General features: G+C 40.1%; 1 protein-coding gene across 3 annotated transcripts; it reads right to left on the bottom strand.

Annotated features, from left to right (window-relative positions):
* Positions 1–20702: 20702 nt before the first annotated feature.
* Positions 20703–71214, bottom strand: CENPF (centromere protein F). 3 transcript variants are annotated; one of them, XM_031438581.2, is made up of 20 exons: positions 71109–71214; positions 68294–68492; positions 67441–67637; positions 62550–62671; positions 62020–62111; positions 60027–60318; positions 58700–58902; positions 53736–53861; positions 52698–52826; positions 49520–49642; positions 44163–44298; positions 38827–42233; positions 34828–37569; positions 33443–33595; positions 31073–31249; positions 30549–30710; positions 28348–28510; positions 26645–27121; positions 26072–26250; positions 20703–21670 (listed from the first exon to the last, which is right to left on the bottom strand). In XM_031438581.2, the coding sequence occupies exons 2-20, from the start codon at positions 68453–68455 to the stop codon at positions 21467–21469; spliced, it is 9246 nt and encodes a 3081-aa protein (XP_031294441.2). In that variant the 5' UTR covers positions 68456–68492; positions 71109–71214; the 3' UTR covers positions 20703–21466. The 3 variants fall into 3 exon arrangements, with proteins under 3 accessions (XP_031294441.2, XP_010990406.3, XP_064333257.1); XM_010992104.3 differs by having other exon boundaries at positions 26072–26229; XM_064477187.1 differs by lacking the exon at positions 30549–30710.
* Between the last annotated feature and the right edge of the window lie 875 nt (positions 71215–72089).

The following is a 72089-nucleotide window of genomic DNA, read 5'->3' as shown; positions in this document are numbered from 1 at the left end:
GCCTCTGCAGGAAGCTCCATCCAAGCTGAGACCTGAAACGGAGGAGGAGCCTGGCACACAAAGGCTCCAAGCCCAGGAGGCAGCGTGTGGGGGCAAAACTGAACTGAGGACATCCTGACAACACCAACACATTTCTTTATTATTTTAAAACTGAAAACATGCCAAACTATGGCTTGTCCTATCTGTTCATTCTCCCCATAGGCTGACAGCAGAATAACAGATCCCACATGCCCCCATCGGACTGGCAAAGAGGGTACCCAGACACTCGTTTGTCAATCCCTAATCCGTCACCCGTCTTGAGGCTACAACAGTGTTGGAACTGAAAAAGTTGAGAGCAAGAATTTCTCTGGAGAAGCTGTCCTTTTGCTCTGCATCCATTCCCTTGCCCTGTTTCTTCCACAAGGGGGAAGAAGAGGGGTGTTTACCTCATCACTTTGAGACCTAGTGAGGAGATTGCTCAGCGCACTGGTGTCTGACTCAGCTGAAATACCCAAAGTCATGCTAAAGAGCAGCATGCAGAGGAACTGGCAGTGTTGGAAAGTGAACTGTGCGTCACACAGATGAGGGTGCAGGAGAGACTCTCATCAACCGTATATGGGTCTTGTAGAAGCCAGACTAGAGCCGTCTTCAAAGAGATGCTGCTCTCAAAAGGTTTACCCCAGACAGTCTTGTTGAGCGGAAGACCTGATGCCCTGGGGCTGAGAGCTTGTGCTGTTGAGTGTTCAGCCGCATCCCACATCACTGGACTGGTCGTTATTGGAGATTCCCACTGGGGGAGTTTTCTAGAAACTCACAAGATGTTTCCCAAGGGAAAGATCTAGGTTTACATTTACCAAGCCTCATGAACACCCAGGACAGACTGTAAGGATACCAATGTCTGAATGCTGTGTATTTCCTTAATGCCTTCTTCCCCATTCAGAAGGAGTCAGGAGCCTGGACTAGTGAGCATGGTTTGGAAAAGGTGAGGATCTGGAACAGAAACATCCAGGCTTCCCTCCCCAGTGCAACATTCAGAAACTGGGGATGGGGAAACACATTCAATATGACTAAAAGTCTGAATTTTAGTACCACATGACACTGGGTCATTTAAAGCACTGAAATAAAGCTGTCCCTGGGACAGGAAGTGTCCCATAGCCTTTTCATTATCCAACTCTAATTAGAAAAGCTAGAGGACCTGGGCAAGACTTTATCTAGGAAGAGGGGGGAAATGTAGACTTACTGGCCAGGATTGAACACCCCTGGGTGGGTTACAAATTGTTTTGAATCACCGAGCAAGTATGTATAGTGTTTTCAATGTGCCATGTATGCTTCCTTACTTGGAAATTTCAGTGAACAGACCAAGCAGTACTTGAGAAAGGAGATTTTTTTTAAAACAAAAGATAGATCTTGTCTATACTTTGGCAATTTGGAAAATTTTTTTTCAATAATTGCTATTTTTTCTAAAGATGTTCTAGGTTCTTTGTCTAGATTTTTGTTTGTTGAATTTCTTAAAATGAGAAGTGCCATGTGTCTTCCAGACTTGGGAGAAAGGCTAACTGCCTAGAGTCAAGGGTGGCTTGAAAATGTGGTGGACCCTCTCTACTCTCAACATAGAAAATGCTCTCCTATTAAACTCCTCTCTCTTGTTACAACTATTCACCTTTCCTCCTAGTGGACATAGTTCTCTGTCAATCACACAATCAGACGGCTGGCCCTGGAATGGTAAGCAGCCCGCTGGCCGTGCTCTCTCCCCAGGGAGTGCCGCCCAGTCAGACCATCCTGATCAGCCTTCCTCGGAGCCCAGTCAGCTCTGGAGCTCTTGGCAGCATAACAGGCATGACATTTGTCTGGTGGAAGAAAAGGAATAAATGCCCAAATCACTGTTATCAGTAAAGCCAAGCATAAGGACTTCCCTTCCTGAAGAGTTGGGGTCAAGTCTTTCGTCGGCAATTTGTCTCAAATTCAGAGCACTGCATCTCTCTTAAATACAGACAAAAATATTTTTTATAGAAGAGGGTTAATTTATTTAAGCCATCCAGTCAGTTAAGAATATTTTTGGAGTCCCCTCTGCCTGGAAAGTATTATTTAGTTATCTATGATTTCAGAATTCAAGAGCTGCATTCCTGCCATTGTTCCTTAACCCTCTAACCACAATAAAAAGGGAAGTTTCATCTCCCTCCCTGTAGCCCAGACAAAGAAAATTGCAGCTAGAGGTCAGAGGGGCAAACTAAATGTCACTCTGACCCAAAGGTTTGGAAAGAATGTAAAAATGCCATTATAAAAAATGAGGGGGTGAGAGAAATCATGGTGGTAATGTCAGACTGCTAGGTATGGTCCTGGGTTAATTATATTCCTGTGAAGGATGGGGCTAGAACACAGAAGTATAGACCATCTGTTCACTTGGATTCCAGACTAGAGTCGGAGACAAACTAGACTGTTTGGTCCTATGGCTCTAACACGATGAGTAATTAGGGTCCAGAAAACAATGGAACAAACACTGAAAAAAACAGAGAAGTAAGAATAAACATCGCCCAACAAAGAAAAACATTTATAATATGCTTAAACTCAGAGGACTTAGCTTTGACTTAGAAGGTGGTTGAAGAACTGGTTCCAAATCAGGCTGGGAGAGTTGTTTATTTTGCTTCACTTGAGTCAGATCTAATGATCCTAATGACTTTAAATGTTCCTAAATTATTCCCCAGACTTGGACTTTGTATTTTAGTTTAGACAGCAAACGCTGATTTATTTAAGCACTCAATCAACCCAACTCTCAACTTGACAGCATTCAGACCCACTGTCAGTACAGTGAGTGTTGAAATTCATACTCCCACCTCTAAATCATTTCAAGGCGATAGCGTCCCCTCAGATTTATTGAAGTACATTTTCAGGGTTAACTGTATTGGCTTCTTTTTCCTTTTTTATTTCTTTCTTTTTTTTTTTTTTTTTAGCCATATGTAGTATCTTTCAGTTATTCAGGACACTCAACTGACTAGAACACCTCTTTCTCTAAAAATTGTGCTGTGCAATAGAAGGTTCTGCAGTGAGGAACATGCTCTGTTATCTGTATTGTCCAATACGGTAACTACTAGCCACATAGGACTAGTGAGCACTTGACGTATGGCTAGTGTGTCTAAGGCACTGAATTCTTAATTTAATGATTTTAATTTATTTAAATTGAATTTGATTTTTAAAGAACCACATATAAAGAGTGGCTACTCTATTATTGGACAGTGTGGTAGTAGAATGACAGAGAAGATACTGTATATTCTTAGCTTATAGACAAATACCGCCTTTGTGTGCAGATGTGTCTGCAAAACACAGTGGTTCTTTCCATACTCTGAGCAGAAGAAACGAATCTTTTTATTATCTGGCCTGTGGTAGGCCACAGGCAGACCTGATGTGGGACTGCTGACAAAGTAAGAAGGAGCATTCGTTTCCTAGGGCTGCTGTATCAAAACCTAGGTGGCTTGAAACAACAGAAATGTATTGCCTCACAATTTCAGAGGCAAGAAGTCCAAAATCAAGATGTCAGCAGGGCCATGCTCTCCCTTAAAGCTCTAGAGGAGAGTCCTTTCCAGCCTCTTCTGACTTCTGCTGTTTGCCAGCAATCCTTGGTGTTCCTTGCCTTACAGATACATCATTTGAGTCACATGGGTGACTTCTCCCTGTATGTCGTCACATCATTTTCCCTCTGTGTCTATCTCTATGTCCAAATTCTCCCTTTTATAAGGATACTAGTTACATTGGACCAGGGTCCACCCTAATACCTCATTTTAACTTGATAACCTCTATAAACACCCTGTTTCTAAGTACGCTCATATTCTGAGGTACCATGAGTTAGGACTTCCACATATCTTGTCCAGGGGGACACAATTGAACGCCTAACATTCAGTACAGCAATAATTTCCTTGTACGGAAGTAAGCAGACCCCTGAAAGCTGGCAAGGTCCCTCTTTCATGCTAATCCTTAGAAGGCAACAGGCACAGGTCAGGGGTCCTGGCAGCCTCCCACCTCACACCTCCATGTAGGCAGTATTGCCCATGTAGCTGTGAGTGGAGGACAAGTCTCATCTGCTCACTCTTAAGCCTCCTTGGTGTCTTTTCTGCTTGGCTGTGTGCAGATTTGGCAGTAAACTGAGGAGAAAGTGACTTTGAATGGAACTCAAGGCATCATTTCCCCAGCCTTTGAGCCACACCAGCTCTGTGGTCTGGCCTGCACAGTGCTGCTGTCAGAACTCACCACTATTTACAGCTCCCAGGAAGTTTAGATAAGGAAAACCTTTTCTTTAAAAAAAAAAAAAAAAAAAAAAAGTACACTTGCCCTTCTCTCCTTTTGTCTTTCCCTCCAGTTCCCTCTGCTAAGTCAATCTGATGTGTCTACTGCTCCTTTTTGTCCAGCAGCATCCTTTCACCACTGGATGTGGTATTGTATCTTGTATCTGATCCTTTAGGAAACTTGTTAGGTACCAGCCAGGAGCAAAGGGCACAAATCTCCCCCAGATGAGGTGTGATCCAGGCAGCAGCTCAGGTAAAGCCATAGGCCTTGATGAACTGGGCTGCAGAAAATATTCCTGGAGAAGGTGGAGACCTGTGAGTGCTAGGAGGGCTGAGGAGGAGGAAGAGGATTGGCATTGAGCAAGCAAGTCCAAAGCCACAAGTGGAAGGGAGATGGCTATGAAGGGACTGGAGAGATGAGATTTGTCAAGGTAGCTCAATAAGGACTTTGAAACTCCGAACAAGAAGGACCTGAAGTGAGATGCTGAGGAAATTACTATGGTAGCATGGGAAGAGGAGGGGTGAAAAAACAAAAAAGAGGCAAGGCCGTTCAATCAGCATCTCCAAGGACTGAGTAAGATGAAGTCAACCAGCATCTCAATAATACTTTGTCAGTGGATAATTGAGTTAGACAGTCAGCTACTTAAGGGCAATAAGAAGAGACTATCTTATGAGTCTTTCTATACAGCACCTAGTATAGTGCCTGGTGCATGGAAGTTGTCTGATAAATATTAAATAGATAAACCAAAAAGCAAATGAATTTGGAAATTACTGTGTGATATCGAAGTGCAGGAAAGACAGGCTCAGATACTATCCTGAGAAGTTAACTGGGAGATGGGTCGTTTAGGAAAAAGAGTAGGAAATGAGTGCTAATACCTGAAGAACAGAAATAATCCTCAGTAGTATTGAATACATAAATAAGGAAATGGAGAAATGAGTGAATGAAGAGGTTAGAAACAACTGAGATTTCTTTCCTGAGACACTGGTGTTACAATGCATCAGCTATTAAGATAGAAAGCTGAGCATAAACTTTCATACGATGACAAATGCCCCCAATCACCCTGCAGATGTGTTTTATTTCACCCACACAGGGTTAAAGAATAGTTTTTAAAAAGATTTCCAATGGTCATAAAATCCACTGGACTACCACCAGTAGTAGCATTCCTGCTCAGGCTTACCACAGTCTGCACCACTCTCTAATGTCTCTCCTTAGAGTCCACTTTACCCATATCGGAAGGGCTGATAATCAACCAGTACAGTTTAGCCAAATGAGTTGTTAGACGATTGAAATACTTTATATTGGTAAATCAACACTATCCTGTGCCATCTAAATGTATCCCTGCCTCTGCAACTGTCCCATACCCACTCCCTGAGTATCTGTCAACTCTCCCCAAGATCCAGGAAGTAAAAGAGAAATGCCAGCTCTCACAGGGAACCTGTTGTACCCTGTTCCACCTCTGTGGCTAATGTCTGTTCTGATTGGTAAATATTGGTACTGTATCAGTTAAATGTTATTAATAGCATCTCTGCATATAGGTCATCTGCCTACTGCCTGTAGGGTATTGAGTTTGCCACCTCTGCTGAAACATTCACCACCTCTCCATCTCATCCATAGGGGCTCATTTGAAGTTCCTGTCTTTCTTCTGCTGCCCCATATATCTCAAAATATTTGGCTTGTTAACATCCTTATGTAACCTATAAACATGGCTTTTTTTTTTTTTATTAGTTTCATTCCCATGGAGGGCCCTGAACAACTCGTACACTCAACCTCTGAGCTTAATTACTCTTCTAACCCTCTGTGTTGCGAGTTGTCAATTTCCATGATCTCTTCCTGGAAAAAAAATCCCCTTTTGCTCCCTTTTCTAGGGCTCCACCCACTCCGTGGTTGCTGTTTATTACTGAATTTGAATACTAAATGTTTGGGTACTCTTTGCTGACCTAAAATTTAGGCAAAATAAAACAGGAAGAGGAAGGTTTTATTACAGAAAAAAAAATCCATAGATTAAAAAGTTACCATCACTTTCCTAATGAATCTCAAATAATCAGCAGATAGGAAAGAAAATCAGAAACACAATTTTTCAGTCCAATTTTCTAAGTGTTTCTGCATAAGCCAAGAAAATATCCGAAGTACTAGAAGCTCCATCTTGACACTGGACTCCTGTGGTGGCCAGAATTTGGCTGCATTTCAAAATAATAAGCATTCGGTTCAGAAGGCTGTTTAAAGGAAATAAAAAGGCATAAAATCTCAATCATCCAATATGTTTTGTATTAGAATAAATTGATTACCCAAAACCTAACATGATTAGAGCTCTGCCAAGAGACTGGCGAGCAAACCGCTGTTGACATAGTCCAAATTCTAATCAGTTACTTGTAACAAGTGATTATTTAATAACCATTCACATTCATCTTTGCTCCTTCAGCCAAATGGAGGAGAGGAAATTCTCAGAGGAAATAAAAAGAGTTCCAAGCTTTTTTTTTTCTCTCTTTGTGAGTACAAGAAAATGTATCCATATGCAAAGAAAAATTCAGTGTTGTCAGTCAGACCCTGCACAGTGAAAACCAAATCACTCGTTCCACCCTGAAACTCTTAAAGAACAATTGACTTACCCAGTGGTCCTCAGAGTGGAAATTTTGGATGAGGAGATTTGGTGTCATGATGCTTCTCCTTAAAAGAAAACTCTTTCTTCTCTTGTAACATGTATAAAAATCTAAAATTACAAAGCAAAAATTCAGTTTAAAAAAGGCTCAGTATGTCTTAGTTGTACTTATTGAGTGATAGATCCATTTCATCAAACTTCTGAAATTCCAAAATGAACTTTCAACCAAGTACACCAAATAATGATAAGAATGGCAAATTTAAAGAGAGAATCTGGAACATGTTTAAGACATAGTAATGGTTTACTAATAGACAGTAAACTAAAAAAAGGGGGGAGGGTTTAACCACAGTCTCAAACAAAAAAAGCAGCATTTTTTACTCCATTGTATCACAATAAAGAACATTCTCCTCCTTTCTTCCTTGACCAGTTTTGGTAAAAACATTTGAAGTTTGGTTTTTGGCTGTCTAATTTTTTGCATACTTCCCAAGACATCCATCAACCGTCCAAATTACTACATTGACGTCCCATAAGAAAACAGTATCTTTGGTAACTGTCTAAAAATACGATAGAATTGTCAAAGGCATATGGAATTAGTTACATAAATCTTGGAAGTCAGTATTATTTATTCTCTGTTGGCATATGGTTTCAGCAAAACAGTTAATACAAACAAAGAACAGCTATAAATGTCATCTGATGGGGAGACCAGGCACAGCCATGCCCGTTTACCTGCTCAAGTACCAGTGAGAGAGCATCCATGATACTGTTACAGCAGTTCAGCTGCCACTTGCTCTTGAACTGAACTGAGCGAGGTATTGGTGCAGACAGTTCCCACCCTCCTCACACACAGCTCTACACTGGAGAGTGCTGAGTGCAGAGGGAGCTACCTCTCACCTTTCTCCCACATTTTCCAGAAGATCTGTGCTAGGATAGTGATCTCCACCTGGGGTCCAAGAGAGACCCTCTGAGAAGGACTCTAGAAGGGTAGTTTTCTTCGGGTAGTCTCTGGGGCTCCCTGGGTAGAGCCCAGGGCTGAGAAAATTGCTTCCTCATCTTAGGTACCTCAGGGGTTCCTAATCTTTCAGTATTTGATGCAGGTGGGAAAAGGCCTTGCTGGGATGTTAAATCCATTGAGCCTCTACCTTCTTGGCCTCTGTCAACTGGCAAGCAAAGGTCATCGGGGCCGCTTGTCAAGGCTACTGTCAGGACCCCCTGGTACATGCTCCTGCAATGGCAGACTTCTCTGCCAAGATGCGGAATTTGCAAGGGAGAACTCTTTTTTCTTACCTTTTAATTGAGGCTGCCTTCCTTCAAAATCCTACTGAGAAACACCCTAACCCATGAAGCCTTCTCCTGGCTTCTAATTTTTCCTTTGACCCAATTAGTTCATCTTGCTTTAGAGATTATTGTTTTTAAATGTTGCAATGAAAAGAAAAAAATTTTCCTGCAGTCTCAAATGCCATGTCTGCCATACATGACCTTAAGAAATTATCTAACGTTTTGTACCTCAGTGTTCTCAACGGTAAGTGGTTATTTGAGTATATTATTTCATTCATTCACGTATTCAGCATTTATTTCATGCTTAGGCACTGGGAATCATAATGGCTTTTATAAGCTCCTCTTTCCTTGAGAAGCTAGTAGTTTACTGGGATTACTCCAAAATGTCCCTATTTCTATGCTTTTACTACTTCATTCTATAAATATTTTATGAGTTTACACTACATTCTAAACATTATTCTAGGCACCACAGGGGGAAAAGAGGAAGGGGAGAAGGAAGGGGGAGAAGAAGAGATCAAATTCCATAACCTCATGGAATTTACTGGAAAGAGACATAATTTTTTTTGGAAAAGAAGAACTAAAATATTGAGCAGGTACTGGATACTGACAGTGTAGATTGTATCAAAATATCTGTATAGATACTGATAACATAGATTGTATCAAGATCTAAAGGAATTGGAGGGGGTTGGAGCGTGAATATCTAGCAAGACTGTCCCTGGCAGAGAGCACAACAAATGCAAGTCCTGAAACAAGAGCACCTGGCATCTTAATGGAATCACAAGGAGGCCAGAAAAGCCAGAACAGAGTAAGAGGGTGAGGATGGGAGATGAGATCAGGCTCATGAAGGCCAGGGAGAGGACTCTGACTTTGACTTTAAGGTAGAAGAGGGTCCCCTAGAGAAATCTAGCAGAGTAATGACGTAATTCCACTTTTCTTTTAAAGGAAAGGCAAGGACATAATCAGACAACCTAGTTAGGAGGCAACTTAAAAAAATCCAAATGAAAGATAATAGGATCTTGGACCCATATGGCAACAGTCATGATAGAGGTGGGAAGACGTGGCCGGATGCTTTACATGTTTGTGTTCTGGGAACTCTGAGTACGCTGTGCATACTTCCATTGTATCATTTACCAAGCTCTACTGTGGGTAATTACTTTGATTATCAGGACTGAGAGCTGCTGAAAGCAACAGCTTTGTCTTTCCTCTTTGTGCTGAAGCAGAATACCCTCCTCTAGTAGGTGCTTAATAAACAATATTGGAAAATTGAATGAACCCAGATTAGAATAGAAAGCTCAAAATTAGATCCACAAGAATATAGTCAACTGATCTTTGAAAAAGAAGCAAAGGTAATTCAAAGAAGAGATAGTCTTTTCAACAAATGGTGCTGGAACAATTGGATATTTATATGCAAAAAAACTGAAGTAGACACCTTACACCTTTCACAAAATTAACTCAAAATGGATCATAGACCTAAAGGTAAAACACAAAACTATAAAACTTCTAGAAGAAAGCATAGGAGACAATCTATGCACCTTTGGATTTGGTGGTGATACACACAACAAAAGCACGATCTGTGAAAGGAAAAAATTGTTAAATTAGACTTCGCTGAAGTTTAAAACTTCTGCTCTGCAAATGATACCATTACATAATGCCAAAAAAAAAAATCTGATAGAGAAACAGAAGTAGCTATCAAATGAGTAATGGCACACCAGCACCCGCTCAGAGCACAGAAGTCCTCGAGGGAGAAACTTTCCTCTGACCTCAGAATAGCCAGCTTCAAGCCAAAGCATCTGTCCCTAAAACCCATGTGCACTCATGCGGAGCAATTTTGAAATGAATATTTAAATCAATTCTGTTGCTCCCTGTGGGGCTTCTCCTCCCCTGCCAAGAGCAAGAAAGGCCTAGATCACTGCTTCCTGGGGGAGATGATTATTACAGTGTCCTGTGTTGCCCCCTCCTGTGATTTGGAAGGTGTCACAAGAGTGAGGCTGACTTGGACACTCCGGTTCCAAGTCATCCCCTCTTTCTGGGGTGTGAGGGGACAGGGAAACAAAACAGTATCAACTGTCACTTGCTTGAAATGGAGATCTGTGGATTTTTTCTTGTCTCGAAGTGTTAGCATCAAGTCTGGTAAACAGGTTATCGTAGAAGGAAAACTTTGATTTCTAGAACATATCACTAATTCAGACACATTTTGTGGAAATTTTATAAGGTAAAAATATATATATACTAAAGAATTTAAAATATTTCTATTACCTCCAAATATACAAGACAACCTATGTAATCTATATCAGTCAGAGTCCAACCAAGAGGCAGAAGTGACACGAGCTATTTAAGCAGAATGAGTTTAATAAAGAATCATTAACTAGGTATTACAGAACTAAAAAAGCAAACAAAAGAACATGAAGGATTTACAAAAGTTGCAGGTGCAATAAGCAATTACCATTCCTAGGCCAAAGGAGCAAAGGGAAGAGGTGGATATTATTAAAGTAAAATCATCCGGAGGAAGGGCCTTAAGGGTGCTGGTTCTCTAAGGGAACGCAATGAGGCTGATGAGTGTTGGGAACATTGTAAATTGACTCCAGATGCTGCTACTGAAATAAACTGCCACTGCCAGAGTGAAGAAGTGAGGCTGAGGGTGGTGCTGAGAGGAAGCAAAGGAAAAGCTGGTCCCTTCTTCCTCCTCCTACTTTCCAGTGTCCCTGTAGCATCCATTACTGGGAAAGCCTCCCCAGATGTCAGACAGCAAAGCTGCAGCATCGCAAAGCTAGTATAGAAGATAAGTTTCAAGCTGAGAGAAAATCACTTTATAAATGGTACTTTTACAAAGTAGTTTTGATGAAAGGGAAGAAAGTTTCTTGTAAGCAAAACAATGAATGTTAAAAAAAAAAAAGAATCTTTGAAAGTTAAGCAGGTTAAACACTTCTTTTGGGATCTTATGTATGTCTTAAAATTCATTTGGAAAACCTGTTCTTCCCAGATAATGCAAAGAGTTAGCAATCTAGAGCCTATAAGACATTTCCACAAATTCTAAACTAATGAGGAATGGATACACTAGATTCTACTGTACCTGCAAAGTTACATAAGGTAATCATATTAAAAGAGAAGAGATGAAGCACATAGAAACCTTCTGGGTTTCAATCAGTGTCTTGACCTTTCTGAAATTAGTTCTTTGAACTATATGCCATCTTAATTTCTCTCAAAGAAAGATTGAAAATTAGCTGTACTGGAGGTAAATAGTTAGCAAACTAGTTGGGAGGGGGAGATGGGGGGACGTGTTATGTACCATTCTCTTGTATAATGGAAATAGTTCTGTGGGTTCTGGGACAGAGATTAATCACATGGGAATTTTCCAGAAGATGTTCACCCAATCTATCAGTTGAAACAGCTGTCAGCAAAGATTTGACTGCTTATTAAGAAGCATCTGGTCCAGCTTTATAATAAACAAGTCTGAGAGGATAGCTTTTAGTACCAACCAGGACCAAGGCTGAGAAATCAGTACATCTTTGTCAATTTCTCACTCTTATGTATCCTGATAAGAAGAGAGAAGGCAACCATCATCCAGGCAATAATCATCAGTAACTGTTTACAGGCTGGGCCCTGTGCTTGAACTGGGAGTGTAAAAAGGTGTAGGACACTCTGCAGTCCCCAGAGAGTCCTGGAATTCAGATGAGGAAACAGGGATACATAAGAAGATAGCATATATTACATTGTGATTGAAATGCTAACCAAAAATGAGAGGTCACAAAGCCATCAATGCAGATCTGTTGATATCAGGCAGCAGGACCTGCTGTAGTGCATGTGTAGTCACACGTGGATCCACCATGGGTTACACGGCCAACCCAGACCCCATTCCTGCCTCTGCACTCGCATGCCCATTGTTAACGCCAGATCTGCCCCTGCCACGCACCGGTATTCTGCTCGGATGTCCCAGAAGTGTTGAGTTTACAAAGGCACCAGCAGAGTAAATCTGCCCCAGCTACCTGGGGCTTGACTCAGATTTCAGCCCTGCCTGTGAAGTTGCATGACCCCCGGGAATGTTCAGGTTTCAGCCCCACCTATGCTTGGGAGCCGCCCACCAGCCATTGTGCCCCTCCAGAGCAAGCTGAGAAGACCGCTATGTCTGGATCCCACCCCTCCCTTTGTAAGAGCACGTTAACTTGGGCAGCTGAGTTATGCTTTCTGGGCTAGTGGAGAAGGCTGCTGTGGCCAGGTGCATCACACCCCTCCTTCTGCATGTACCAGGAGTGGAGCCATCTGTGGTAGTCTTAGGCTCTTTTGTACACACTCCCAGCCTCAGCCCACACCACAATCCAGCCCCATGAGGCCCCCCGAGGCTTCCGCACAGTCAAATCCAGTCCTCTTCCCAGGTCCATCCTTTGACACCCGAGGTCCAGCACCCAGTCCTGGCCCACACCTGCCAGCTTGCGTCTCAGGCTAGGGATCGCGCAGACCCTCCCATGCCAGTTTCTCTCCATTCTGTCTGCAGCAAAGAGGCTGTTGCAATCTCCTCTGAGCCTCTGAAGCTTCCCTTCTGTCCCAGCTGACCTTCCTGCTGGAAGGGGGAGTCCCAGGGTGAGGGCACTTTTCCTTATTTGCCACTTCCTTCCGGGGGAGCAGGTCCTGCCCCAATTTCCATTTTCTTTTCTTTTTTTTCCTCCTACCTGGTTTTGTGAAGACTTTCTATGTAGTTCCAATTGAACAGGATCTTCTGCCAAAGTTCAGTACATATTCTGTGAGAATTGTCCCACATCTAGATGTATTTGTGATGTATTTGTAGGAGAGGGTGAGCTCTGTGTCCTTCTACTTGGCCATCCTGAAACTCCTCCAAGGAGAGGCTTTTTGACTATGCCTGGAAGACAGGTGAGGGTGGGTAAAACAGTAGGTAGAGCCTTGGAGTGGCTTCTGTGGAATTTATAGCTGTAAAATAAGGACATTGGCAGGAAACAACTCTGAGACTGAGGTCCAGGGTCTGCCCAGGCCCGGAGCTGGCAGTCCTCACAAGATGATCAAACTTCCAAATCTTGACCTATAACTAATACAGCTAATGCTCTCTGGGCTGTTCTGATCCCCAGCCTGCATTCTGCCCGTATCCTACCTACTCAGTGTTCCTCCTTTCCACCCTTTCTCCCTCCCCTCATTGTCCATCTCTCAGCATTTCCTGGTCATCACCATCCATAATACATTCAGTATCAATTACTTTAAGATGATTATGGTATCTAAGCCAACCAATCTTTTTTTTTTTTAATACCACACATTAAAATAAAATTGGGGGGGTATGTGATTTTTTTTTCTGATATATGAAATCAGAAGATGGAAGTTTTTTTTTAAATGTTTGTCTTTTTGAACTTAAAAAAAGTAACAGTAAACAAAGCACAGAGTAAATAGCTATCTAACCGGGATGAGTTTCTGGTTAATAACTCTTCTCTATCGATGTGTCATGAAAACTTATATGAGAAAAAAATGTTTTCTCAATATCTCTATTGCAAAGAAAAATAATTTTTGAGTTAGGGTGAGTTTATAAACAGTATTTCCTTCTATTTTTGAAATTCTCTGTTGTTGTTAAAATTAAATTGACTTAAAAGATGTTTTGCTTTTCCATTGACCACTGCAGATTCTTCATCTGTATGTATTTCTACTTAATCTTCAGTGGGTGTGACCCTCTGACTAACCTTACTGTTCAGTTTCTCTCTAAAGATCAGTCTGTCTGCCAAGTGGCTAATTGTCCCCAAAGCAATATGGTAGGACTTCCATCCACCACTTATCTAAAAGGGATGTTTGGGAATTATTTGGAAAGGTGATATTCATGCTCTGATTTTGTTCTGGTTTACATAAATTGAATTCAAGGACATGGGTTGGACATATGAAGGAGTCTGGAAGAAGAAAAAGAAAAAAAGAGGTCATAAAATTCTGACAGGTTCTTTCTGAGTATATATGTTTTTTAATGTAAAGCCCTAGTTGTGTAAAAGGCAGACGTGGCCACGTTTGAGAGCTACTAAGAGAGAAGCCCTAGAGCACACAGAGATGCAGTGAGTGCGGCAGTTTGCTTGGGAGAAAGCCCGGTGAGGGAAGTGGAGAGCTTCTACGATTCTGCCACCAGACACACTGGGAATTCAGGTCTATTGCATCAACATGCACACACATACATCTCTCTGCAGCTGGCAACCTATTCATGGCTTCCCTACTGAGTATTCCTAGTGATATCGCCTGGCCTATAAAGCCAGGACAGAATGAAGGAATATTTGACCTACATAGAACTCAAGAGCCAGTTTTCTTGATTGGGTTCAAACTTGCTACTGCTTCCAGTGCTGTGAACGATCATTTCTAGAAAAAAAAATGTATAAATAATTATTCATATTGGCCACATGCTCTTATTTTTCAAAAGCACCATTTTGAGTAGCTGGAATGTAGGTTTTAGGACATAGTGTGGGATGCAGAGAAAACTATTTCTTGCTCAGGATCTCAATTTCTTCATCTTCAAAGTGTTAAAAAAAAAACAAAACACCTATGTAATTAAACCATATTGTTACAATAGAAGTTACGGATGCTCCAAAAGTCATTTGATTTTGTTCTTTTAACTATTGTAATTACAATTGCCTGATGTTAAGGGAAACCACAATAGATAGAATAATGAATAACTGAAGATTTGCATTAAGAGGCATTAGAAAATTATGTGCTTTCTTCATGTCTTAATCCATATAATTTAGGTTTCAGACAGGTGCCCTTTACCAATCCAAGCAGAATCACTTTTCACGACAGACTTGGAGCAAGTAAGATTGTTAGGCAGATGAATTGCAAAGGGTTCTCTTGCCAGGTAACAGGCCAAACTCAAAGAAAGTATAAAGAGTAGAGGGATTGACTAACAAAAAATGAGAAAACAGGCTTTGCAATTATATTAGGAAGCTTGTGGGTGAAGTAACACGATTTCCTACTGGAAGTTGCTTTAAAAAATAATAGTTTATTTTCTGATATGACAAGAGTCCAAGGCTGGCTCAGAGATTTAACATAGTTATCAAGGATCCATCTTTCTGATCTGGCATCCTGTGTTTTGGAAATGCTTTATTTCTGGTGTCAGAATTGGTTACTGCAGGATGGTCATCATAACCAATCACTGGCAAAAGAGAATGGAATGACCATAATTAGCTTATGCTAATTTCATTCCTTTCCCGGGGATGGGGCCATATTTCCTGAGCGAATGCAGCCCAGCATCTGAACAAAAGCAGATTCTATTGGCAAGAAAAAAAGAAGTGATGATTGCGTAGGCGATCAACCATCTCTACCACAGCAATGAAAGTTTTCTGTCTGAGGATAATTTTATTTTTAATTGGCTGAATTTGGTTTAAAACTAATTCTTCATTGGCTACAACCTGTGCCACATTGGGAAGATCAATATGAGACTCTTTGCAAACCAATATATTCCCTTCTTAAATGAGTTTATGACAACCTTAAGGAGGAAAAAATTCTAATATTGTTATATATGTTGAAACGAGATTTAGGCTGCTAATTTGGGCTTCTGGTTTGTATAACGATGGACTGGTAAGTGGAATCTGCAGTAAATCTTCCCAATAAGAACTTGTTTTAACTTCTAGGGATGATAAGTATCCTCCATTTAATAGTTCTGCCATTAAAACCTGTTCTATGCAAGTCCGTGAACATCTGGTATTTCTACACGGAGGGAGCCCTTGATTGTCTCTTAGTTGAGTACCTGACCTCTGCAATAGAGCAGAGCCAAGATGTAGCTCACTTACCTGCTCCAAGTCATGGGTGTTTCCAAAGGAGAAGTCTCCACACCTGTTTACAGATCAGCAGTGGCGCTTCTTCCCCTCCTGTCTACGCGTTCTAGGAAAGTGACTGCCGGACCTAAGATATGGGCTGCCCGTAAATAGCATGGAAAGGCAAAGCATTGTGGGCTACACAGGGCACCCTCACGACCCTCTGCTGGCCTCAGTCCAAGATGACATTAAAACAACAGGCAGAGCGCAGCCAGGACAAATAACACCCAACGTGGGCTGCCCAAGGTCTAGCAGGAAAGTGAGCCCTCAGCCAGAAATGCTCTGTTAGATAACACAGCTGTGATTTCAACACCACGACGATCTGCTCACATTTAAAACTCAGAAAAACCCCAGTGTTTCACTAAAAAGTCTGTAACTGTAGAAAGCTACCATCTTCCTACCTCCTTGCAAAAACAGCATTGGGGAAAATTTTGAAGTGGGAAGAAGTGAAATTCCCCTTTATCACAACAGGGTAACTTTTGCTGGGAACCATCCCTGACTACCTCAAAGGAGTAAATGAAATTAAATAAAACACATTTTCCTCAGGTGCAAAGTTGTCCTAAACCCTTAAAAAAAGGAAACTTCCCACATTGGGTTCAGAATAGGGTCATAAAAAGAACTTAACAAGCCTCGTGGTATTTAGCTTTTTGGCCTCCTGAATCCCTTTCCTCTCCACTAGGGGGTGTATGGTAATATATGAGAGCTTTGGACTGGAGATCAAGTCTACAACCTCAGTTTTGTTTTGCCACAAACTTAACAACCTCTTCTGGTGTCTTCTTGAGTGGCAAAATAGGACCCACTTCACAAGATTATTAAATCTCAATGAGATAAAGCATGTGCAATTACAAGGATTCATCTTGACGAACATGATCTTTTTATACATATAAACATTACCCTCTGATCATCCTCAAGGTGTCCTAGAGGAGACAGGAATAACAAAGCAACAGTCATCTTACTCATCTCTCACATTCTTGCATAGAGGGGATGAGAGATGGTGGGAATTTTGTGGGCCGGAAAAAATCTGCTAGTCAACAAAAATGTATGAAGTTTGGGGATATGCGTGTTTCCTCATGATTTTTCTAAAACATCAATAGAACACAAACCACTTACATTTACACACATAAATACATCAACATTACACAGGACAGACCTTGCCTGCAGCATCAGAACCAACATAAAAGCCATCCCTTTCCCTTTCATACCAGGAATGGCTGCTGTTAAAAACGTGGTGGATAGGAATCTGCACACCCATTACTCTCCAGAGACCACTGAACAATTCCTGTCCAACACCACAGGATGGGAAGAGTGGGGCACACTGGAAAAAATGGCTGAGGGGTAGAAAAATGAGTTTCTGGTAACTCAATGCTTAAAATATACGTTTCCAGTAAAACAATGCTATGAGTGGAAGTTCTGATAGTTGAAACAAATGTAATTGCCACTTTTTAACATATTAGATATGACTTTCTAAGCTCGGATGTAGGCACAGTCTGCAATGCTGCTTCTAGAAGGAAATGTATCTTGAGTTCCAAATGAACAATGTATATTAACTTTAGCAACACAACTCATTTGTAATTAAAATTGCAATTGTTTTCTTTGGTTATTTCTAATGAATCAAACAAATAAAATCCCAAACCAATGGACAGTTCATTTGCAAGATCAGTAACTGAATGATATGCACAGATCTACAGTGATTGAACTCACCTGCAAAATAAGGGTTAATGGTTTTCAGAGTGGTGAGAATTTTGTAGAACAGAACTTAATCTGGAATTTTTAATGTGTAGTGTTGGATGAACAGGTTTATCTAGCAATTGTAAACTGCAGTTTTTAAAATTATCTGTGTAATTATCTGGATACAGAATAACCAACATTTTATTCAGTGCAAAATCATACGTCTAGTCAAATATTAGCTGTTTAACTTATTCATCATGCCTCAGGAGGTACTGTTATTCTTCTCAGTTTTGCCAGAGGAAACTGTGGCACAGTGAATGAAGCACTTGGCCCAAGGTCACATGGGGAGCCCAGGCATTCTGACACCTGACTTTCACTTTTACTGTCTACATACTAAACTTTCGTATTCAAAGCCTTACAAATCTTTAGATTTTCAAGTTTTCCAAACTCTTTAAAATAGTTTACTTTTACTTAAGTAAGCAGTGTTATGCATTGCATTAGTAGTTACAATTTTTAGAAGCTGAAATTTAGAGCCAGTCTCATTTTATAGTTTTGAAAATTCAACAGACGTTAACACAAGTCAGTTGCCATCATCCTAGACTGAAGGACATCTCCGTTGCACAAAGTGGAAAAGCTCCTTTTATCACAGGAATATTTATGCTACCAGAATTATTCTGGAACAGACCTGGTCCTAGAGAGGCACAATATAAACAAGAGAGTGGATTCTGTGTTCAGGAAACTGGGGTTGAAATACTTTAGCTCTCTGAGCCAAGTCTTCCTTTATCCAATGAGGATAATCCCCATTCTGCAAGCTTGTCACGAGACACATTGTTATTATCATTACTATCCAATCTCCCCAGATGTATGAATCAGAAGTTCTACCTGTGTCTCTTACTTAATCTCAGCCTATGAAATGGGGATCCTAATGTCTATCTCACAAAGGTGTAAGGTTTGAGCAAACATGTAAAAACACTTTGTGAAATGAATATAACTTCCTACACAGTGTTTTAAATAGCTGAGCCATAGCGCAGGTGAATAGTGCCATTGGCTACGTAGCTCTTCCTGGAGGTAGGGCGCTCATTCCGGGGCCTCAGGCTTTTCTAATTAGAACAGCCTGGTTCTTCTGAAGCACCCCAAGCTCCATTCCCTCAGTGTTCTCTCTGGTCAGTGAACTTAGTGTGAAGTCCCTTTCTCTAAAGGGCAGGCAGCTTATATGAGTATATGTGGGAGGGAAAGAACAGCCCAGCTAACCTCAACTACCAATTAATTGGCAACCACCAATTCCATGCCCTCCTCAAGAAATACTTGTATCCCCTTTGTCAACCACAAAAGGGAAATAAAATACATGCCAATGATTAGTTCAGCTTCTGTGGTATAATAAACCCCTGACTTCAAAGAATTCATCACAGTTTATTTCCTATTTAAGTTATTTTCATGATGTACTGCCATTGCCTAAATGGCTTTGGAAAAGCTAACTTGGAAACGACAAGATCACCGTTGTGAGCTATCCTAAGAGTAGTTAGAAGTCTTTTCAGACTAAAAACTGTTGGGAAGGAAAACAAGTCTGCCCTCCTGGAGTTAGGTGCCCCTGGGAAGAAGTATACTGACTATTCTTCAGGTTCAAACAAATCGTGAAAATCTGATAGGTCCAACAAAATGCATAGATTGAGATCAAATGAGAAAAACCACCAGTCTTGGAGGTTAGTGTGTGTGCAGGGTTGAAGGGGTTACTCTTAGGAAATTAGACTACAATTAAAATGTTGGGTTTTATTCCCTTTTTACTGAAGATACAGTCCCTCTGGACTCTTGATAACTCCCAGTAACACAAAGGGCCATCTCAGTTCCTACAGAATATTCAAGATGAACGAATTGTCTCAACCAAGCCCCTCATTATACAGATGAGAATCAAATTCCTAGATCTCTGGACTTGGCCTGCTTCCCCCTGTGATTTGTCAGCTGGGATCTTATTTGTGATGCAACTGGCTTACCAGGTACTTCAGAGGTGGAACTGTAGCTTATTTAGTTGTCATCCTGTGTGCAACTCAGCTCACAGTGTAACAAGTATTGTTAGCCTGAGGAAAAGAATATTTAATAATGTCCTGGCTGTCCATTGGTAAGACTGTGAACAATTCTCTACGGCTATGAAAGTTTCAAGTACTCCCAGTCACAGGAGCACAGTTATGGTCCACCCAGGAAAAGATGAAAGTGCTTTCAAGATGGGGAGGGTACAGCTCAAGTGGTAGACTGCATGCTTAGCATACACAAGGTCCTGGGTTCGATCCCCAGTACCTCCTCTAAAAATAAATAATGAAGTAAACCTAATTACTTCCCCTCTAAAAAATAAAAATAAATAAATAATTTAAAAATTAAAAAAAGAAAGTGCTTTCAAGGACCCACGGAATCACCGAACCAGACCTACTGAGCGGAATCTTCCAATGACAGGAGGCAGCCAATAAAGCTGACAGCCTGATCCCAGCAATGCCTACTCTGGGGCATGCCCTTGAGCACATGGCAGCCTTGGGATGATTTACAGTAAGGATATTGCACCAGACCACAACCCCAAGCAACTGAAGAAACAGGAGGAAGGTCAGGATATCACTTTCAGAAGATGAATACTAAGTAGCTTACTGTTACCGAAGCATTACCCAACAATAGAGGCCACCTTGCAGAGGACAATCTTAAAATATAAATGATAGTATTTGTCAAGGTTCATACATCAGTCTGAACTGAAAACCAAGAGCAAATTATCCTTTACTAGCTCATGTCCTGGAAAACTTCTTTACCCTGATTCAAGGACACAAGGACTTGTTCCAAAGTTTTTGGAATTGATACGGCTCATAATGCCTGCATATTTTCAAAACCCTGTCATCAATAAACGAGCTGGAAAATACCACATACTTGTATCCTTGCTGATGAGATCTAATGGGTACATACGATGTGCCAGGCCCTGGCTGGACATACTATATTCTTATACAATCTTCATGACCCATGTTCCAAATCATGTCTTTTAATATAACTGAATATGTTCACTAAATATATGAATATCATTTGTTAAAACATTTTTACTTTTACAAGAAGCTGTTGAAGTTAGCAAGAAGTGTTACCAATGTTCATAATGTATTTATATTTAAGAATCATTTTTACAGAAAACAAAGGTATATTTTTTTATTAGGAAAAAATGCCATACTTTAATAGAACATCACCATTTATGAGAATGGGTGTTAAAGAAACAGCACGACAGAAAACTGGATATGCTGCACCTTTCAAGAGCCCGCAGCCAGGTTAACCAGAAATCAACTCACGACTCCCACCACCCCACACACAAGTATGTACAGGTTATAGAAGCTGAGATTTAGAAAACACACTGGAAGAGAAGAAAGAGTGCACCCATATTATATATCTGTATGTGTATGTTTTCCTTGAGAACGTATAATATAGCTTTCCTTCGTTTTACTCAACTCAAAGAAATCTCGATCTAAAATTATTTCATGCCTAACACTATACAAAAGGAATACCATAAAGCCAAAGTTTGGATTTCCTAGGGGCTGTTTGTTGGAAGTAAAAGACGTGTTTTGCATTTTTTTAGCGTAACATGCACATACAAACAGAAGTTGTGACACAGCGCTTGCCTTTTATGGGTAACATTACCAAAAAGCTTTGTACAAGATTCTATTTTACATTTCAGAAGAGGAGTATCAGTGAAGAGGTAATCAGTGCTTCCAAACTTTTCTAGTATTAATTACACAGAGGAGACCTAAAGAGGCCAGTGTATTTAGCTCTATAAGGGATTGTTTCTTCCCTCTGATGACGTGCTCCCTGACGGCAGAGGAGCCGCGCCGCAGACACACTGCCTTCCGTGCAGCCGCGGCCGCCTCCTGGGTGCCGACACACCGGCGCTCTCCTACTGAACCCTGCAGTTCTCGCTGCTCTCGGACCCGGGTCCCGCTTCAGGGCTGGGGGCGGGCCGACCTCGCTTGGCCCTCAGGCCCTCCTTGGGACTGTCAGCCAGGCTTCTCTCCGGAGGGTTACTGACCGAGAGAATCTTCGTGGTGGGTTCCCGGAGGCCAGCGCCTGAATCCGCTGGGCTCTGGTGAGTAACCTTAACCTGCAATACAACATCGTTGTTAGAGGCTTAAATCACGCTCACATTTCTACAAGGAAAAGAAAGTGCTTAGGTCACCAGATTGTAAGTTAAATTCTTCTTCTAGGAGTTGTACACAGTTTTACTGTTTTTTTCTTCCCCGAGGACAGGGCCCTATCTGATGGAGAAGCTAGAGGAAGCAGTTGATACAACCTCTGCCAAGCCACCTTGCAAGCTCTCGTCAACACTTCTGATGGCCAGAGACTCGCTCCCGAGGCCAGTGTGGCATTCTCAGACCAGAAGGGAGGCTCTTTGAGGGAAAGGCTGTGTCCTCTTTACCTTTGCATCCGTAGTGCCCAGAAGATTCTTGACTACCCGGCAAACGTTCAATAAATGCCCAAGTAAGAACCCAAACCAGCCTCCATTTATCTTAATTGTGCCCTGCTGTCATGAACATACTCTGAATGAGTAATACCACCTTCAGACGGTGGAAACTTGACTTAAAACACGTAGAAGACCTAGCACCTGCTCCTCACATAACAGCATTTTCACCATGCTCCTTACATTGCTAGCTGATAATAAAATCCATAAAAAGGTAAATTCCCTTTCCGATGTCCTGCCTTTTAAGAGAATGAGGGAATCTCAAAATGTGACACTTTAAGTAGATGAGAGGGCGGGGTAGCCGGTAGAGTCAAGTTTTTTTTTGAGGTTTACATGGTAGTGAAAAAAGATATGGGGTCAGAAAAGAGAAAGAGGAGGAAGACAGATGAAGTACAGAAAAACTTCAGTGAACCAAAGTCAAAGGCAAGAGCAGACGGTGCGAGCAGGACTATCTTTAAAAGAAGAGGAAGGGCTCTTAACGAGGTTGATAACGTATTCGGTACCAACTCTGAGAAGCGCCTCTGTGACAGGTCACTTCCTGCTCAACTGATGCCAGTGACCTTCTGAAGCAGTGAGAAGAAAAAGAATGGAAATTATTTCCCCGTTTATATTCTTTCCATAGGAAGTATGTGGTTTTAAAAGGCAGCTACATAGTTTTCATTACAGAAAACATAGGAAATCTGGCCAACAGACCAGATCCCTGGAAAGCTTGCCTCTACCTCAGATTACGTGCAGGGCACTTAAAAGGAGCAGCCTTGAAGGATAGAGACTTAGTGGAAAATCACTGTCCATGGAAAGTTGAAGGACAAAAACAGAGTTTTACTGGCACTCTTCTCTTTCTTTTTCTTTTCTTTTTTTTTTTTTTAAGTGGAAAGTGATACAAAAGACAGGCATTTCCCTTAAACCCATCAGGTGTGGGAGAGTCAAACCTTTAGGTTCATCATGAAAAGAGAGAAGGGTAGGGGATGGAGGGGAGATCACATGGGGAAAAGAGAACCTGAGCTAGTAAAACTTTCTTAAACCCAATTAAATAGCCAAAGTCCACCCTTTTGCTTCCCCTTCTAGATGCAAATTCTTTGATTCTGAATTGAGGAAACCGTGGTCTGTGATAAGTTCAAACTTTGGATTTGATTCTCATGTTGGTCAGTTAGCCTCAGACTTATCTGTAACTAGCTGAGGTCAAATTTACCAGGTATTTAAGCCAATAAATGCACCCATGCCCTCACTGTCTTACAAACTGTGTCTGCAGCACAGTTTGGGGAGAGGGTGAGAATGTGAATGGCTCATTGAAACTGAATCTCATTAGTAGGAAAAATGGCTAAGACTTAACTAAACTGCTGACCGACACTGTGGTGACAACCTCACCGCCATCCTCTACAATTAGTGGACGGTCCTCTGGAGCTGACCACTAACCCCAGGTTCAGATCAAATCTACACACAATCAGAACTCCCTTGTCCCCAGCAAAGTGCTAGCTCTGAGCTTATTCATCCCAGAGATGTAACAGAGAATGACCCTCACCTAATCTGCATGTTACCCATTTTCCCCTTTGAACTTGTCAGATGTCACTAAAGGTTCTGCTAAATGACCTAGGGCATCTCAAAATTCAGCCAGTTACTTCAGGCAAGGGCTTATAATTGCAAATTTATAAACAACTGCCTTAGGAAAAGATACTTTGCTCTTTCTTTTTCAAAACGAATGATGAAATGTGTTCAACAGACAAGGCAAGCATTTTATATGGTGACTCAGAAAATGTTGAATTAAATTAAGAATCAATAGGCTGGGTTTTGAAGGTTTGCATCTAATCATGAAGTCTCCTATAACCTCCTTTCAAGAGGAACCACTCCCCTTCATGTGCACAAGTGCACAAAATTGCTTAGTAATTCATAACCGCCGGTGCCTACTGCAGCCAGTAGCTAATGCACAGACGCAGGTCTGCAGGAAACCATGGTTACTACTCTGTCTTCGACAGACTCAACAGCAGTGTGGAGAGCAGGCCCCCTAGCGTGCAAAGCTCTTTTTCTTAGATAATTCTGAACTCCACATGCAAACTGCATTACATCAATTCCTTATAAAAGAAGGAAAAAATGACCCACATGGTGATTTCACGAGATGACTTCCTAACATACCTTTAAACATCTATGATTGCAATCACTTCAGGAATTAACAACTCCATTCATTTAATACATATCTGTGTTAGACATGAAGACACAGGTAAACTGTAAACATAATTAGGAACATCACAGAAATCATACCGGAATTCAGAAGACAGATACTTAAGCAAATAATTACAGTAAAGTTGAGCTGCTGTAAAATAGCAGAAGTACAGGGTACTATGTATGTGTCATAAATTCACATTTTAAAAGAACCAAATGCTTCATTTGCTCCCCATAAGTGTGAGACAAGCAGGAGAGGATGTTTGTACTTCCTGAGGAGTAAGGAGTGGCTCCCAGTCACCCATCTAAGGAAACAGCACAGCCTAGACCAGAACCTAAACCTGACTCCTCCTGTATCACAGATCAGGAATTAGCTTATAGGTGGTTAGTAGCTTGGGTCAGGCTTGGAAGCTTCACTCTCTAGGGGCACTAAGTTGCTTTATGGAAAAGAAGCTGTTCTTCTGATCTCTGAAAGTCAGGATCTACTCCAGTATACTCTTCAGTGTTCTATTGTTACCAGCATCCAAAAGTTAAATCCAAATGTGAGTGAGAGAGAAAGAAAGAAAAAGAAAGTAGGGTGGAGGTGGAAGGATTTACTGGGGGGAGGGGGGAAGAAATCTGCACAAAATAGGAGAATATTCCTAATACAAGTCACAGATGGGCCCATTTTAATGAGTGAAGGAAAATCTCAGACCCTTCTTCCTCATTCCTGAATTAATAAAATTTATATTATAATGCAAGTAATGAACAAACTTAATAGCAGATACAAACTCCTTAATCCTTAAAGCTCTTATATATCCACATACCAAACAGTTGCAAATATGTTCTTGCTTTGATGCAACTAATCACCAATGTCTTTGTACTTAGGGATCTAAAATTCTAATGAGGAGCATGCCTGCCCACTCAAGAATGATTCCATTACACCATGGGGTCTCTACGCTTTTAAAGCTTTGTTTGCTGGTTCACAGTAATCAGACTGACTCCTTAATCAAACTCTGACAAGTAAGCAATCAAAGTAAAATCACAATGTCATATTAAAAAAATAAATAAATCTGTTAGCTATTCCAGAAACTTCCAACGAGATTCCTGTGATCCCTACTTTGAGAAACACTGGGAAAAGAGCAAGACCAGGATGCTGAGAGAGATTAAGTGTGAACTCTGGTCAGGTTCAATCTTTATGAATCTTACTTTCTTCATCCTTTTATACTACTATTTACTATGGGAGTTCAATAAAATGAGAAAATAAAATGTAAGTTCAATAAAATGCTTATACTTTGCATATATAATTGGTAGCTACTGGTATGGATTACAGTATTGGAACAAAGACCTGTGAAGCAAATATTCTCTGTGCTTAACTTGACTGGGCTGTTTACAAGGTACAGAGAGGTCACAAGGTCCCAGCCCTCCCTCCCCTCAACAATCAAAGTAGAGAAGTCCACAAACAGCTCCTGTCTTTAGACATCCACTGAAATATGCACTTTTTGATAGAAAGTAAAGGAGTGGTGAAACAGAGAACTGGCAGCTGGAGGGGAGACGGAGGAGAGAAAAAGTGTGAAGCAAGCAATGACCGATGCCTGTGCCAATTCCTTCAATGGTAATGCTTGGAACTTTCTTACAAATCCTTTGAGTTCTGATCTAACAATGCCATTTCCCATCAAACTATTTATAAGCGGCCTGCTGGGTCAAGGGCGAGGTTGTGCGGCAGGATAATGTGATGTTTATCCTCGCATGTGCTCGCTACCCTCCTCACTACTGACTTATTTATACCACACAGAGAAGGTCAGACTTTAAAGAGCTCCTGAGTCAGAGGGTGCAGTGCCAAACCCTTACCTAGATAACACTGTAATTTCCCGGATTTGAAATGGTAGCTACATGCTCACGGTGGTTTACCTTTTGTGATCTGCTGCCACCAGCTGTTGGTTTGGAGGTCTCAGCGAGATTTTCTTTGTCCAGACTTAGCGGGGATGGTGTTAACTTCTGCGCAGCAAGGCGGGGGCTGGTCCTTGTGGCCATGGTTGTTCTCCGCAGGACATACGGGCTAGACTTTCCTGTTGGGATATCAGCAAACCCTAAGGGCAAAAAGCTGAGCATCAACACCGCTGTGTCTAATTCTATCTACAGCAGGAATGATATTCACTAGGTAAAGTCTGAACAACAGCGTTGATTTGGAGATTTTTTCAGCACAGAAATATCAAATTCTGAACAGGTTTTTGACAGCCATTGTTCAGATCTTCCAATACTTTTTGTAGTGTTGACATGAGGATTTAGATCCTAGTCATTCTCTCATGACGGAAAGGAAAGGATACACCTTACCAGTTTAACAGTGGACTATTGTTGCTTCTGAAGGTCAATGATTACGGTTGCACAATAACCTAAAAATAAATGCTTCTGTCTTTTCCTATGTGATTTTTTATGAGAACTTTCAAAAGAACACAAATACTTTTGTTTTTAAATTATGCATACCTTTCTTTACAACTTCTGGAAGTCCCTCTGGCTCAAACTCAGTGTCTTCTGGATCCTCTGCAGGGTGAATACCACTTTTGACCACTTTCCTGCTTTTTTTAGAAAACATCTCTGGTGTAGAAGGCGTGGTTTCTCCCCCACCCTCCCGAATCCCACTGGATCTTTGCCTTTTGCCTGAAGCCTTATTTTGGCCAGCTGATAACTTCTTTTCAGTGGCAGAAGGGACTGGAGATGGTCCTGGAACAACTGAATTTAGCAAAGGAGAACTTCGAAGGTTAACTTTAGATTGTTGTGAACTCAGACGAGCAACTTGTGTTTCTAATATCTCTTTGGCTTTCTCTAACTTTTCATGGCTTATAAGCAGAGAACAGTATTTATCCAAGTATTCATCTGCCTCCTTGGTTTTTTCTTCAAGAGTTTCTTTCAGTTCTTTTATCTCGGTCATTAATTCATCGACATTAGCATCCGCAACAGTACCTGTCAAAAACAAAGTGACACATGCCTTGTACCTCGATGCTTCTCTGGTTAACATTGGGCATCATCAAACATAACCTTACACTTTGTTTCTTGATTTTTTTTTTTTTGGAAGGAGGAGTCGGGGAAGATATATCTGTATATGGTCTTATAGTTCAAACAACTCTTGTTTGGGAGGGATCATATCAAGATACACATTCTAGCAAGTTCCATACTTACTGGGATAGCTTAAGTATCACCCACCAAAATCTCAAACTAATATTTCAGCCAATCCATCAAACCTTCTTGTAGTTATCACATGACAGCAAACAAATTAATGTATTACATCCCCGATTTTCCCCTGTCCATTCTTTCTATCATAAGTGAATAAGCAATAAAAAGTCAGCAGAGATATAAAGTCTCTGTTGTAATGGCTTTGGGAGACAGGAAGGGGCCAGTGACAAGGCAAGGTCAAAGAAGTTCTGAAAACCCATGGAGGCAATGGAGGGGCTGATGGACAAGAGCTTGAGGGATACTATAGGGAAACAGTCTCAGTCACTCGGTTAAAGTCTCAGCTGCCCCAGTTGGCACTGATTCCATGGAGACACTTCCTGGAACCCCAATCCACTCTGGGAACTCTTGTCAGCAGGGAAGACCGCTGACCCTCTGCTATGCTGTGGTCCAGAAGAGCCACTCATCCTGTGCTCACCATCAGCTATCCACCCAGTAAGAGCACTCCACTCTGGGGGCATGTGTGGAGAAAAGTGGCAAGGACAGTTGTCATTTCTTTTTTATTTTACCTCCGCATCCAAGATATAGCCCCCAACCCTTCCATTCAGTTGACCCACAAGGATGGGCCAAGGATAGTCAGAATCAGCTGTTTGTAAATTACCAATGCCAGCTCAGAGGCCAGTCTGCCTTTGACATAGGAACTGCATAATGAACATCCACATGAAAAACTCTTCTTGGAAAGGCTCATTAGCAGAAAGGTGCTGCCAATTTTTTGTACGTTTTATAGAACAGAAGATGTGATAATCCTACTTTTAGAATGTAGGCTTCGTTCTGAATCCTATTAATGACCTCAAGCTGAGCACAAAATTCAGAAATTGGAAAATGGCTAACTGCTGAAAATCAGCATGCAGTAACAGAACAGAGCACTAAAAACACTTCCTATGTGGACACACCATACATGTATGATTTTACTAGTGGAAAACAGTTTTGGCTCACTAATGTGCCCAGTTAACACCCACCTGCTTCCTGTTTCTCTTGTGCAGCTTCAAGATGAGATAGCTCTTTCTGCAGCATCTCCTTTTCCTCTTCCAGTTGTTTACAAGATTTGATCAACAGCTTTATTTTCCCCTGGGCACGATCATTTTCCTTTTTCAACTTATCTGCGTATTTTAGATTTTCCATCTACAAAACAAAAGTAATTCCAATTAAAACCTTTAATTGCTTTTTATGAATATATGGAAAAAGTATAATGAGACATAATTAGGAATGGTGTATTACAAATTTAAGAACTATAATGTTCAAAACCAAACATCTAAAGTTGCATAAAACAATTCATCTTCTCTGCTCAGTTTCGTAAGTCCTCCAGGTAGACACTGTGGTTTTATCACTCCCTTTCTTAGTATTAGCAAGCATAACTCATGGTTCCCAAGATAATGTCCTAGTAAATAGTGCACTATGTCTGTGTTTATCCAATGGGAATCACACCTGGGAAGTGGGGCTGCGGATCCATGGACACACTCTTGGTGGGTCCAACATTCTAGATGAGAGGATTGTGCTCCCATTTGTAACCTGTGCTCTTGCCTAGTTTCAGTACCTAAGCTGGTGTCTGTTTAATCACGCCAAGTGAAGACCAAGGATACTACAGCTGACAATACAAATTTAAGACCAAATAATATTATGGTTTACAATACAAATTTAAATTTCAGTAGCTCAAGCAACCTGTGAATAGAATGGTGGGAGAATTATGTCATCCTGCACTTCTCAGGAGTACATGTTCACAGTTCCTTAAGCACAACTGCAAAATCAAAAAAAGCTCTGAAAATGATTTAGAGGCAACACTTGACCTGAACAGATACGAAGGAACTTATAGTCTTTAGTTATCCCACCTCATGAAAATATTCGTATGTTTTGCTGCAGAAATATGAATTTGATCATGAAGTCTTACCCTAGACCCCTGACAGGACATCATGTAATATGTGGTATAGGCATTGCAGTATGTAATATCTAAGAAGTGCAGGATTCTAAAACAATCTAGCTCTAAGAGTTTCTGATAAGAGATCATGAACATGTAAAGGCAGATGAAACTATTAAAAAAAGAGTAAGAACCTGAGCATCATATTCATGTTACCAGAAGCTTTCATTCTTTGCACATTTCATCTCGAAATAAATTTATTAGCGATGTTGTGGTAAATCTGTACTTTGAGAATTTTCTATTTCTGATTCCAACCATAATTGGATTAGAGACAAATTTAATTCAGTTTCAACAATGCTTATCAAGTGGTTCCTCATTAAAACTATATGAGATTTGAATAGACTCAACTAACAATGTACCATTTTGTACACAGTATATACATATATACATTTCCCAGAGTAGAATTGTCAAAGATTAAAAAAAAGGAGAAAATGAGTAAATTAAAAAACTAGACCTGAAGCTACTTCTTTCTATCATTAAACTTAACACCTCTCAGTTTGTAGCAGAACATTATTGATCATTAATGTTATTTTGAACTTTGTATATTTTTTAGTTCAATATTTTAGTTTATTTTAGTTTGTATTTTATTGTCACATCTCCTTCACCTTGATAATATGTTAAGAGCTATAAACGTAAGAAATTTATACCTAGTTTTCTGACCTTTACAAGAAGATATTTATTTTCCAAGTTCATTATTTTACATTCTGGATGGTATTTGTTTTATGAAAAATATTTGTGGGAATCAAAATAGCCTCCCTCTCCAAGTAGAATTACTGTAGCACCATCTACAGTCTAACAATCCTTGCACGGAGAAGAGGAGAAGGAACGTATATATGTGCCTGACCAAGTGCTTGGCCCAGCTTGATCTCCCCATAAGCCACAGGGAAGTGGGTCTGGGGACAGCAGTGAATTGAGACCAATCACTCAAGACTTAGAATTACCCACCAAATTATTATCTAGGTCTGGAGGGGCCTGCCCTGGTCTGTTACTGGCTTGATCTTCATATCCATCTCAAGAAGTCTGTGACATCCTCTGCTTTGAGAGGATTCGCTGAGCAGTGGATAAAGTTTATTCAAGCTATGTCCTCTAATCTTTAAAAACAGCTCAGCAGAGAACTGATGAATATTATTTATGACTAAAAAATTTTTTTCATGAAAATAAAAATGAGAGCACTTAATTTCATACCATTAAAACGACTACTATATGTATGAACTATTCTAAGTTACGAAATATGATAAGTGAACACACCTTAGTTTTCTTCAATTTTTCTAACCTCTCAGTAGCTGCTTTCAAAGAATTATTGAGTTCTTCTTTACTGGACTTTAAGAGGTCTATCTCTACCTTCTGTGAGCTGAGACATTCTTCCGTAGACGTTAGTTTCTCTCGATACGTCTGAATTTCCATTTCATACTAGGGCAGAAAAATGTTATTTCAGCCAGGAGGCTCAGTTAGAAACATCGTACAGAAAACAAAAAAGAAAACTGCTGTTCCAAGGACCATTTCAAATGGTCTTTGCGACTCTCTTACTATTCTACTCCAAGATGGAAATGCATTTTTTAAAAAATCAAGTCATAAAATAAGATATATGCAAGGGGGAACTGGGGGAAAGATAGTGAAGCCAATAGGATGAGACCACCATTCACAAGATCACACAGCATAATAATAATGCAGAACATGGTGCTTCTTGCAAAAAATGCCCCATCACCATGGTCAACAGACACTCTCCAGAAACAGTCTCCAGCTCCTCCAGTAACCAAACCACACATTTTTACCTGTTTGTTTGTATCCAGAAGCAAATCCTGGTGTTTCTTTTCACCTTCTTGAAGCTGTAGCTGATATTCAGCTATTTCTTCTCTCATTTTCTCTTGCTTTTCCATCTGCTCTTTGTGAACACTATCCAGGCTCTTCTTCAATTCACTGTTTTCTAGCATGAGCTCCTTCAGTTGACCCTAATGAAAAAAGTAATAAAATCATGGGAAGATAATTAATTACCTGGAGATATATCTTTAGGAAATACTGAGGACTGAGGGGGAAAAGAAATAGGTTCCAGGCAAGACAAAAAAAACCTATGTAGAATTAGTGCTAAAATTCTTAGCAACATACAGTCAACCCTCTGTATCCACAAATTCCACATCCACAGATACAACCAACTATAGAACAAAAATATTATACATACAAAATTCCAGGAAGTTCCAAAAAGCAAAACTTGAATTTGCTGTGTACCATCAACTTTTTACTCAGCATTTACATTGCATTTACAACTATTTACATAGAATTAGGTATTTTAGGTAATCTAGAGATGATGAAGTACACAGGAGGATGTGCATAGGTTATGTGCAAACACTACACCATCTTGTATAAGGGACTTGAGCATCTGCAGATTTTGGAATCTGCAGGGGGTCCTGGAACCAATCCCCCGAGGACACTGAAGGATGACTGCATTCACTTTTTTTTTTTGTCATTAAGTGTATTTTATTTTTAATTTTACCTGCAAAAATTTCAGACATGTACCAGTTTGGCACTTTTCTTTCTTTTTTTAAATTCTTATTCTTTATTGCAGTGTAGTCGATTTACAATGTTAGTTTCAGGTGTACAGCAAAGCAATTCCATTATATATTTTTTTCTCCAGATTCTTTTCCATTACAGCTCATTACAAGAAACTGAATATAGTTCACTGTGCTACACAGTAGGCCCTTGTTGTGTATCTGTTTTATATCCAATGTGTATCTGTTAATCCCACACTCCTACTAATCTAGCTCTCTGCTCTGTATTCACTTTAAATGGTGACTTCATCTCCAGTGGAAATTTCCTTTCCTCCAGCCCAGCCACCCCCAAAATCACACTCACAGGGACCATAGAATCTCTGATACCTCGATTTCCACTAAACCACACTGGACCAAACCCTCCTAGGCTCCCAGGCTCACATATTTAAGTACTTCATTGCAGTAATTCCTTGACCTCATCAACAGCACCACCACCACCACCATCACTGTTCACACTCAAACCCTTCCAGACTTGCTTTCTTCCTTGGCCAGCTTAGAATCCATCTTCTATCACTACAAGAATTTCCTTCCAAATGTCCTCCACTCTTCTGCCCCACTCCCTTCCCTGTGCAGGCCTAGAAAACCTCCAGCCCTGGAAGCATCTGACTTCCCCATGCCTGATCCCAAATAGCTGTTTCTGTACATGTTTCTATATGTGCTGTGTCCACTTCCTCATCACCTATTCACTCGTCACCCACTCAAGCTTGCTTTCATCCCAGCTCCTCCTGAAATTGCTATTCATGGTCAAGGCATCGTCAGCCTCCGTACTGCAGATGCCCTCCACTGTTCAGCCCTCATCTCGTTCGGCCTCTAAGTAGAAATATCTGCTGCTGCTGACCATTCCTTCTGTTCTAAGACAGTCTCCACTCTTTTTGTGATGATTCAGGGTCATCATCACAACTATATTTTGCTATCCTTTTCTGAGAACTACTCAGGGATGAAGTCGCGTGAGGACCATACGGACATAGGAATGTTTACCATTTAACTAGATTTGGCAAACAGGTTTCATTGCCTCTGCCAGTTCTGCACTCGTGGTAGCTGCTACCTAAGACTCAGTGTTAAGAGATCAGGAGAAAGTGAGGGCATGAATCAGCAATGTCTGCTGGGTGGGGGTGGCAGCCCAAATGCTGTAGTTCGGCCACCAACTGCCCTAAAATAGCACCCCACGACTGCTCCAACTTTTCATTATACTGTGGCTTTCTTTCTGCTACTTTGTTAGTTCTTTGCAAGATCTGTACATCTGTCCGTGCAACATTCTGGCTTGTAATCTGTGGCAGACTAGGAGAACAGCCTATTGAAAGTTGCATGAAATCCATTTCTGATATGAGTTAATGTAATTACAAGGGTTGCCTTCTATGAAAAAAATATCTAGGCTCCATGACAGGTATTTTCATGTGTTTGGGGTCCTCTCCAGACTCCTTCTGGGCTCATGACAGTGCTGGATGATGAAGATTACTGCAAGTATGATCATGACATAAGCTTGGGTTATCTCTTTCGAAAGCTAAAAAAAGTTTGGTACATGACGGAAGATCTTAAAAAAACAAATGAGAGAGTACATAAGAATTACCAGAGTACAATGAATCTGTCAGAGAAACTTACTTTGCTGCTCTTTATTTCTTCCAACACTAATTTTAATTCTTCAGTTAGCCTGTTTTTCTCCCCACTAAATTCTTCTTTCAACACTGTCGTCTTATGTACCATCGCGTCCATTTCTCTCTGCAGCTCAGTCTCCTTCGCAGCCATTGTGTTTACCTGAAATTTCATCTTTCATGAGAATCTGCTGATGGTTGTCTGTTTGATCAAGTTAATCACTCCGATACCGTCGATTTATGTCACCCACTTTAGCCTCCAGTAATGACATAAAACCCAGTGAATCCTCCCTTTACTAATCCCCTCAACTAGTATTGTTGAAACATACTGGTAAGCGTACCTTGTCTTCTCTGCAAAGATTTATTAAAAGACAGCAATCAGGGAAGGATGGCAAAGAAAAATGAAATTACTAAGTCTTAACATCCTTCATAAAGGTATTAATTTGAATTAAACATCAGAGAATATTATATGAAGTGGCATCTGAGATTTTTATCATCTCCTGGTTCTCTGCTAGTCCTCCAATGCCATGCTAATCTGCCAGAAACATGCCTCTGATTCATTAAAACCAGTTAAAGTGGTATAGTTTGCATTTGCCCCATACCAGGTTGAAACAGCCTGGTATAGTTGGTGCAACTGTCTCCACCCTAACTGCCATGTCTTGTACACTATGCAGAAACTTGAAATTCTTGGAACATATAGAGGTATGATTGGTTGTATTTTCTGGATACTCTCTTCTTTTAATAAGAAGTCCAGTAAAAATTTAATTTGAAGGAATCACTTTCCTAGATCAGTAAGGAAATATAGGGCAAAAACTTAATTTTTCTTTAATTGAGCCCCCTGATGGCAGACCTTCTCTTTAATCATCAGCTAACGAAACAGGAGACTGCCCAAAAGAGGGGACTGAAAGCAAAAAAATCCCCAGGGCTTACCCTGGGAGCCGTGAGGGTTCTGTTGGTTACAATTACATCAATATCTTCAACAGTTCCTTCTCCTAATGGCAAAAAAGGCAGGGCAGGGGCAAAGAGCATCCCTACTGATCCTTACTAGTATCTGCTGTACTCTCTGCAACAGTGGTTCTCAACTGCATGTGGGTGTGGACGCTACTATTCTGGTGTAAGGAACCATGCAAAACCCAAAGCGCCTTCCCTGTCTAGGTGCCACACTGAAAACTGGACCAGTACATAGTAGGGCCCCATGGAAGTCTGTGCCAAAGCAAAGAGTCACCATTGCTGAAGCCAACTCAGTGTCCGCACAGTTCAAGACCCCAAAACTTAAAGCCTTTACAAAGTTTGGTCCAATACTGCAAACACTGTCCAGAAGGAAACAGAATTCACACAGTGGTTTCCCCTCCCTCATGACAACATAGTCACATATAAAGAGATAAAGCCACTTACCTTTTCAATAAAGGACATTTTTTCTGTTTTTATCAATTCAAGCTCTTTCTCCAGATCCTTGGAAGAATGCTGCAGGGCTTCTAAGGCATCCTGCAAAGTGTCATTTTGAGATTGTAGCACCTGGATCTTCTGCTCCAATTCCACCGTCAGGTCTCCTAGTTCAGTTTTTTGCTTCTTCCAAAGTTGCTGTTCGCCTTCCATCTGAGACAGTTTAGAGACGAGCTGCTCTTGGTCTTGAGTCTGATTTTTTAGTATACTGATTTCTTCATCCTTTTTCTCTAGTTTCCGTTTGCCTTCCTCTACTTCTTGAATGAGGCCATTCACAGAAGACTGCAAAACAATGTAATTACTTTTAGCCTCGTCAAGGCCTTGGAGCAACTGAGTCTTCTCATGTTCAAGGGAATCCACTTGACTACGCAGGTTCTGTTCCCTGACCTGCCAGGTCTCTTGGTCATCACACAAGGCTGCCACTTTCTCATTTAGCTCTCTTAATTGCGTTTGAAGCATCTCCACTGCAGCTTTAGATTTGTCCTTCATCTGTACTTTTTCTTGCTCTTTTTCTTGCAATAGATTTTCAAGTGAAGAATTTAACGTTCCTAGTTCAGACACTCGTCCTTGTTCTTTTTGTAATTCTGTTGTTAGGTCTTCTTTTTCTGACCTCATATGGACAAGATCTAATTCCAGACCTCTCAGATTTTGGGCCATCTCCTCTATTTTTGCTTTCAGGGTCTCTACCTCTGCTTTGGACTTCTCAGCCTCGAGAATCACACACTCTTGGTTTTGTCCTGACACCTCTAGTTCTTTTTCAAGGTCCTCAACTCGATCCTTAAGCAAACCTGCATGATGCTGACTTTCCTTCAGTTTTTCTAAAATATGGAGCTGCTGCTTTTTCTCAGCATCTAGGTGGACTTTCAGCTTCCCAATGCTGTTCCCCAGCTGATGTGCTGCCTCCACTGGGGAGCCCAGACTCAGGTCTCTGACCTTCCAGGTCTCTTGGTCATCATACAAGGCTGCTGCTTCCTCACTTAGCTCTTTCAGTTGTGCTTGAAGCATCTCCACTGCAGTTCTGGATTCTTCTTTCATCTGTATTTTTTCCTGCTCCTTTTCTTCTAATAGATTTTTCAATGAAGAGAGTAACGTGTCTGATTTGGACACCTGACTTTGTTTTTCTTGTAGTTCTTTCATCAGATTTTCTTTTTCAGACTGTATCGTGACAAGGTCTAATTCTAAAGCTTTCAGGCTTTTGGTTGTCAATTCTATTTGTGTTTTGAGGGTCTCCACCTCTGCTTTGGAGTTCTCAGCATCAAGAATCACCAGCTCTTGGTTTTCTTCCGACATCTGCAATTCCCTCTCAAGGTTCTCCACTTTATCCTGAAGCGAGTCATTCCTACGCTCGCTTTCCTTCAGTTTCTCTGAGATGTGGAGCTGTTTCTTTTCGTCGGCCTCGATGCGGACCCTCAGTTTCTCAATGCCTTTTCTCAGCTGGTGCACTTCCTCTTGTGTTGAGCTCAGTCTCACTGCGACCTCGCCTTTCTCCATCAGTGCAGCCTCCAAGGCCTTGGCGACGGTCAACTTCTCATGCTCAGACTCACTCAGTTTGGTCTGCAGGCTTTCGGATTCCCTTACAAGAGACTCTTTCTCTTTTTTCAGTTGTCCGATTTGGTTTTCCAGCCCACTTCTCACCAAAGACAGTGCCTGTGAGTCCTTTTCCAAACTCTGCAGCTGCTCTTGGAGACGTATACACTCACCTTGATGAAATTCGAGCTCTTGGATTTTCGCCTTCATGTTTTCGGACATCTGATCCAGTTCTTTATTTTCTTTTGACAAAATATCCAGTTCTCCATGAAGCTGGTCTCTCTCACTTGTGACCACAGAGAGTTCTTCCTCAAGACAGGTTATAACTTTCTGCTTATTTTCATTATCTTTTTCTAAATACAGCTTCTCTGTTTGAACTACCTCTAAGTCGGCCTCCGCAGAGAGGGCAGGATGCTCTGTGCTACCTTTCTCAGATGTGAGAAAGTTCAGCTCACTTTCCCCAGCAGGACATCTCTCTCTCAAGCTGTCGCTCACCTTGGCTACATCATCTTCGATAACTTCATCTGACAATTTATCTGTGCCCATTTCTAAGCTAGCAGCGAGGCCTCCTGAAATTTCTACTTTCTGGTTATCACAAGAAAAGGATTCCAATTGTTCAGTTAAATCCGATTTTTCTTTCTTAAGTTCCTCAACTATTTTTTCCAATTCTATACATGCTTCAATCTTGGTAGTTAGTTGTACTTCTTGTAAATTGAGTTTTGAGTCTAATGCTTTGATTTCATTTAGTAAGCTTTCAACTTTTTGGTCACGTTCCTCTATGCCATGAAGTAATCTCAAATTCTCATCAGATGCCTCTTTTACCTGAAATTGGAGATTCTGAATGGTTACCTGATTCTCCAGAAAATCCATAGGTGCCAAAGCATTAGGACCAGAAAGTGACAATTCAGACATGCTTTCTGAGCAGCCCTGGGTTTCGTCTTCCTCTGGGGTCTCATGGCTGGCTTCTGGGGGCTGCTCCCTGGACCATTCCCCTGTAAGTCTGAGTGCATCTGTCTCAGTTATTCTCTCCATCTCTATGCTGAGGTCCTGCTGAGCATCTTTTTCACAAATTTGATGAACCTCATGTTTTGGAGGCCTCTCTTTAGTTTCTGAAGTATATTCTTCTGATTCTCTTATGTCACAGCTATCGTTTCCACCCCGAGTAGCCTGTAGTTGTAAGATATAATGAGAATGCAAAGAATAAATAGGCTTATTTTTTTTTTTTTTTTGGAAACCGGCTACTTGCCTCTGCTAAACACATCTCTTCAAATGGCGCATTTCCCACCACATTTGCCTCTCTCCACCCAAATATTCAACACAATTAAACAAACATTTGGTAAGTGTTCTCTCTGGGCAAGACACTGGGTAAAGCATTTATCCTGAAGACAAACCTGTCAGATCAGTTATTTGATCATCTAAATTGTGATGTAGTTACATTTTCTTTTTCTTGCTAGGAATATTCTAGGTAGTCTAAATATGAAATTGTTGTTTGGGATTCTCCAATAAGAGGCTAACAAATTCCATATAAAATGATCAGCTCCCACCTTCAGCATTTATGATATTCTCCAATAAAAGAAAGCAGTAAGGTTTCATGACCAGATTCCCAGCCAAGGACTTAATCAAAGATCTAGCACTTACTGCCTATATGCTTAGGTAAATCACATGTTTGAACCTCACTTTCCTCTTATCTGTAAAATGGGGATTTGCTACTGTGACTACAACCGCCGTCACGTCTCCACCCACCCTCCCTACCTTACAGGGGCAGAGAGAGGGGATTCAATTAGACATCGACTATATGGCATTGTTAGTTCAGCTGGCAGATCACAAAGGACCAAGGTAGAAGTAACTAAACAATTTTATATTCAATAAAGAAAGAAATGTCCCTTCAAATGACTGATCCCAAATCATAGATTTGTATCTGAGCAAAGTGTTGGAAAAGTACTCAGAAGTACATAATAAACTCCAATATTTAGTTTCATGACTGTACCTCTGTAACACTAAAAACAGTCTGAAATGGGTGAGAGAGGTTGAAATTCCTATCACCTTTCCATTCCTAATTCCAATTTCATATTTAATGTACTTTATTAACGCACAGAGTGAAAACACATAGACATCCTGAAGAAGATGTTCTGACTCTATGATATAATTTTCTCTGGGAGACTTTAAAAAACATCTTTAGGAATGTCCAATAGAATAGTGTTTAAAGATAATCATGATAGAAATTTACCCACCAAACGAAGTTTACTCCATTTCCTAAAGTTCTAGTTTATTTTTTCAAAACTTTGGTATACTTTGTTCTTACATCTTTGAACCGTAAAAACATTTTAATTTAGATTTAGTGTCGATTTCAATTCAACAAAATTGACTGCATGTCTCCTAGGCATGTGATTACAGAAATAGAGCATGTCATTCCCAAGTACTTACATCGTCTATGTCGGCGCCAAGCAGAGACCGAGAACTTAAATCCAGACCCTGAAGCTGAAGTCGTGCTACCTCGAGCTCAAGTGTCAAGTGTTCCGTATGTTTCTTTTCAGCTGCCAACTTAGACTCCATCTCCACAGTCACTCGTGTCAGCTTCTGCTGCCACTGTTCATTTTCTGACAAGTACTGCTTCCTGAGACAGCCGAGCTCTTCCCTTGAAGAACTTAGTAGCCGTTCGAGCTCTTTTATTTCCTTATTTTTCATAATCCCTTGACTTTCAATTTTCTCTTCTAGCTTCTTGAGGGACTGCAGGTACATCTGACAGAGGGTCTCCAGTTCTTCAATCCTCCTCGCTGGGGCAGCGGGGATTTCGTTCTTGGTCCGATTCTCCTCCTCCAGACTGCTGCAAGATTCTTCCTCCACATTAGACTGGTTTACCGAAACAGTCCCTTCTAGATTGTTCAAAAGGGATGTTTCTCCTGTCTGCTCTAAAAGATCTTTGTAAAAAGAGGATTCTCCCAAACTTGTACCACCAGGGCTGTCAGTCACACAGGAGAATGACAAGGACAGTAAACGCTCCTCCCCGGGTCCTGGCTTCACCTCCTTTACCAAGTCACCTTGAGAGTTTCTCAGATTCATGGACAAGACTGAATTTTCAGCCTTTAACGTGTCAACATAGGACTGTAATTCTGACATCTTAGAGCTCATCTGGCAGTGCTGATCATGTAAAATTTTGTGTTCGCTCTGTAAAGATGAGAATTTCTCCTGTAATTCAGCAAAGTGCATCTGAACTTCTTTGTTTGACGCAGTCAAGTGCTCGTAGAAATTACTGTCCTCCAAAGGATTTAAGGACACAGAGTTCTGCTCATTCTGTTGTTCACCAAATTCACTTTCTGACACTGCTTTCCCTGACTCACCTTGGAGAAGTCCATTTTCGTTGTTTAGTATTTTAACCTCATTTACTAGTTTCCCCACCTCTTCTGCCATTTTACTAGTCGCTGTGATACATTCTGATCTTGATTCGTTCAGCTCAGAGATGAGTTCAAACTTTTCAACCTGCAGTACTTCACACATTTTCTCTAACTCATTCAGCTTGCCCATCACTGTCTGTAGAGAGCCCTGCAGGTGGGGACTGTCATGCGGACTTATTGACAACTCATGAAGCACTGAAATATACTTTCCTTCTGGATTGATTTCACAGTCTCCAAGGCCATTAATATCTTGTGGCTGAATATCTTGTTGCAAATTTCCAGTTTCCAGTTCTCTTCTAATTGTCTGTAATTCATGCTGTAGGTGCTCCTTCTCTTTCTCACTTTCCTGAAGTTTTAATTCCATGTTTCTCACTTTAGTTTCTAACTGTACCAGTTGTGCATTATAACTGTCTAAAGAAGCATCTGTAACTTCAAGATCCATCGGAAGTTGAACGTGACATTTATTTGTCTCCCTCTCTCCTCCTTTCACAGAGTCCTGAGTTGGTTCCAATTCTACATGTTGATGCTCGTGTTCAGCCTTCATTAATTTCATGAGATGCTCATTCTCTTGTAATAAGGCATTAACTTCCTTTTGCCTCTTACTTTGTTCTTCCTTTAAAGTCATGATTTCTTGCTTTAAGCCATCAGCCTCCCTCTTGGAATTGTTTTGATTATCTGTAATCTCAGCTGTCAGGGCTCGCTGCACTGTCTCCAATTCTAGTACTAAATTCTGGTTTCTTTCTTCAGCTAATGCTAATTGTGATACAAGTCCTTGTTGTTCCCTTGCAAATGTCTCCTTTAGCTGTTCCAGTTCATTTTTTCTGTCTTCGCAAACACTCATGCATTCATTCAGCAAGCATTCTAATTTAGAGTTCTTTTCCTGCACTGCTTTATATTTTTCACTAAGATCCTGAAATGCATTTCCTGTTTCTTCACATCTTTGTAGCAAAGTAAGCCTTTCTTGCTTGTACTGATTAGATAACTCAGAAATGCGTTTGTCTCTTTCATCTATACAGTTTGAAAAACTCTCACTCTTTTGGAGCAAGTTCATCTTCTCTTGGGTCAAGTTTGCATTCGTTTCCTTGAGGGTCCCATTCTCTTGGGTCAGCTCTTCAATGTCCATCTTATTTAGAGAGATGATGGAACCCATTTCCTTCTTCTCCAAGCTAAGAGTTTCAGACAAAAGTTGTAGCTCCTTTAGGGATTCTTGAAGTAAATGGTTGCTCTTCTTTAATTCTTGAATCTCTGCATGCTCAGTTTCTAATTTTTCATTCAAAAGTTGCAACTCTCTTTCCTTGCTCTCCAGGGCAGCTAAAGTTTCAGCAACAACATTCTGATGAACAGAAGTGTCTTCTTGTAACTTACTAAGGCGCTGACTTGTTTCAGCCACAAAACTTTGATGCATCTGTTCTGCTTTCATGAGATTTTCTTCTATTTCTCCTCTGATTTGCACCAACTCTTCACACTGCTTTTGCAGATCTGAGTTCATCTGCTTTTGAGACTCTAAAGAAAATTCAAGAGAAACGACTCTGTTTTGTAACATGGCTGAATTTTTTGGACTCTGGTCTGGTTCTAAGTGGCATTCGCTCCTTTCTGAAGGCTCACTACCCTGTTCTCCAATTATATTTGCAAAGGAATTATTCATTGCAGGCTGCTGTTCAAAAGTCAGAAGACTTCTCTGATGAGCCTCGTTTGTCACCCTAGAAGAATCTTTGGATTTCAGCAGATCCCTGAGGCTCTCAGACTCTGCATGCAAGTCTTGGTAACGCTGGTCTTTGTCCATGATTTCACTTGACAGTAACTGAAGCTTATGTTCTAGATCTCCAACTTGCCCAGTAAGCTGAGAAATTTTCAAACACATATTTTCCATTTCCTTCTCATGTTTCTGATCAGAGAACTCGGCTTTCTGTTGTAGTTCTCCATAAGCTCGTTTCTGGGTCTCTACCTCCGCAGTCTTGCTGTCTATCACGTTGTGAAGGTTTCTGATCTCGACACTAAGATTTTCTCTTTCCATCTCCAGTGTTCTAACTCTCTCATTGTGTTCGTGACTTTTTATCTGTTGTGTCTTAAGACAAGTTTCCAAGTGATTAATTTTACTCTGCAAGCTTTCCTTTTCTGATTCCATCTGACTTAAAAGTTGTTCGTTTTCACTTTTCCAGCGAGAAAACAGAGTTTTCTCTTCTTTCAGTTCTTCATATTCTTTCTTTTTTAACTCCAAAGCACTCAATAAAGCTTCGGACTCTCTCTCTGTTTTGCTTAACTTCTCATTCAGTTGTTCAATGTGGTGTTCCCTTTTCTTCAAAAGGTCTTGAGAACAATCTCGCTGCTTTTCCAGATCAGCCAAGGCAAGCTTCAGTTTCTCTAAAGTCAAGGAATTCTCTTGCTGATTTATTTTTCCTTGAAGATCTCTTAACATAGTTTCCTGAGAGGTATTCTTAGCTATAAAAAAAAATAATTTTGTAAGTTGTCATGTTTTTAACAAATATTTATCTGTAAGAATTCTAAACTCTTAAAAAAAAAAATCCATACAAACAGCTTCTTAAGTCCTGTAAAAATTGGCATTATTGCATGCATACCTCTTGGAAAGTAGACCGCCTGATAATTATCTAAGCTTATATAAAGAGTGAGAAAATGGTCATTTTCAGGATGGCAACACATGTATTTATCTTCTTTCCAAGCAGTTTAATAAAGTGTTGTATAAAATACAGGTGCTTATTTTCCTAAGTATTTGAAACTTTCTTTTACTCTTTTTCCTTGTATGTGTTTATGTATGTGCATATTTTTGCCCTTTTGAAATACTTACTCAAGGAGAGAAAAGTGTGACAAAAGCAGCACAAAAATGGAAATATCCTACATCACTATGGGGTGTTTCTGATTTCCCAGAAAAGTAAATAACTTCTTCATCATTGTAGCCAAAAAAAAATCCATAGGATTAGGCTTAAGTACAAGAGTATGTGGTGCTACAGGGAAAACTCTATTCAATTTCTTGTAACGAGCGTAATGGAAAAGAATCTGAAAATATGTGAATGTATGTATGTAACTGAATCACTTTGCTGTACACCTGAAACTAACACTGTAAATCAACTACAAGTCAATAAGAAATAAGAATTTAAAAAGAGTATATGGTTGCTATATATCTGTAAGTCTGAAGACCTACATGTGAGTGTCACTGAGGAGCAGTGCCCCCCTACATCCCAGCCCCTGACAGTGAGGGTGGACTCTGTGAAGGTGACAGTCATCTGGAAGATTTCTCAGACTCTATTGCTACCTTGTTTTCTGCCTAAAAACTCCCTTCTGCCCACTGGCCCTCCCGGTTGAGAAGAACCACCCTGCTCTATCCAACAGCGATGGGAAGGCTTCCCAAGTATGCTGAGGGAGGATAAAAGTTGAGAATCTCAACAGTAGATGGAAAAGGTAGCATGTATTATAAACTCAGATATTACACTAACTAGAAAGCCCTCTTTATTTTTAACCACTAATTTCAGCCTACCTACTGAGAGTGGATGGCTGGTGGAGACAGCACCACAAGGGGCGATCAATCCACTTCGCTTGCGAGGACAACAAACAATGACACTGGCGTCCAACACTGAAAAAACGCCCTAACCCTTCCTTGTCCTATCATTTTCTTTCAAGAAAGCCGAAGATTGACATCTCCACCTCCTGCTGTGAAAAAACTGAAAACTATCTTGGGGAGATTGGAATTTAAGAGAGAAAATAGTCATAGGGAGGTGTGACACGACATTCTGCAGATCAGGTTAAGAGAAATCCTGGATGTGCAAATACCCCAGGTTAAAAAATAAATGTAAATAAAAGACGTATGGCATTTGCAAATCAATGTGAACTAATGGTATGTTCATCTGGTAAGCACAGCACCATCCTGTGGCTACACAGGAAGTAAGGAAATAAAGTCATTCAGTCAAGTAAGCCATCCAGAAACAGTGGTCACTAAGGGCTGGGAAAACACACATTTAATACAGGATTTTCCATCCTGAGGGAAATGGTGATGGCTGAGAAGATGAGCTATCTGCGTGTAACTACCAAACACACGTGAGACAGAGAACAGCACTCCGGGGCGAGAGACAGCACTGACAATTCACTTTTGGGTGGAAAATATTTACCCTTCTGGTTTCAAAGTGCTGAAAACCAGGCATCTGGGGACACAGTGTGTTCCAATTTAAAAAAAAAAAAAAAGTCCAGCTATCACTCTGGAAACTAAAAAGTAGAAAAGGAAAAACTTTTCCACATCAATTGCAAACATCTCTCTGGGAGAAGATATGGAAAAATTCGAAGACGTTTCTAATGACATCCACCCTCCCTTGTGGGAACATGAGCCTAGAGAAACAACTCTAAAACACTACGTTTACTCACCCCTCATTTCTTCTGCAAAATTCTGGCTCTGACTTAAACACTGCCTGGCCTTCTTCAGTTCTTCCTCCAGGTGGCAGACTTCTCTGTCCCTTTGCTCAGACTGACTCTTAAGGAGGCTGTTTTCCCTCTTCATTTCCTGAAGCACAAACAGAGGCTCAGGGAACTTATGACTTCTGCCTGGGTAAGGGTCCCTAATGGAACTGTTTATTTCTTACCTGAGGAGGAATCGCACTTAACCCTTTAAGCACTTAATGAAGTTAGACAGTCTTACTTCAGTTGAATGCTTTTATAAATAGAAGTTGAAAGCACAAAACCCAAAACTGATGATCATCTTTTTCCATCAAGAAAGAAATTTTTCCAACTTTCTAGATGCCCTATGCTTGTTAAAATGTTAGCATTTAAGGAAAGTCCTATTGACAAGATCCCCTGGAGACACAAACCCCCAAGTTCCTATCACATTTGAATGATCAAATGTATCTTTGCAAAGTTCTGAGGTGCTAACGAACCAAAAAATTCATGTGACAGATTTTTAAGTTTCATTGTAAAACTATCTTAAGGTTCAGTGTTATGGGAATGTCTTTATGAGTAAAAATTACCTTTAATAAATGTTTATTAAGAAAATCTGCAATGCACAAGATGCTGGAATGGGCACCATGAAAGATGCAGCTACAAATTAAGACAGAGTCTCTGCCCTCAGGGCAGGTACCCCCTAGTGGGGGAAATGTGATACCAGTCACTTAATACACACCAGGATGTGCTAGATACTAAAGAGAGGTGAAGTGTACTATGGAAAAACCAGAGGGCTAGAGCACAGAAGGAAGAATTAATTCTAGGCAGAGGGATCAGTCTGAGCTTTCACACTGAAAACAGGTCCTCTGGGTACCTGATTAAATGAAGTCCCTGTGCACTGATGTGCCATAAGGTCGCAGAGACATACACAGCCCCATTTTATCACCTAGTGAAACCTATTTTTCTGACTCTTAAAACCAAGCAATATTTGCATCCAAAAAAAAAAAATGCTACTTCATATTAACCACATGACTTGTATAATAAATATTATAAACGCTCTATCCAAATTCCTCAACTTGTTGTTCAACCTTCAATATTGTAGCAGAGAAGTATCTCAGCCTATATTATATGCCACCCTCTGGACCACTGGGAATTGGCAGGTATCATTACAGACTGACAGACCAAGCATCTCCCATCCTTAGCAGGTGTGGAGGGGATAGGACTCATAAGGCTAACTTAAAAAAAAAAAAAAAAAACTTTAAAAAATGCCCCTCTGAGAAGTAGGGGAAATTTCTGAATCTTAAAGAAACAATTAAGACCCATCCTCCAAAACCCTACTGCACCGTTAGAAAGCAGATGGCCCTGGCAATGCTGAGCTGGAAGCCTGCCTTCAATTATCAGTCTGGTTACTACCAACAGATGGGTACCAATGCAGCAAAGCCAAATTTAAGAAGAGGGAGAATCTGGCTGGTAGAAAGCACTTGAAAACTTGCTGGCAGCTGCTGTGTTCATGTATATATGTTCATTTTCAGCATCAAAATATGATAGCTCCTGTTGCAGTTATATTCCTCTTTCTCCTTTGTCCTGATCCTGCCACCCTTCCACGAGCTCATGTGACACTCTATCAAATTAAGAGATCAACGGAGAAGAATTAATTCCAGGTGAAAGAAATATAAAGTCCTGCTCCAACTCACCCCAAGACTGAGAGGCTAACATTCGTACTAGTCAGTGTGAGATTCCGCAGAGAATGCATGATCACTAAGGTGCAACGATGTTACTGACTTAAACTAGCTTCATTAAACTAGAGAATCTATAATCGCTTGTTTGCTCTTCAGGCTCAGAATAATCACCACTCAAATGAGATCACAGACGTGAAAGGTAAATCACCTTAACAGACTTCAACAAGGGTAACGGAGCATCATTAGTAGTATTTCTCCCCGAAATTTAACAGCAGCTAAATCTGCGTGATCAATACTAAGATTAGCTGAATGAGTTCAACATGCGAGAATAATTAGAATGTAACCACCTAGGTTGACTTAGCATTTTTATTTTGCAACTTACAAAATATTATTTTTACCCTAAAAAATAAATCAAATCAAATGGCACCTACATCTAGAGGTGTGACAAGAAAGCGGACAAGACACTGGGTACAAAGCTGGCTGCATCCCAGCAGGAGGAAGGCGGGTGAAAAGAAGAAGAGGGAGGGAGGGAACCCGGGAGGGAGGGGGGCAATTTATGTTTATGTGTCTGTTCGTCTGTCCTTAACTGGAGACGTTTAAATGAATAGAAGGCTCAATGGAAAAATGAACACGTCTTTATTCTGGCATTAGCTCCGTAAATACTTGTTTCTAACGAAGAAATGTTCAGCCAATCCTGGGACCCAGCAGGCTTATAATGCTATGGCTGTGGCCAACCCAAGAATTTTAAAAGGCCAGAATTTAGAAAATGAGCATCTGAAAATGGAGCTGTAGGCTGCCATCCATCAGCAATTAGTTTTCTGTGAGGCTTACAGCCACTTAAGACTTGATTGGGTAGCTCATTAGCAACAATGAGTTAAGCATACAAGGGTATATTCTCCTAGGCATCTCTGACAACCTCACATGATTTGCAAAATTGGGCACTAGTCTGGAAAACACAACAAAAATCCCTATAACCACAAGCCAGCATTAGAGCTTAGCAAGCAATTCTACCCACATCAACTTTGGTTTAGGAGCAGCAAGGGAAGCATCACTTCCTAGGGCCAGACAAAACAAATTTAAGTTACTGTGTGGCATTTCATGATCCCATCCATGAATAACGCTTAATACGTCCCCTGCTGGGGCGAAATCTCTGGTGAACAAGGGATGGATGCAAAGGAAGTGTTTTTCTCCTTCCATCTCATCTGTCTTGCCTGCCAGACCAGGCCCTCTGAGAGGACCCGTGTAATACAGGTCCCCAGGCTCCCCAAACAAGTGTTCCTTCATCTTAGCTGTCAAATGATGGTATATTATCGCCTAACACCAATGCTACGGGGTTGGCACTGGATGCTGGATGAGCAGCTCATCTAAACCCTCCATTCACTTTGTTACTAAATGTTAACTTTACTCTTGATTGGGCCATTAAATCACATTTCCACTACTGATAATTTCTCATTGTGAGCGGCATATTAGTTTGCTAAACACGCTTAAGGAAAATTTCGGTACAACTGTCACATTATTTCGGCATCCAAAACCTATAAGCATGCTAAACTTGTTTGTACTTATAATTAGCTACAGAAGGATACTCAGAGCAACAGACTAGAATGGGCTATAATTTTAAATGTGAAAAGTCTCAAATGAACTCATCACTTTCTCTGCCTATGGGTGACAGCAAACAGTGGTAATATCAAAAGGTCATAACAGTCGTGAAGACCAAAGAACATGTATGTGCGAGGCACAGGTCTAAAGACTTGACATATAATATTTAACTTAATTCACACAGCTTTGAAAAGAGAGGGGTGTTATTAGTCCCCATATGCAGATGAGGAAAGTCAGACTCAGAAAGGGTAAGTCATTGTCCCAAGGTCACACAGCAGGTAGGTGGCAGAAAAATGAGGCAATTTCAGATCTCACTCACTCTAAAACCACCAACATTTTACCACTAAGTTATACTGGTCTAACTGGGTAAATTGCTTTTCTGCTCCCAGTCCCTCTTCAATATGCAAGAGCCAGCTAAACCCTTTGAATTCTTGGTATCATCCTCAAAAGAAGACACACACAAACTTACATTAAAGACAAATACTAAATGAATTCCCTGGTCCTGGGCTCGGCACTTTCACATGACTGCCCTCACTGGACACAGAAATCAATGAAATATTAAGGGCACCATGACCGGCCTTAAACTCCGTACTGCTACAGTTCATGGTGGACAGCTCCACAGCTGACAAACCAGATCCTATAGGGACGCCCCAATCTTCAGAAACACCTGCAAGAGATGTCCGGACCACTATGGAGCCTTGGCCAAGCAAACTGTTTGAAAAGTGTTTGGACCCTCTTAACCAGACGATCGCTTTTACAAAATGTTTCCACCAGGCAGCCAGTGGAGTCGCGGGAGAGTTCCTGGCTGAAAGGGAAGCTCACAGAGGGAAGAGTTCGGTGCCAGTCTGCCTGTGGAAATGTTAGCAGAAGCATCTGTTGGTTGGTCCCCACTGGCCAAAAGGCAAACATTTGTTTTGTTGAAACAAACACTTCCATTTGAAAACGTTTGCTGATGAAACCATCATCTGATATGAAGTTTTCCTCCACTCAGGCTGCGGGAGCTATGGCCGCCTCTCTCCAGCAGTATTACCCCTCTGAGCCGATAGCTGCTTTAACAGCCTCTTCTTTGCTACTGACGGATTTTCCAATTTTAATAACCATGAAACTCTTTAAAGCTGTGAAGATAAATACACTTAAATTTGCCTCACCTGGATAAATCACTGCTCTTTATAGAGAACTTAAAAACAACAACAACAAAAACCTTACAATCTAAAAAGGGATGGTAAAATATTTAAAAGATTAGTGGAAAAAATTCTTTCCTGTGACATTTAATGAAGAAGAAATTTCTACTGTTCTGCTGTGCTTCTTCGTAAGATTACAGTGCTGATTTATGGCTCTATTCAAATTGTTTCAGTCTATTAACTGTCCCTAAATGATTCTTATTTAAGCCCTTTAAATAAACTCTGAGCCACTAAATAAGTTCAGAGAAGCAAATGAAAATAAGCATGGATAAAATCCTATTGGTAGAACAACATCAGGGTACAGCTCATATCCATGCCATTGGGAAACCTCTGCCACCACTTTGTATTGTTACCCTGACACCACCAGCCAAGCCTGCACACGCTCAGCATAAGGTTAGTGTTGACTGTGGAAGCCAGAGTAGTACACTGTAATTACTTGATATTTTTATAACAGTATTAAATCTAGAAACTCTATCTGTCATAAATTTTATTTATTTAAATCTGTGACTTTGCACAAGGTTTTTAATATTTGATGACTCAAAAGCCAACCCTTGGAAAAGGAGTTTAAATTATACCTCCAATCACCAATTTTGTTCCTTTCCATTGAGAACAATCCCTTGCTTTCTTCCATCCTTCCACCTCCCAGGTGGTCTAAAACAATCTTAAAAAAAAAAAAAAAGTAGTACATGGTCTTAATACAAGTCATGTTTTCCCATAATTGCTATGTTCTGTGTCAGAGATGATATACAGAACACTCTGTAATACTTCTGGCAAATAAAAAAGGGAAGTATGTAGTCATGATGAACTAGTGAGAAGTAGTATAGAAACTCTTCAGTCCTCCCACTTCATCCTGTACAGAGTTGATAGGTGCTCATCTGTACTCCCCACTCACCTCGCTGCTTCTCCTCAGCTCATTTTCCTTGATCTGACTCGCCTCTAAGGCCTGTTCAGTCCTGTTAAACTTTTGCTTAAACTCTTCCAAATTTTTTTCTAGCTGGTGCTTTACAGATGTGACCTATGAAGAGAAAATAATGCCAAGCTTTTTATTTTCTTTACTTTCTAAATAATTATTTAGTCTCAAATAATAAAAAGGTCATGGTATATAAGAACTGATGCCATCTATTTTGGTTGAGACACAATACATGTCACAGCTAAATGTGGCACTGGAAGTTGAACTTAAAACACCCTCATATCAACCTGTGACATCACTTGGCAACAGCATATGTTGATGAAAAAGGCTGGGTTTGGGGGGAAGCCACAAAGTAAAAAACTTTAACCACAAAATTGTAACAACCGAGTAGTGATAAACAACTAAAATTTTGAAAATTGAGATAAGAAACAACAACAAAAGTTGAGATAAGAAAACAAACTGGGAGAACACATTTGCAATAAATATGAAAGAATAAAAATGATATTCCTGTAGTACAAATAAAACAGATCTGTGATTCAATTTACAAAAAGGCAAACCCGTTTAAAAAGAAGAGCAAAGGACAGAAACAAATTTTACACAAAAAATATAAATGGCAAATCACCTGAAAGAAATAACCTCAGTGCTAGTCAGGAAAGTGTAAATTAAAACAATGATAACATTTTTCACTCCTTAGTTGGCAAAATTTTTAAAACCAAGACTATATCCTATTAGCAGGACAGGAGGAAACAGGCCTCTTACATCTGGTGTCAGGTAAACTGCTACAACTTTTCTGGAGGGCAGTGTGGAAGTACCTGTCACACGTGAGAACATATACACCCTTGAGGCCATCAGTGTCGTATGTAGGAAGCTGTCCTACAGAAACATCAGGAAACATTCACCTTTACCTGCCCAATGATACCACATGCTACGTGAACCAAAACATCTGTTAGTTTGGAAATGACTTAAAAAAAACCCAAAAACGTTTGATAAAAACAAGGCCAGGTACTACCTACAGAATATTCTCTGATGAACAAAAACCTAAAAACCCAAATATACATTTGTAAATGTATTTTTTAAAAGGCCTTACAGGACATCCAACAAACAGTTGATAACAATTTATCCTAGTACAGGAGGATTTTTTTTTTCTTTTTTCCAGACTTGGACAGATGGATAAAGGATGACTCTATAAAGAACTTCAGATAATCCCCCATACGTAACAGATGTCAATAAATGTTAGCGCTCCGCATCTCAGCTGCATCCTCCCAGCCCCAATTCCTCTAAGGGAGGTCCACATGTCTTGCTCTGCTATATCTTGAATTTGAGAGTTAACCTGTATTTTTCATAAAATAAGAGACAACCTAAATGATAAATCCTCAATTTTAGAAAATAAAAAAAAAAAAAAAACACTGAGAAAGTTAAGTGTAACTCTGACAACAGGTGAACACCTGACATATTCAGAGTAAACTCTAAAATGTGTCATCCTCTCAGGGAAAATGGATGAAGTCAAGAAAAGAATGAATGAACACACTGCCTTCTGCCAGTTTAAAGCTGTGGCTATTTAGTGCCTCCACATTGCAGATAGAGCAGGAAACAAAATAGCCAAGGGCCTGTCCTCACGGAAAGATTTGAGTGATGGAAGACAATATAAAAATACACAAATAACTGTATTGTGCATCAGATGATAGGAATCAGAGAGAAAAGTAAAGCAAGGTAAAGAAACAAAGTACTTGAGAGTAGAGGTCTACGTAGTGCCCATGGAAGATGTCACTGATAGGTGATCCTGGAGCAGAAAGCTCAAAAAGTGAAGGTACCACCCTACAGATCTGTCTGGGGACAGAGCATCCCCAAGAGTAAAGCCCAGAGCTGCCCCTGTGTTGGGTGTCCAACCCCCTCCCCCCATGGCAGAGAGGCCATGTGACCTGGACGGTGCGTTAGGGGAGACTGGCAGATGGGGTCAGCGAGTGAGGGGATGCGAGGGCCACCTAGGCTCTTGCAGACCTTCAGAAGTGCCTGACTCACACTCTGAGATGGGGAGTGATGATGGCAGGGTTTTGAGCAGAGAAGTGACACAATCTGACTAACACTTGAAAAGACTCCCTCTGGCTGCTGGCTGAAGTGTAGAAGCAGGGAGACCAGTTAGGAGGCTAGCATAGAACCTCAGGTGAGAGATGATGGTGTCCTAGACCTCATACAGTACCGGAGGTGGGGAACGCAGTCATAGCCAATATGAAATGTAAAGGCAGGTTTTTTCTTAGCGGGGAGCTATGTGGCACATGAAGGGTTTCTGAGGTGGCTGACGAGATTCTATCCTCTGACATAGATAATGGTGACAAGAGAAGCATGCCTTATAATAATTTACTGTTGTACATTTGTAAGTTTAAATATGCTGTTCATATAATACACACAAATACACACACATGCAAATAATATACATATGCAGACATATACAAATACATCCATGCATGCGCGTGTGTGTAAATAAATAAAGGTAGAGCCAGCAGAGTTGTAATGGATTACTTTGGGGTGTGAGAGTGAAAAAGGAGTTGAAGGTGACATGGAGGTTTTGGCCTGAGGAAGATGAAGAACAGAATTGCTATTTACTAAGAGGAGGAAGATCAAGGGAAGAGCAAGTTTGGGCGGGGGGGAGCTGTAGTTCCATTAAAAACATGTTAAGCATGAGTTCCTGTTAGACATGAGTGGAAATATCAGGTACACACCCACAAGTCTGAAGGTCAGGCCAGACGTCCAGGCTGGAGATATAAAGAGGTCATCATCACACTGGCAAGACGTAAAGCCATAAAACCAGGTGAGATCATTTCTGCAGTAAGTGTTAAATAAATTATAAGTATCAGTGCTTTGACTATATGAGGGCATAAATACTAGGGAGAGCTCCCACCTGATGACATGATCAAGAACCACCAGAATATCAGAGATGCCCACAGACCTTCAGATCTCAGATCCTCATCACTCCCTTCTTTCTCTGAACAAGGAAACCCAGACCCAGAAAAGTTCAGTTTGCTCTCTACTTTGATATATAAGGAAAGTGAGGATACAACATTTTCTTTTCTTTAAAGGTATCATGTCTGCTGTGGTACAGAAATGACATGTATAAAGAAGAGGGGGGATTATGGAGGAAGGAGAAATTAAGCCAGTGCCCTACTTTATCCAGTTCAGCCTGTAGGATGTTGTGCATGTTCTTGGCTTGTTGTAACTCCTGGGTGAGTCTGGCTTTCATCTGAGTGCACTCTTGGTCCAGGGTTTGGAAGGAACGCTGTTGACGGGAGAGCTCCTAAAAAGTGAAAGACAAATGCAGCAAACTGACGCTGGTCAACAGGGTGAAACCCAAACGTCCTCCAGGCAATGCTCTTCTGGAGACGATGGCAGCCATGCTGTGTCCACTTAATGATCCTGGTCATCAGACTCAGGTCTCTGAGGGGGAAGGAGACGCAGTCCCCAGGAAGAACACATGGAAACTGGCCTCTTCCCACCTTATTCCCAATCTTAGATGAATCACCTCTGGTTTGAAATATCCAGGGGCAAAAGAGAGTAGACCTGAGCTGCAATGGTCACAACTCAGCTGAGAAATCAAACACACTCGAAAATAGGGTTTAAGACCCCTAATACCATACACCATTGACCACTGAGGAGGACAGGAAGTAGATGCCACCCATTAACTGTGATAGCCACGTAGGGACACCAGATTAACATTTCTAGTCACTCTTATCAAAAGGCTGTAGACCCACTCACAGGCTCACTCACCTGAAACTGGTACCAACACTTATGCAAGGGCATCTTCAGCCCTCATTGTCTGCCAACTTCTTGCCCCTCCAACATCTACTACCTTTCTAATGTAGTTGCCCACCCACAGGCTTTAAAACAGCTGGAGGATGTAATATAGTTTCCTTCACAACATAGAGTGTTTGAAATAAATATGATCCTGTCCTTCTCAGTATCAAATCCTAAACAAATCAGAAAACATGGATAGAAAAGAATATTCGGACTGCTAAGTCCCTTCGCCAATCAAAAACTAAAAGATGGAAAAGTGTGAAGGGAAATATAGCCACCTTGCCACACAAAACATTTCCCCACTAGGGGACTATCCCACGTGATGATAGACACTCCTCTTTTCAATTAAGCAAACTATAAAGTATTCACAAGAGGCTTCCAGAAAAACGCCTCATGAACCCATTTATTTTACCTCTTGGAACTCTTTTTCTTTTTCCTTGATTTTCTGTTCCAGAGAACGTTTGGCACTTTCCGCATTTTGACGCTGACAACTCAAATCTTCAGTCAGTTTTTTCAGTTTTTGTTCCAAAGCAGTACACTAAAAACAACAAATTAAAATGGTCAATACAAAACAAATTGAAAAAAAGCAAACATTCTGAATTGTAGAAAAATGAGTCCCAAGATCTGGTTCAAGTGTACCATGGTGTTGTCACATTTTTACTTCATAAAAAGTTGGGTTTAAAACTATTAGCCAAACACCAGAACTGCTACAAGTATTTTAGCACACATAAAATTTATATTTGGGAGAAATTAGCAACGATGTAAGGCATTAGACCATTTAAGTAAATCCTCCATAACTTGTGCCATGAAAAAAACCAGCGTGTCTGAATAATGATTCACCTAACATTTTGTTGCATGGAAATGAGAGGTTCAAATGCAGTGATGTTGACCTTTTTGATTTAGAGGCTGTAAAATAATCAGAGGGTACTCATTATCCTCATCAAGCATAAAGATTTTGTGTGAAATTCTAAATATTAATATGCTTCTTTCCACGATGCTCCCACGATGCCATTTTAAATGTCTGGAGGTTCACAGCCCTCCAGGGAATATCACAACTGAGTTTTAACCAAGCTGCCATAGGCAGCATAAAGAACATTCATTTGCCTTTTTACATTTTTAATTTTTAAAATATGAGCTCCATCAAAATTTAGGATGTTCTTCTCAATTTAAATTGGAAAAAGTGTTAAAACCCATTCCTCTGAAGTTTCCCCATGGTGTTAAAATCCTTGAACTACCCTACAAAACAACTCTAAAGTCCCAGGGAAGAATAACACATCATATTGATGGAGAAGAACTCCTGATCCAAAAGAAATGTGCCCCAATTTGTCAAACCTCTCCACTAATGTATTTCTCTGAGACCCATTATAATCCCATTTAGAGCCATCAGGAATATTAGAAATTTAACAGAGAATTCAGAGAAAAAGAAAATGCTATGTAAGACTCTGCCAGAAGACCAGACACTAATTATTAACTAACCAAAGAGGAAATGATAAAGCTGGTCTGATTTTGCAAATATCAGAACTTTAGAAATACCAAATTTGTAAAGTAAAATAGTGAACCAGTGGTTCAAATTAACTCACTGCCTTGGACATTAAGACACCTTTGTCATTATCCTTATTGTTCTTGAATTTTTAAATTCCCAAGGAAAAGTATGAAAGAAATTATTTATAATAACAAATATGAACTCAGCACGTATTTATTGGGAGCCAACTGTATATCGAGCACTGTGCTAGGCACTAGGGATACAGTAGTAAACAACTCAGACAAAAATCATTGCCTAAATGAGTCTGAAATTTTGACAATTCTCAGGAGGGAAAAGAAAACACATTAGGCAGACTAGATGAATGAACCATTGGCACCCTCTGCTGGTACTCCTTCAAACTGCAACGTATTCCACTAAAGGATCTCAGAATCAACAATTCTTTCTTATTAGGAACAGTAGGCTAAAAAAGAGCCTTTAAGAAACATTTATATTTTATTGAGATTTTTTTAAATGATGATATTTACAATGCGCAATTCATGTGCAAGTACCTGACCACTAAGTGTCACGAATGCTCCATAATACTTTGAAAAAGGGTCCAGAGCTCAAGTCCTTTAAAGGTATGCAGCATATGACCCTGGACACTCAGTGCTCTGAGCCAGAATTTTTAGCAGTAAAACACGGGTGCTGAATTCCAGCTTTGCTGCCAGCCCCAACGCTCTGTTTCTACGTGCATTCAAACCATGCATCCCACATGGTTTGTAAATATTCGGAAAAGAAGCATAGTAGAAACAGCATATATATATTCACTAAAGCACATGGTATTGATTTTGGTTAAATTAGCTCCATTTTACTTAATCGGTAATTCTAACGGTAGATCAGGGAACAGCATAAACAAAGCATAATTGATTTCAGCAACATATTGGACAAGGTCATATTATCTCTAGAGGCAAGATGGATAAAGGCAGACTAAATTTTCAGTTAGGTGGATTTGTAGTTTAATGGAAAAAACAGAATCTAGAAAGCACGGAACAAATGAGTCTTAAGGACCTGGAGGGAAGTCTCTAATAGAAAGAAAGCCAGAGCATTGCTGTCCTAGTCAAACTTTCAAATTCATGATCTGGTAAGAAGAGACCTCATCAAATATGTTAGACTGAATAAGGATTTGGTGATCTTGTCACACCAAAACCAACAAAGCAAATGTAAAAAGATAAGCATAATTCTTATATATCAGAAGGCCTGACTTCGCAGAAATAAAAATGAAAATGAGCTTAATTGACAAGGAACTCAATATAATAATAACAGCTACTATTATGAGTTCACCATCTGCCAGGCACTATGCTAAAGCCTTTATAAAAATTAAAACAAACAATCTTATGACACAGACATTATTATTGACACCATCTTACTAATTAGGCAACTGAGGCTCAGAAGTTAATTAAATAGCTCCAAAGCAACACAATTGGGGTGTGGCAGAGCCAGGGCTCAAACTCAGGTCTTTCAATTTAAAAAATCAAATTACAAACTCAGACTGCACAAGGAGAATAAATGTGTGGATCAAGAGAGATCATGTTCCTTCATACATCTGATCCATAGTTATCAAGAATTTCTCTATGCAAAACACTGCACAAGAAGAATTCTAAAATGAACCTGGACTGCCACTTCCAGGAAGGTGGAAGAGACGAACACTTCCCTATTCCTGCCATCAAGAACAATTCAAAACCCTGCATATTAGATTAAGACAAACATAAGAAAGGTCTGAAAGGGGAGAAGAAAGCAGGTTGACTAGGGACTTTGGGACCCAAGGAAAAACATGTCAGTGCTGGAAGAACACTGTTAACCCAGAATCCTATACCTTGCAGAAATATCTTTCAGGAATGAAGAGGAAATCAAGACATTCTCAGACTAAAGAAAAGTTAGAGGATTTGTGGCCAGTATATCTACACTAAAAGAATGGTTAAAGGAAGTTCTCTAAACAGAAAGGAAATGATAAAAGGAAATTTGGAAGGAATCGGGAAGGAAGAATAAGTGAAGGAACAGTACAGGCATATACAATAGGCTTTCCTTCTCTTCTTCAGCTTTCTAAATTATGTTTGATGAATGAAGCAAAAATTATAACACTGTCTAATGTGGTTCTAAATATATGTAAAGAAAACACTTAAGAAAATTATACTATAAATAGGAGAGGGTGTAAGGACAAAAAGGGGAGTAAATTTTCTGTAATTCATTAGAGCTGGTAGAATGACAACATCAATAAACTGTGGTAAGTTGTATTGTACATTATCTAGAACAATCACTATAAAACCTCTACAGAGAAATACAAGCAAAAACACTATTGATAATTCAAAACAGAATCCTAAAAAAATGTTCAAGTAACCTACAGGAAGGCAGGAAATATGAAAACAGAGGGGGAAAAAAGGAAAGAAATAAAAAACAAAAAATAAGATGGAAGACTTAAGCCATGACATATCAGTAATTACACTAAATAATAAATAGTCTAAATACACTAATTAAAATACAGGTACTGTTTATAAAAGTGAAAAGTGCTTTAAAAGAATGCATCATAAAATATGACCCAAATATATGCTGTCCACACAAAACTCACATTAGGCCTATTTTTTAATTTAATAGGATAGATAGGCTGAAAGTAAAAAGACAGAAATACATCATGTAAACATAAATCAAAGGAAAGCTGAAGTGACTGAAAAAAAAAAAAAAAAAGAAAGAAAGAAAGAACCTGTGTCCCTGGAAGCAAATAGAAGATATAGGTCTATCTGCTACAGTGGTTTTTACCCACTGCCCTAAAAATATCTAGAGTTTACTAAAGGTAAATTCCATAGGCCCACTTCAGACGTGGGTCTAACAAGACTAATTCTGCAAGTTTCTCAGTGATTCTGCCAGTTAGCCAAGTGTGGGAACTGCAGGGCTGGAGCATAAATAATGATAATAAAAAGGTCATGAGCAGGATGGGTGGTGCCAGGAGAAAAGATCTCACTGCACTCCCAGGAGCTCACAGGAGGAGAAACATGTCAAGAGTATTCCAAGAGGAAGGTATGCCAAGCAGTAAGGCAAATGTGAGAAAAACACTGGCCCAGACAACAATTAGGCTCAAGAAACACCAAATAAAATGCAGTCGGTCCTAGAAGATAATTCATTTTTCTTTATACTTGTCATCATATACCACACTACCTATGTGACTGATACATCTATGTTACATCCCCCATTAGGATGAAATTTCACAAGGTGAGTGAGTGTTGTCTATTTTCTCACTACTCCATCCTCAGGTCTAGAATAGTGCCTGACACAGAGCAGACAATCAATCAGTATTTGTCAAATGAGTCAATGATTGAATGAATAATAGAAAAAAACAGAAGAAAAAACTAGAGAGGTAGGTTGAGGGAAAAGCAATAAGAAAAACGAAAAACCAAAACAACCACCAAAAAAACCCTCAGGTAACAGGCTAAGAAGCCTGGGCTTAATTAAAACCTTAAGATTAAGGGGCAGGAATGCGTATACTGGATCCTACGAGTAGATCTGTTCAATCCTATCATATGTCCTAAACCTCTTTTAAAGCTGCATGACTTTAAGTGCCTCTTCTATGTATCAGGCACTTGCCAGGTGCTGTATATACAAAATCTTTATTCTTCCCCACCCTCTGAGATGTAAAAGAGATCAGTGACTTACCCAAGTCCCTTGGCTGAGAAAATGTGTAGTCTAGATTGGACCCCAGATCTACCCAACTCTAAAAGAACTTCTGCTCAACTGTATCAATACTGCCTAGCATATATTAATAAGGTTCACCCTAACATTTCATAAGTCTAAGTGTAAAGTACTCTCTCCAAAGAACCGTACGAGACGAGGGGAGGTTTATCAGTAACTCATGGAAAGTCAAGTACCTTGGTGGAGGCCTGGTCATACTGTGCTGTCGTTCTCACTAGTTCGTCCCTACTTTTGTTCAAAACCTTCTCTTTTTCATTTAGTTCCATTTTTGCTTTCTCCAGTTGGAGTTGGAGTTCTTGAAGTTTATTCACTTGGCCTTTCATTTCTTTTTCTTGTCCTTGCAGACGTAGTTCCAACTCACTAATCTTGCTCCTTAGCTCTTAAATCACAAACAAAACCCGCACTTCAATTGATGTATATTTTTCACAAAGAAATTTACAACTAAATTCAGAATATATTAATCTATGTTACTCTGCTCTGAAATCTTTGATGAGTCAAATATAAATCAATTCACATTAAACACAGAAGCTACTTTAATGGATTCAGTTTCAGTGTTTATTCTATTGTTGTTTGTATTCAAATATCCTATAGAAAGCAGAAGGAACAAATTTTCTTATGTTTTCACAGAGAAACTCTGGGGAGAAGATGCTTTTCTAAAATCATGAATAGTATCTTATCGAGACTACAAAAAGTGCATCACATATAACACCCTGCACTAAAATTAGCACTTGGCTTTATACACCAGCAAACTAATATTTGTTTTGTGCCCATATCAATGCCAATGAGTGCTAAGCAGTGAAAAATTCACCCTCCCGTATTTTCCAGAAGCTTTACCCCCAGTAAAGATCAAGACAGTGTGAACCTCCTCTACTGCCAAAGTTAACAATTTTTTTTCATTTTTTTCCCTCACTTATACACAATGTTGGTTCCAGTGGTACGGCAGTGTGACAGCTCTCACCAGGGCACACTGACGGTGATTTTCAATCTATCACAGCACTGGAAATTATAGTCTGCAGAGTAGATTCCAAAACACCACCTGGCAGCCTTGGCTGTCAGCAGCAGCGTGGTGCGGCAGCCAAGGTTACAGGTTTGCTCCCATATGGACAACCTGGCAGCACACGGCAAAGCTGTTCTGCGGACACATGCCACACCTCTGGCCAAAACCGGCCAGATCACCGGCTTGGTCCATGGGCCACAAAAGGAGCCAAATGCTAAGTGGGGAGTGTCAACTGTAACCCACCTGCTTGCCCTGCTGCTGGAAAGCCAGAGGCACTCACCCTGCTTTTGAAGGCTTCAGGGCACCAGCTTTTTAGTACAAATACAGGTACCTTTCAAAATGGTGATCTCTTTTCTCATTATCACAGACAGTATTTCACACCACCCGTCTGGGATGCTGACCACTGATGGGCCTCACAAAACATCTTAGCAGTTCCTAGGACTAAAAATGTCTGGAGTCATCTCTGAAATTATCTCAGGAAAATTTAACTTAACTCAAAAAGTTACCTTGATTTTGGGCTTTTAATTGATCCAAAAGATGAGGATTGCTAGAATTATCACAGAAACTGCTGTTAGCATCTCTTTTCCCCATTTGCAAAGTTGATCTACTCGGAGTCACTTCTTGTTCCCCAGAAAAATACGATGCAGAGAAATCTCTCCTAATTGGAGTCTTTAGAGCACTGGATGAAAGACGACTTGGAGTCTTGTCTTGTTGCCATGAGAACACAGATGATGAAGCCTGATGTCGGGCAATGTCCCGGTGATTCATGGTGCTTTGCGGAATGGCCTGGCTCGCTTTCTGTAAAAATAGAAACTCTTTAAAGCCCTTGAGAAGTCACAATATTTAAGACTATGTACTTATTTTCAAATAGAACATAAAACCATGCCAAGAGGGTAACACTTCCACTGTGTACCAAGAAAGAACATTCATCAAGTCAAGGGAACCACTGCATCCCAATACCCAGTGAGGACATATTCTAACAGTCAGACTTAGCATTCAAGGGTGAAGCCAGCACTATCTGAGGCGCACTCTATTTTAAATGGGCTCAGTTTTTGTATTCATTCTGCATCCCTCCCATACTTCATACAAACACATGTGAGTACTTACTTCCATTTTGAATTCTGAAATTTGGTTTTCCTTTGCCTTCCTTGGTCACCTCCCCCTGTAGCTTTCCACAAAGAGACTCAAAATTCAATAGTAACCTAGAGAACTCTTTCAAGAATCTACTTTCCACCATACCACTCCCACAGAAAAAAAGTCATATAAAGGTATTTTATAGTATATAACAGACATTTGTGGATTATCTGCTGTTTTGAATTCTTTTTGTTCTTCTCTCTGCTCTGTTCTGACCAGATGTGCCTGTAGATGCTGAGTTAAATTTTTTATAGCAAAGGCTTTTCTTGCAACTGGGACAGGTTTATGGTTTATGGAGACTCACATCCCTTCACAGAATAACTCTGGGAATAGATGTCAGAGGGAGAATCAATACCAGTGACTGAAATGGATAACAAAGCACATGATATTTCCAATACAGACAGGAGAATTACTGCTTAGTCTTTATTCACCTTGATAGGCAATGCCTTTGCTACCTATCAAAACCCTGGTGATCTCAAAACAAGGGTTAAAGGCATAAAAAGAATTAAAATTGTTAAAGCTCTAATAGGTACTTTTTGATTCTCATCATTAAGGCGTCTGGTTATAAATTCAGCCTGAAACTGTTGGCTAAGTTGTGTCATCTCACCAAGTTCATATGTTTAGTGCAAATGTACCATCAAGTGTCAAACTGGAATTTTTTTTTTTAAACAAATCACATCATGTGAGCAGAAATGGTGAAGGTATAGCCTATAGATACCAGGTATTTTCAGGATCAGTCCTGAAACTAAAAGCTGGGGTTTCTAAAACATGGATTTTGTCTATTTTATTGATATTAAGCAAATCTTTTCACCCACCCACCTCTCTCTGCTTTTTTTTTAACCTGTATCAAAATGGAGTCTAAAACCCTTGTCAACAACTTATTTAAAAGAATTGGGGAGATTATGTTGATTACATTCTCACCTGAAATAAACATTTCAAGGATAACGATCCCCAAACCTCACGTCCCTGATGGCAGTCACCATATTCCATCAGAAGGTCTGAATATGACACTATCATCCCCAGGTTCTAAAGCCAGCCAGTGAGGGTCAGGAGTGACTCTGGTCCCACCCTCTCCAAACATGTTCTTTATCATTAGATCTTAACAGAAAAATAATTATGTTACCACCATTTCTATGGAATTCAGTGAGCATTTAATATTTAGGGATAAAGTAATCTCCCGCTCTATTTTACTCACTCTTACCTATTTTTCATCTTAAAAATATTATAACCAATGAGCCAGGAACTTTATTTTCTTGGTTTAAGAAAAATGTGTCAGCTCTATGTAAAACAGATTCTTCTCCATCCTTGTTCTATCCTATCAAAGCACTTCTTCAACCGCATCCTCAAGGCCCATAAGTTACTTACCTTTGCCTGCAAGGTTTTCACCTCTGCCTCTAATCTTTTTCGTTCTTCAACTTCTTTATTATATTTTTCTTTTAGATCTTCATATTTGGAACCTAAACTCAGACATTGAGACACAGTTTCACTTCAATCATTGATTTCTCGAAGGAATTCAGATCAAGAATCATTATAATAGACAGTCTAGAAACAAGTATCTCAATACATCAGATAGAAAGAACGTTTTGGTTAAGGCAACAGATACTGATCAAATTACTCCAATATCAAAATATATGTAAACATAGCTGTTTTGAATATTCCAAAACTGAATTATTTTTAAAACATACCATAGAAGGATAAAGTGAAAAGTTAGTCTTGTTAACCTGATGGCTCAGCATAATTCAACAAATACACAAAAATATATGTAACTGGTGGTTGCTTTTTTTTTTTTTAATGCTTAATTCAGAAGTTGAATTCAAAGCTGAATGAATTCATTTCTGTGGCAGAATTAAAATCTCAATAATAGAGCTATTTATACAAACGGAAAAAACCCTTACCACTATAATATTGACTTGGTGTGAGTGGAGTTGTAAAAATTTTTTGTGGCGTAATGCACGCATTCAGAGAGACATCTGCAGACTGTGCAGCTTGTTGGCTTCTTTCAAGTTCAGATTTACACCTGTGAGAAAAGGACCCAAGGGCTCACCAAATCAGAGAAACAGCTACAGAATCCCAACACCACAGGTTACTAGAAAGAAATGAACTTGCAAAAAACCCACCCTCTAAGAATTCTTATCACTTCATTTATTCAACAGACATTTAATAAGAACTAACTTATGAGATAGATATAAACTCAGTCCCCTGTCTTCAGAGGAATTCAGTCTAGTTAGGGAAACAGAAATATAAACTGATAATCACAATGTTATGAAGGCTATCATGAAGATCTATAATTGCCACTATAGTAGCAAAGAAGAGTTGGGAGGGTGAGGACCTATTCCAAGGAAATTTTATATTCTAAGCCCAAGATAGACACAGTGCTAAAAAAGAACCCAGAACTTCAGAAACACAGGAGGAAACTGGTGTCATTGAACATGGGTTCCAATCACAAACTGGGATGGCACTACTTATACCACTGTCATCACAAAAACATAGACTTACGTACATACCATGTCTTCTATGACATTATTAAAATACATATATATAAATCAGGTTCACATAATGCATCTAAAAGAGATACGGCGGGACACAGATCCAAAGAAATGGAGAAAGTAAGCTATATACAGTCGTCCTCCACATCCGCGGGTGTTAGTCCCAGGACCCCTGCAGATAACAAAATCTGCGGATGCTCAAGTCCCTCGTATAAAATGGCAGAGTACACTGGGCCCTTCCTATCTGTGGGTGCAGAACCAGTGGACACAGAGGGCCAACTGCATTGTGTATGGGTACAGATTATCCCTACCTTTTAAGTTCTGAACACCTTTCAGAATCAAACAACCTAAGTTAAGAGTGGACTCAATTCTTGCAACTGTCTAATGTCTCTGATTTTAACTTAACACAAGAAATAAAATGAACACCCTATTAGAATGGCTAAGGATGCGTGCACCATTCTTCTTGCCATGGACACATTACTTAAAGCAGGGAGTGAACAAAGTAGTGAAGAAAGCGCCTCAGAGCCCTAGCTCCACCCAGCTCCAAATTCAATCTGGAAGGAAGAAGCCATGTATGACCTAAAAACGGCTACTCAGCAAGTCAAATCACCACATTCAAACTTCAACTTTCGGTAGGTCATGGCCGTCCAATAAAAATATTCTATTAACATGAAAAAAGTAACAAGAAATAAGTGAATCTAACAAGAAATAAGTGAATCTAATCTTAATATTTTATGAAACTCAATATTTTCAATATTATCATTTCAACTTATAATCAGTACAAAAATCATTAAGATATTTTACATGTACTAAATCTTCAGAATTTGGTGTGCACCGTGTACTCCCAGCACATATCTATTTACACTAGCCACATTTCAAGTGTTCAGTAGCCATACATAGCCAGTGGCTACCATATTGGACATTGCAGGTAGGCAGACTCCCAAAGATGTAACAAGGTTGGGGACTCCAGAGATCAATCTTGAAGATCGTTGCAAAATCGGTGTTTCTTTTCCCTCTCAAATTCACATCTTATACCCTTTACCCTATCTTTTCATTAAAAAATAAATAAAATTTTATTAATTTTAAATATTAGATAAAAGTATAACCTGCTATTATTTTTATAAACCTTTGTTTCCCATCTCCTAAGGGAATAGAAATACAAACCATCATCACCAAAAAAAAGCACTAAATTAAGTTGCTTTTTCTAGTTTAATTTAATTGTATGAGATTACCAATATTTGCAGTTTTTGACCAGCATTTCAAATGTTCAACCTCACTTGTTCAAGACATTCTTGAAACATAATTGGTGGCCTTGGAGATGGAAAAAATAAGTTCCTACCCTGAATTTGAAGGTTACCAGTGAGAATTAAAAAACTGTACTCAATAGTTTCTGTAGTCTATGGATTTTATACTCTTAACAGTTTTTATACTATAGCAAAGTATATACAATAGTTTTTATAGTCTAAAGTTTATATTGTTTATAAGCTTTTATAAGCACCTATATCCATCAACACTGTATATCATAAAAATTTTTTAAACTAAATGTTCTATTCTAACACCATGATGATGATGATGATGATGATGACTAACAACTGAAAATAATGATAATACTAATGCTAACATTTAACAGCTCCTACGTCTCACGTACAACCCTGAGCACTTTATACCTACAAGCATATGTGCTACCAAATGGCACTTTTCAATGAAATATAGAAATGTATACAAAAGCATCTTTTCCTCAAATGTTAAAAATACAAACATTTCTATCTAAATTATTAAAATCACTACTTCTAAAACTGGCAGCTAAAATGTGCTTTCCAAAGGAATAATCATTCCAGCATACTGAAGTGAGCGTCCTACTTTCCATGCACCTGCTTTCCAAAACAAATGCTTCTCACTCATTCACTCATTCATTCAACAAATATTTGAGGACCTACAATTGCCAAGTGCTAGGAATACAGTGGTGAATAAGACAGACAAGGTCCCTGTTCTAATAGAGTTCAGGAAAACAAAAAAAAACCTCAACAAGATAGAAATTTATTTATCATTCTAACATGCAACTTATATATAGACAGTCAGCTTCCCACATGGATTGGAAACAAAATTAGAAAAAGACTTCTGTGTATCTAAATTATCATCTTCACAAAAAGACAAGCGTATAGTCATCCCTTGGTATCTGGAAAAGATTCGTTCCAGGACCCCCTTGAGTACCAAAATCTGGAGATGCTTAACTCTCATCTAAATAACATAGGTAATATTTGCATATAAATATGCGCATTCTCCCCTACACTTTAAATCATCTCTAGGTTACTTATAATACCTAATACAATGCAAACGCTACATAAGTAGCTGTCGGCACACAGCAAAATTTAAGTTTCTCTTTTGAAAGCCTCTGGAATTTTTTTTCCAAATATTTTTCGACCCTCGGTTGAATCTGCAGATGCAGAACTCATGGGTACAGAGAACCAACTGTGATTTTTAAATGTTTTAACTTTCAAAAATATGTTTGCTATGTAGGTAGAATTAAGATTATTGCAACTATGCTAGGAAAAAACATTCTTGGTATCAAAATATTTATTAATTACAAATGGAAAAATAGTAACTTTACACTACAGAAACCCTGATAACACCCTAACCAAGTGATAAGGTTAAAAGCCATACTAAATCATGCACCCTCTGATGTGGTGTACTGGGAAAGGCACGTCACTGCTTCTGTGGTTTCTTACCAAAAATTCATAACCTCAGTCTGACCTAGCAATTCTCCATCCAGGATGATTTAGCCCTCCCAAAGGGCATATGGCAATGCCTGGAGACATTTTTGATCATCAATACTTGGATGTGGGATAAGTGCTACTGGCATCTAGGGAGTAGAGGCCAGGAATTCCTAGTATCTTACAATGCACAAGGCAGCCTTCCACAACAAAGAATAATCCAGTCCAAAATGCCAGCTCTGCCGCTGTTGAAAAACAGCAGACAAACCCAAGTTGAGGACTATTCTACAAAAGAGGGGACTAGTACTCCTTAAAAATGTCAAGGTCAAAAGAGACAAGAAACCGTCACAGCTTAGGAAAAATACAAGACATCAACTAAATGCAATGTGGAATCCTGGATCCGATTCTGGAACAGAAAAAGGACATTACTGGAAAATCTAGTGAAATTCTAATAAAGTCTGTAGTTTGGTTACTGGTATTGAATCTGTTTATTTCTGATTTGGTCATTGTATACTATGTATGTAAGATGTCAACAATTTCTTTTTCTGGAAGTCTAAAGTTATTTCAAAATAAAAAATTTTTAAAAATGTCTGGCAGTATGTTTGTGTAATTAGCAATGGGGCAATTTGCTAAAGTCTTTTATGCTTTTAGCCTTTATCACTCCTTGTTATTTTGCCAAAATTCTACTATTAGAACAAAAAGATTCCATTTGTAAGCTAGCAGCATTCAGGTCCCACTAAATTTATCTTGATTCATGCCTCTAGTTGTTTGGGGTTTTTTTTTTTAAATGGAAAAGTAGTAATAAGTGCCTTTTTTATTGCTTAAATATGGTATTGAAACTGGTGAATTGATTATGTAAGGCTTAAGATGGAAAATGGGTCTCTCAAATGGGAACTCTCAGGAGGAAAATCTTCTTGACTTCACTTCCCTCCTCTCCAGCTGAGATTCTATGGCACACGACTTCAGCCACTCTCTTCCAATAACCTCCATTATTCCATATTCTTCTATCCCATCACCCTGGCCCAAAGCAACCCTAAATCAATTTTCTTGTATACCTTCTCAGCATTTATATCCCATATGTTGAAAAAAGAAAAAAAAAATCATACAACTCTATAAATTCCACTATAAATTCCCAGTCCCCAATCTCAACTGAGCCCGCAAACTCTTCAGTCCTTTCGTAGTTCCCTAATTCTTTCATTCCCTACAACAGCTTTTCCACTCAGAGAAAACATAAGCCATCAGTATAAGCCATGCTTTAACTTCCCTCCATCTTTTCAGTAACCACTGCTGAGAGTTTTGGTTATTATTGATTATTGTGTCACCCAGTAACAAACACAGTGCGTGGCACATAAAGTGTGAGTAAATGAATAAGCTAGCCACTATTTCATAAATTTATACAATACTGAACCCTGCCACAAGAGGACTGAAGTGTATAAGAAAAGAATTAATTTTCTTCGAATCATTGTTTATTCCACTGGAAAGAAAATAAACTGCAATGCATAATAATTACATCATAAAAGGAAATGATAGAGCATCTGATGAATACAAACAAAGATAGCCATAATAAATACCATTCAAAAAAAAGTTACCTTTTAAGTTCCTGTTCCAGTTTTTCTATTTGCTTTTTGCTTGAATTCAGTTGTCCTTCTTGGAAATTCACTTGTGACTCCTTGACTTGAAGTTCATGAGAAATCTTCTGCTTGGTCTTCTCCAGATTTTCACATATTTCCATCAAGCTTTGGTTCTCTCTTTTCAGGTTTGCGCCCTCGTTTTTTTCATTCTCAACCTAATGGGGTTTGTTCAAAAGGAAATAGGTCTCTTACTCATGGACTTACCCAGTATTATTTGGAAATCTGAGTTTAACACTGATGACTAATTTTCTGAGATACAGTTGTAATAATCCAGATGTTAATGCGTGATAAACAGAGAAATTTTAGATGAAAAATTCTCCCGCTAGCAAAAACATTTTAGAAGCGATGATTATAGTATTACTACCCTGTTGGCTAACACAGAGGTACAAAAGAAGTACTACTTAAGTTTCCATTTATTAGTCCTGAAGAGATCTGGGAATACTAAGGTGAAAAACTCACTCTCAGAAAGCGGTATCTCTTTGTACCACAAAGTGCTCTAATACTGTCCCCTGAATTTGGAGCCAGAGGCTTTCCACCACGTTGGTGCAGAATGCAAATGCAGTGCCCAATTCATGGTCCCAGCCGGAAGTTAAAATGGAACTCAGCAGCCCTACATGTTAGCAGGTAAGCAGAAATGAGGAGAGGATGGAGAAAATGAAGTGATTAAAATAAAAATGACTCACAGAGGAGAGGAGAGGGGTTACCACCTGAAGATAGCAAAATCATTTTTCTCTAAATTTGGAAAACCAAGATAAAACGATTCCTCCAAATAATGAGTGAACAATTCTAAATACTAGCATTTCGGTGATACCTTCTGTTTCTGCTTCTGCAGTGCCGCCTCCAGGGTTTCAAGCTGGAATTGCCGTTGCTGCCTTTCTTTCTTCAGTTTGTCGAGCTGTCCTTCGAGCTCTTGAATTTTCTGAAGAGCTCTTGTCGGCAGGCCTTCCTTCCATTCTTCCAATGCCCAGCTCATTGTGCTCGCCTTTCTTTATTATTCAAACATTTATAAACTGGAAAGAATGAACAGACTTTTGGTCTTACTATAGTAAAAGGAAACTTAAAATCTCAGAGACTAAGGAAACTACACAACCACTTTAAGAACCAAATTTCAAAACCTGACATTTCAACAGAGTGTAATATCCGTCTTCTTCACCCTCTGAAAGGTGACAGCCAATACCTGATGTCAAGTAGTCCACAACATGCTTGTTTGGCTTTCCCCTTTGCTTTCTGTTTTTCTTATTTCTCATTTTTTACTTCTTATATGGCTCCCTGCTCTCTATTGTTCAGTTTGCTTTCATGATTCAATATATGAATATTTTGCTATAAGGTTTCTGGTGAATAGGCCTTATAGGACAAATAAAATGCATGATAACTTATTTTACAAATGCTCTTCTTTCCTCTCTTCATGTTGTGAATGTGCACTCATACTCTGTCCCTCTCCCTCTGGGAAGCCTTCCTGAGGGCATCCATCATAATCCGGTTATGTCTCCCTATCGCAGTCTCTCATGGCACAGGTACCCCCTTCTCCCAAGTGGTTATCATTTGTTGAGTCAATGCACAAATGAACAAAGGGTGAATGCCCTACTAGCACTAGAATCATCGCAAAATACAGGAAAATTATTCTCCAGACAGACCTGGACCAGGAGCCTTAGTGACAAATCCCTGCTCAGCTACCTACAAGATGTGTGACATCAGGCATGCTCTTTAACTGCTCTGTTCCTTGGTTTCCTCATTTGTAAAAATGGTGATAATAAAGTGGTGGTGACTCCCTAAAGCTTTAGAACAGTATCTCCTGATAAGCTTTCTGTACATGTTAGCCATTATATTAGTCCTTGAAGACGGTTTTTGGGTATTTCTACCTATGGTACCAAGATGGAAGTGGCCTACCCCTTTCTCAGCCACATCTTAGGAAATTTAAATCAGCTGGGAGAAAAGTATGGCAATTATCCTTTATTCATTACCCTTTAGAACTTAAGTGAAAGAAAAAGCATTCATTTTCCAGTTATTTTGGCAACAGAGTGAGAATCCATTTTTTTACTGAATGAAGTCCACACCATTTTAGCGTTTTGTTTCAGTCAGCTTTATCAATGAAATCTGTTATCAGAACAACTAATAAATAGTTGATGAAAGTACTACAAATAATAAAAAAAAATTTCAAAAATTAAGAGAAGCATGGGTCTTGGGAAACATAATTGAGATATCAGGCCTTGGAAAGCCCTGTTTTCTCTGCCATTTACCCCCATTTCCCTTAGACCTTTGAACACAGCATCTTAAACTCCACTCCCACTTACCCAAAAACTACTGAAAGGAGTCTCATGCCTCTCCACCAACAAAGGACAATTTACACTGCTCTGATAGGCTACTCCTTCCATTCCAAACCAGCTTGCTCATTCAGGGGTGGGCATACCATACCTCAGAGGCACACAACTGTAACTTCTAAACAATTCAGTCAGCCTGAAATCATTACGTTGAGGCGCCATAGCCAACAAAATATTAAAAGAAGTTTAAAAAGATCATAGAGATGATGGAAATAAACAGAAGGAAGACTGACAATTAAATACTTTTCCATTTCAAAGTCTAAGATACAGCAATAAAGAAAGGCTTAAAGCAATCACCAGACCCGAGCTAATTTTGATTAGAGGGGACTTTGACAGATTAAGGCATCAACCAACAACAATCTGTGTGGAGCTACTGGGACAAAAGGACAAAAACTGTAAACCTCAAAGTAAAATGTAAGGGACAAAGGGGATGGGAAGCGGGTGATGAAGAAAAGCCCTGGATGTCAAGGTTCTAGCAAAAAAGATGTGCAGGACTATCCTCCCTCCAGAAAATTCTGTCTTTCTATCTTAACTATGTAGAGGACACTCTTCATGCCCAAATTGCACAACCCGATAAAGCGCGGGAGGAAGCTCTTTTGTGACTGTGTGACTCTCACCCCAGCACTGCAGGCCGGTTTTCACTCTTTCCCTTTATCGATGAGAATCCTGCATCTCCACCAAGAAACCGAAACACGCCTACAGTGCCACCGCAGAACCAGTGAATGAAAACTCAGCCTGCTCCTCCAGACCAGGCTCGAGGATAGGACTCACGTCATTTATTTCTGTGTCCTCATCCCACAACGGAGCGAGGAACGCAGGTGCAGCCAAATAAATGTGGCAGGCAAGAGAGAAATGCTCTCGCAACTAACAACAGGCACACCAACCCGCCGCCCAGATCAAAACCCAAGTTTGTATCTCCTCTGTGCAACAAAGGACCGGTGTCCAAATTTCCAACAGGAGCCACTTGTTCCTGGACGCGGAAGTCTGCTAGTAAATACCTGCTGGCCTCTGATTCTTTTACCTTACAGAGGAGGAAACTGATCCCCCAAAGAGCGAGTCCGTAACGAGCAGGGTCTCCGGACACTAGTGCCAGCCCACTTTTACCGGCAGCGGAGGGGCGCCGACACCCCCTAAGAACCGCCCCCGGGGCTGATTCTCCAGTCCCTTCAGATGGGAGGCGGCGGCCCGCTGCACCTTCAGTTCCCTGGAGTGCGATCCCACAGGCATCCCCACCCAGTAACCCTGGGCAGAAAGCCAGCGGCTCCCCCACGCCCGCCGCCAGAGCCGGGACCCAAGCAGGACGCTCACCTCGCTGGCGGTGAACGGAAAACAGCTCTTCAGAGAGTCGGATCCTGGTACAGCCTCCGCGGGCTGCAGCCCCAGTTCCAATTCAAACTGCCCGCGGCCGCCACCCGTTTTCGATTCACCCGCTTCCGGCCGGACCAAACTCGCCTCCAAACCTATTGGTCACTGCCAGCAGCTGTGAGCCAATCCGCTTCCGCGCACTCGGACTGCCGCCTTTGATTGGTCCTTTCGGATAGATTTAAAAAATCAAGCCACACCAGCCGGGGTGCCAGAGCTACGGAGTTTTTTTGTTGTTGTGGGGAGGTGGAGACCACGTGCTTCTACTTAGTTAAGTAGCCGAGTCTGGAAGACGTTTTGAACCGCTATTTCCGCAAAAGCCAGGGAATGGGCTGGCTGATTAGGAGGGTGTGGTCTATCGGCTACAGCCAGCAGTAGTGTGCTGTCTGGTAAAACTCTTAATACCGCACATACATATCTACTTATTTATTAAATATATAATTTAGGACATAGATTTTAGGTACTATTCTGTCATGCATTCTTCAACCAGTGTCACTCTTAACAATTCTTTGAGGAAAGTATTCTTGTTTTTATTTAAAAGTTGACTGAGCCACATAGAAAGCTAAGTCATTTGAAATTGAATCTAGAACATGCAGAATCTCAGTCAAACTGCTGCTCTCTATTGATCATCTTCTAAAGAGGTGATTCTGAATATTTGTTAGCTGGAATTCCAGCGGAGAACATTGTAGCCAGAAAAAAATCTTTGAAATGAATGTCCTCCCCCCCTCCACTCATGAAGCTCACTAGTATCGTGTGTATTTATGTACTCGTTTTAATTGGAAATAGACTCGTCTCAGCTATAATAGTTAAGTTAGAGGAAGTCATTATGTTGGGCCCTAATCCAACATGACTATGTTCTTATAAAAAGGAGATATTTGGACATAGAGACAGAGACACAGGGAGAACACCATGTAAAGAATGGAGTAA

Source organism: Camelus dromedarius, chromosome 21 (genome assembly GCF_036321535.1).
Source record: "Camelus dromedarius isolate mCamDro1 chromosome 21, mCamDro1.pat, whole genome shotgun sequence".
Classification (NCBI taxonomy): domain Eukaryota; kingdom Metazoa; phylum Chordata; class Mammalia; order Artiodactyla; family Camelidae; genus Camelus; species Camelus dromedarius.
This window is presented reverse-complemented; position numbering and strand designations above follow the sequence as displayed.

Coding starts and splice junctions, on each gene's coding strand:
- CENPF (XM_031438581.2), bottom strand. CDS start 68,455: ATGAGCTGGGCATTGGAAGAATGGAAGGAAGGCCTGCCGACAAGAGCT. Junction 27,122..28,347: donor ACAAGAGAAACAGGAAGCAG/GTGGGTGTTAAC, acceptor TGTTTTTGACAG/GTACTGTTGCGGATGCTAAT. Junction 21,671..26,071: donor GTGGCAGCAGATCACAAAAG/GTAAACCACCGT, acceptor GTTGTATTGCAG/GTTAAGGTTACTCACCAGAG.